General features: G+C 41.8%; 1 protein-coding gene across 1 annotated transcript; it reads left to right on the top strand.

Moving 5' to 3' along the window:
• Window positions 1-23,836: 23,836 nt before the first annotated feature.
• Window positions 23,837-49,044, top strand: GLCCI1 (glucocorticoid induced 1). Its single transcript, XM_053466629.1, has 8 exons — window positions 23,837-24,333; window positions 32,453-32,604; window positions 38,421-38,510; window positions 39,993-40,100; window positions 42,338-42,490; window positions 43,403-43,616; window positions 46,278-46,398; window positions 47,679-49,044. Exons 1-8 carry the CDS (start codon window positions 24,009-24,011, stop codon window positions 48,040-48,042), a joined length of 1,527 nt encoding a protein of 508 aa, XP_053322604.1. The 5' UTR covers window positions 23,837-24,008; the 3' UTR covers window positions 48,043-49,044.
• The last annotated feature ends 4,885 nt before the right edge of the window (window positions 49,045-53,929 follow it).

Consider the following 53,929-nt stretch of genomic DNA (forward strand, 5'->3'; position numbering starts at 1 on the left):
TAAGTACTTTACTATATATAAATTAGAAAAAAAATAAAAGGATTTACCTGAGGAAGAAGCTGCAGCTGCTCTCCTCTTCCGTGGCCCACCAATTCATGCCACTGATTGACTAAAACAGCCAATCAGCAGCAAGAAATGCGGCGTCATTGAGATCAATGGTAGCACTTTCCGTACATTTGCATGGGGCTCTGAAAAGACCAATCCCACCCATTTGCTGAGCAAGACTGGAGCTGACGGGTGGTAAGTAAATCACATGCGTGGGGATGTGTTTGGCCAAAACACATCTCATGAGCTTAAAATAGCTGTGGTGGGGAAAAAGGGGCAAATGCATGTGGGTGATACTGTAGATTTCACCCTAGGCACTTGCTAGGGGATATCAACAAAATTTAAAGGGACCACACAGCTATCATATGCATAAAAGTGCTTATGATGTCTGAAGCATCCCTTTAAAAATGAGAACACATACCGGGTACACAGTTTCTTTATTGGTCACAAGAAAGGTGCTTAGTTTTGATTCATTTCAGAGAGGTTCTGTGTGATGCATGAACTGTTACGCTGCTCAGAAGCACCCACTCTGTTTTCAGCGCCATGAGTTCTGTGAATGTATTAATCACCATGTAAAGCTTTGTATTTATTTTTCATGTATGTATGTGACATACTGTAAAATACACATTGTATTGGAATTATATGTAAATATCTTTTTTTAAAATAAAGACAAAAAAAACCTTTTGTGCGAGTGACTCATTTTTCCCAGTTTTTTTCATAATGAGGTGTTATTGCTAAAAACAGCTTAGCATAATGTTATAAAAAATGTACACAAACAATATATTTATACAATATATTACCTTGTATTTGATTGTTGGTTGACAGCTGCGTATTATGAAATCTAGCTTTCGAACATCTTAGATAATATCAGTTAACAGTAAATGGTAATGACAAAGAAATAATGGAAAGAAGATTCTTGAGGTATGTAGGAAGAATATAAAGAACAATAAATAGCGGGGGTAGGAAAAAGGGTGAACTCAATGCATGCTGGGATCTTTGGGCACACACTGGGCGCTGCACACACTCGACACACAGCGTGTTCTGCACGCACTCGACACACAGCGTGCACTGCACACGCTGGACAGTACATATTGCGCACACTGGACACACTGTTCACTGCATACACTGTTCAACAGACACACTGTGCACTGCACATGCTGGATACTGGACACACTGCACCCGCTGGGCATACTGGACACTGCACACACTGGTCACACTGCACACATTGTGCATTGCACGCACTGTGCACTGCACACACTGGATACACATTTGTGCAGTGGACACACTGGACACTACACGCACTGGACACTGCACACTGTGCGCACACTGCACACGCTGCACACACGCTGCACACACAATGTAATCAAAGACACTGGATACACACTATATACATAGACACACATACTGTATATACGCATACTGCATACACACGCACAGACACTGCATACACACACACAGACACTGCATACACACACACAAACACACTGAATACACGCACGCGTGATATACTTCTGGTGGTAGACACAGAAGTCTTTACAAAGCCAGGGCCCTTAGTCAATAGGGATGAGGCTGGCTCTCTGGCTTTTCCAGTGGCCCCAGTGATGGAGGGTTCCATCACACGGATAGTTTGTCCTGGGTAAATGTCTGTAGTGGTTGATCTGGGGGGGGGTGATTTTGGATTGTTTCTGTTGGAATTTTTCCCCATTCATCTGCATTTGCAAGGTCAGACACTGATGTTGGATGAAAAGGCCTGGCTCGCAATCTCCATTCCAGTTCATCCTGAAAGAGTTTGATGGGGTTGAGGTCAGGGCTCTGTGTGGCCGGTCAAGTTCTTCCATACCAAGCTCATCCACCATGTCTTTATGGATCTTGCTTTGTGCGCTGGAGCACATTAAGGCCCACAACTTCCACAAAGTTGGAAGCATAGTATTATCCAAACTATTTTTTAAATGGACTTTAATTGGACTTTCTGTGAAGAAAAAGTTTCTGTGATTTCATCGCAACTCAATGAGAGTTCAACGAAGATCGACCAAGTCGTTAGTCAAGTTAAATGATCCATTTACATCAAGTGGGTCTCCTCAACAAGTTAAGCTCAACCTTGAGTGAATACAATTCCAAACCTGTTCACTCTAAATCAATATGAACATTGAGACCATTTGTACTCAGTAATGGTTCAGTAAAGAGGTGGGGAAGTATATTGTACAATGCGCAAGCCTGACAGGTGCGAGATCTGGCTCCCAGAAGGCAATGGAGTGTTTAACGGTAAGCAGGTTCTGGAACGTGTTATTTTTATAGGTCATGCGATAAGATAGGAAATCATTTACAGATGTTTCATACACCAGGCTTAACCACAGACGTTCTTTCTAACGAAATAACAGTGAATCATGTTTACGGCAAACCACACAGGTAGACGATACACACATACTTATAATTTACAGTACTGGTGTCAAATATTTTCGATTAAGACAAAAGCCAACATCATCCTGTAGTTTAAACTGTTATTATTATCCAGTTTTTCTGCCAATAGAAACCCAAGAAGAAACCCGTTGTGTATGTGTACTCAGGCTAAATATATTCCTATTTTCATTGCCTATGTTTCAATTGTTCTTTTTTCATGGAGTGAAGCCTTAGTAAGTTGCCAAAAATATATGAATATATCTGAGCATGTATTGCTGCATCCCCTGGCGTCATCATCATCATCATCCATTTTCCTCTTGACCCGTCGTTGCTTTAATTCTGGGACTGGCAGTAATGAGGTAGGGATAGTTGCTTCCTGCTGGTTATGTCACCTCACTAGTTTGTCATGTTAATAGATAATTTACTAATCTAGAGTTAAACATTTTCATCTGCATCAGCTATTGTAATAGTATCATGTCCTAACAGAGACCACAATCACATGATGGATTGCTAAGGAGCTACACCCAAGGTTAACTTACAAAGTTTCTTTAAAAGGTCAGCTCATCTTTACCTTTACTGGTAGCTAAGAAGTAAAGCCTGGCTTTGAAGTTCATTTACCGCTGGCAAATTAATTTAGTCTCCAGGAGACATTCAGGGGAGATATTGGTTTAGCGGTTTGTAAACTCTTATTGAAGCTACATAATTACTTTTCCAATCTGGGATATAGCCAGGGCCGACGTCTCTTAGTTCCTCTACAGTATTTCCATACCGTCCTTATTTTCAACCAAATCTTTCTTTTAATTAAATTTTACCCTCAGTTCACTACTTCTTTCATTTCAGCCCACCTAATATCCTATAATCCCTTCACTCTGATGGCCACCATGCAGACGTTAACTGAGGGAAGTTTATTGGAACAAAATGAGCATACCTGGGAACTCTCTGGGTAGTGGGTCCTGACTAGGGTGACCACATTTTATTTCTGCCATTCAGGGACACACTATGAAGCGCATGAGATTACACACACAGTTATGATTGAAAGACTATGACTGAAATATGATTGAACTGTTTAATATTAGCCCCTGCTGCCGATATATATCACTATTAGCCCCTGCTGCCAATATATATATATATATATATAAATATTAGACCCTGCTGACGAAATATATTAATATTAGCCCCTGCTGCTGAAATATACATTTTATATTGAAGAAATTGGCCCCTACGCAAGCAAGGTGGGAGTGCGAGGCCTCTGTTTCCCTGCTCTGCTGCAACTGAGCTAGAGGCAGAGGACACTGAGGGGCCCCTAGGGGTTGCTGAAAACTTCATGAGTGACTGCTCCGCGCCCCTCTCTCTCCTCCGCGTCAATGTTATGGATGCCGTTGATGTCATGGTGACATCACTGAGCTCCCTATTTACCGTATTTGCTCGATTATAAGACGACCCTGATTATAAGACGACCCCCCAAAATCTGAATATTAACTTAGGAAAAAAAGAAAAAGCCTGAATATAAGACGACCCTAAAGGAAAAAAGTTTTACCAGTAAATGTTAATTCATGTAAACTATTTTTTTTAATAAAAGCTATGATTGAGAAAAATATTTTTTTTTTGTTTTTATTTCTTGTATTTTCCAACCTGTCCCCCAGTTACGCACATCTGCCCCCAGGCTTGCCGCACCAATATGGCACTGTGGCCCATGATATGCCTTTTAACCCTCTATATGCCACTGTGCCCCATGGTATGCCTTTTGACCCCCTATGTGCCACTCTGCCTCCAGAAATGCCTTATACCCCTATATCCCATTCTGGCATTTAGGGGGTTAAAATGCATATTATGGGGCAGAGTGGCATATAGGGAGGTATAAGGCATTCCAGGAGGCAGAGTGGCATTAAGGGAGTTAAAAGGCATTATATAGAGCACTCTGCCTCCAGAAATGCCTTATACCCCTATATGCCACTCTGGTATTTAGGGGGTTAAAAGGCATATTATGGGGCAGAGTGGCATATAGGGAGGTATAAGGCATTTCAGGAGGCAGAGTGCTCTGCCTCCTGAAATGCCTTATACCTCCCTATATGCCACTCTGCCCCATAATATGCCTTTTAACCCCCTAAGTGCCAGAGTGGCATATAGGGGTGTAAGGCATTACACACACACACACACACACACACACACACACACACACACTTACCGGTGCTTCCAATTTCCTGCTGCATTGCCGGGGCAGCGGGTTGACGTCTCATTCCGCGGCAGCCGGAAGGAGGTGGAGTTGGCAGCGGGGGTTTGTATGCGTCCGTCGCAAATACCTTCCCCGGCTGTCAGAGATCAGGAACTCTGGAACTCTAATCTCTGACAGTCGGGGAAGGTATTTGCGACGGACGCATACAAACCCCCGCTGCCAACTTCACCTCCGGAAGCACCGGTAAGTGTGTGGGGAGGGGGGGGGCGACGACAGGAGGATCCAGGTCCCCTGCAGCGGTGCGGGGGATCTGGATCTTAGTCTACTAATCAGACCTCTATTTGAGGTCTGATTAGAAGACGACCCCGATTATAAGACGAGGGGTATTTTTCAGAGCATTTGCTCTGAAAAAAACCTCGTCTTATAATCGAGCAAATACGGTAGTTTGTTTTGTTCATTAGACAGCCTGTTATCCGGTGCTGTGGCAGGGAGATGTCCTTACCACTGCAAAAACAAAAACTGGTACATCCTAAGGGACACTCTGCCTCACTTTTTATGGACATACCAGTATGTTCATATTGTCGCAAACAAGTTAATATGCAGTTTTCTTTAAAAGGGGTGTCAGGGACATTAGACGTTAAAGTTGTTGTTCCACTTACTCTGATGAATTTAGCAGTTTGTAACTAAATGCAGCATAAGAAACAATTCCTGGTACGGCTGAATGCTAAAACCTTCCTAGAAATTCCAGGAACACTTAATTGTCATGTGACACAATAGTCGGCACTGGTAAGTTGTTGCCATAGAAACAGAAAAGGCTTCATAAAGGATGTAAGGTAATAAAAGTAACAGTAACAGGTTGGACTCCCTGAAGGTTTGCCTTCAGAACTGCCTTCATTCTTCATGGCATACTTTCTACTAGCATTCGTATTCAGGCGAACATGAAAACGAACACGAAGGGTGCATTTTCGTTATTCAGCCCGAATACCGAACAAACAAACATGGCGGCGGCAAAATATATACGAAGGCAAAGACACACAACACGTCTTCATCTTCATTTACTAATCTCCCTGGTCCCTTCCCCATCTAGCCTACCTTATCTACGCAGCATCGCAGGGGTTAACGGGAGCAGAAATCCATAGGTTTGCCGTCAGGCGTTAAAGGGCCGTGCAAGCGACTCTATTGGTCGCCTGCAGGGGCCTCCTCTGGCAATGGGAGCGGAAATTCATAAGTTTGCCTGGGGAGATCAAGGTGTCCCAGCTCCAAGAGTTAAAGGTCCGTATGAGCGGCTCTATTGGTCGTTCGTACGGACCTTTAACGCTTGGAGTGGGAAGAACACTGGTCTCCCCCGGCCAAGTTGCGGCACCAGGATTTTAAAAGTCTGTACGAGCGACTCTATTGGTCGCCAGCCGGGGGCTTGTCTGCCATCAACCAATGAAGTGCACTTGCAGTTCATTGGTTGATGGCAGAGGAGGCCCCTGCCGATGAACAATAGAGTTGCTCATACCGACCAATAAAATTCTGGCTCCAAAGATGCTATGTAGTGTGTACCGCTTTAACCCCGTATTAACCCCTTCTACAAAAACGGCAAAAAACAAAGGAAAAAAAAAGAACATGAAGAATGTACACGAATATTCCCCCGAATCGAACACAGGAACGGGCGAAAATTTGTGGAATACAAAGATTTTTTTTCCCATGAAGGCGAACACGAAGAGTTGGCCGGCGCTCAAGTCTACTTTCTACAAGGTGCCGGAAACATTCCTCAGATATTTTGATCCAAATGGACATGATGGCATCAGGCAGTTGCTGCAGATTTGTCGGCTGCACATCCATGATGCGAATCTCCCGTTCCACCACATCCCAAAGGTGCTCTATTAGATTGAGATCTGGTGACTATGGAGGCCATTGGAGTACAGTGAATTCATTGTCATGTTCAAGAAACCAGTTTGAGATTTGAGCTTTGTGACCAGGATGTATGCATGCTTTCATTTTGTTTACGCCAAAGTCCGACCCTGCCATCTGAATGCCGCAGCTGGAAACAGACCTCATCAGACCAGGCAACGTTCTTCCAGTCTTCCATTGTACAATTTTGGTGAGCCTGTGAAAATTGTAGCCTCAGTTTCCTGTTCTTAGCTGACAGGAGCGGCACTCGGTATGGTATTCTGCTGCAGTAGCCCATCTGCTTCAAGGCTTGACGTGCTGTGCGTTCAGAGATGCATACCTTTTCAAACCATTCAGATGAAACCCTAGAGATGGTTGGGCGTGAAAATCCCAGTAGATCGGCAGTTTCTGAAATACTCAGACCAGCCCGTCTGGCACCAACAACGGTGCCACGTTCAAAGTCACTTAAATCCACTTTCTTCCCCATTCTGATTCTCATTTTGAACTTCAGCAAGTTGTCTTGACCATGTCTACATGCCTAAATGTGGTTGGCTGATTAACATTTTGTGCAAAATATATATGAAGGCAAAGACACACAACACGTAGAATCTTCATGTTCATCTTCATCTTCATTTACTAATCTCCCTGGTCCCTTCCCCATCAAGCAATTGAACAGATGTGCCTAATTTTATATATATACTGAAAGGAGAAGGCCTATAAAAATATTTTCCTCCTTTAGCATAAAATCCTGCGCTGTATACAGTAATGTAGGTTACCATTGACAAAAAAATGGTTTTATGTCATTTTGTTACAATAAACCTGCTTTATATGCAGACCTGTTGAGTGATTTACCCTGTGCAATGCTAATGCAGTCTATTCCTCCATAACCTTTCATTAGTCAGACTGTCTGAGCTATTGTATTGTTCATATGGAGCAGGGCTGGATTGGGAATAATGTGGCGGTCTTGGCATGTTAAGGCTATAGACCACCTAATGACATAAGTGCGGCCAACAACTGGATGCAACAGGACTTATGTTATGTGTATATGCTGCAGGGCATATGTGCAGCAGGGCATATTCAGCCAAAGGCTGGAGCGGCAGATCGGGTGAGTATCGGGCACTGTAGGCCAGAGGCCCACTGGTGTGTCAGATGGCCAGTCCAGTCCTGATAAGGAGTGAAATCTAGTAGATTGCACCAAAATGAGAGCTACAATACATAGTGAAACATTATATTATGCAAAAACTAGAACTGTTTTCATTTACTAGTAATAAACTATAATTACAGTTAGGGATTGTTCCTCATTTCAAAAGTACTCCTCTCTGGTTATACTGTATATGAGCAAATAATACAAAGGACAAAAACTCTAACAACCAGTGATCTTTGATCTGAAGGCTTGTTTCATTTTCCATCTGTTTATAGTTATGAATATCGTCTATCTGACATCTGCGCAGCTAAAAACATTAGAATACAACTGAATCTATTGTACCCTTTCATCTCGAGCCTCCTAGCTATTCTTCCAGCATCCCTCTTAAAATAAATCGGGTGATTAAACACACCTTTACCACTGTCATACTCATAATTAAAATGAGCTTTCCTAAAACATATAAAATATTCATGTTATGACTGTAAAGCAGGTTAACAAAACTTTATTAGAAAATGCATTCGGTTAAAAAAGATAAATGCCCTTAACTTACCCCTAATGGTGTAACGATGAATCGCTGGACTGAAACTATCTACGGTTATCTTGCATTAAACACATTGGAAACAGCATTGTAAAAGAACGACTCTCTTCTGTGTATTTGCATCAGTGGAACTTAAACAACCAAGAAAAACACTTAGCTGACATTATTTAAAACGCAACTTTTAAGAATACAATTTCAAGTCATGATTTTATTTGGTTATATAGCCAAATGCCTCGTGGACATACCTGGGAACTCTTCGGGTTTGACCTCGAGATCTCTGGGAGAAGCACCGCTTCTCCGGTTCACAGGGTCAACACCCGAATCCCCCGGGTTGCGGAAGCGGGGTCTTGACAGGCTCTGCTCCCTGCCCATTTCCTCTTTAAATGGGGGTGTTTCCTGCGATGGAAAGCCCCCACAGTCCTGGCCGCGTCCCTTAAGGGTAGGCTACGGGTAGCCGGAGCCCAGAAGTTTCTTGGTATGCCTGCGGGCCGCTAGCCAACAGCTTCCCATACTGCAGTGTGAAGCCATGGGCGTAGGAACCGGGGGGATGGGGGGGACAGATCCTCCCCAGTAACTCATGCGGGGCAGACCAATAATGAAGAAATCATCCCCCCCAATAGAAACGCCGCAAATGCGGCCCGCGAGACCTCGAGATGCGGCCCGCTTAAGATCGACAGCCAGGGCAACTGATCTTACGCGGCCCGCACCTCGAGCTGTGCTACAACAAGAGCCCTGCGCCCCCAGCTGAAGTCTGTGAGCTGCATCGAGGAGCTGCAGTGCAGGTAAGGGGGGGTGGGGAGGGTGTTTGAGTCAGTATGCGTGATTGAGGGAATGAATCTGTGAATGAATGAATGAGTATATGAATGAATGAGTGTGTGTGTGTGATAGCATAGATGTATAAGTGCTGGAACCTAGGCATGATGGGACTGTGATTGCTGTTAGCAATCACACTCCTATCATGCCAAGTCAGCCAGTACATGCTGAAACCTAGCTAGCTGCCCTCCTTGTCTATTGATGCTGCCAGCAGTATGGGGTCTGCACATGACTTACAGCCACCCTGTACCAGCATGTACTGGCTGACTTGGCATGATAGGAGTGTGATTGCTAACAGCAATCACACTCCTATCATGCCAAGTCGTATTACTAATTTTTTTGTCCAATTGTGGTGTGTTACCTACTTTTATAAAAAATTTGAGTTTTTATTATTATTTTGGCTAAGTGAACCGTGAATGTTTTGGTCCAGAATTTTCATTTTGGTGCATTCCTAGAATAAATAGAACTATTTCATTTTTAATTATCCTGAGTCCTGAATTTGTAGTCACAAAACTTTCTAGGCCCAGAAATCAGTGAGAGGAAAAAGTAAAGGTTTTGTGTCATTTACTTTATCTTAATCTGCATATTTTATTAAAGGCCATATTTTCTCACAGTGAAAAATGAGTGCGGCCCGCGCACGTATACAATTCTGATAAAGTGGCCCACTGGGGTAGACAGTGAGAAGGGGGGTAGGGAGAGGGTAGATAGTGAGAAGGGCGGAAGGGAGAGGGTAGCTAGTGAGAAGGGGGGTAGGGAGAGGGTAGCTGGTGAGAAGGGGGGTAGGGAGAGGGAAGCTAGTGAGAAGGGGGCGGTAGGGAGAGGGTAGCTAGTGAGAAGGGGGCGATAGGGAGAGGGTAGCTAGTGAGAAGGGGGGTAGGGAGAGGGTAGATAGTGTGAGAAGGGAGGGTAGGGAGGGGGTAGATAGTGTGAGAAGGGAGGGTAGGGAGGGGGTAGATAGTAAGAAAATGTGAGAGGGGGAGAGGGGGTAGATTGTGTGAGAAGGGGAGAGGGGGTAGATAGTGTGAGAGATGGGGAGAAAGTGGGGATCTGATGGGGGAAAATGCTGTCCCCCCCAGATTTTTAGGGGTTCCTACACCCATGTGTGTAGCCTCCAGCTGAATATGCACTGCCGCACTCTGCTTGAACATAAAGATGTAATAAAGATGTAACATGTGGCTGCACGTATCCAGCGAGTGGCTGCACGTATCCAGCGAGTGGCTGCACGTATCCAGCGAGTGGCTGCACGTATCCAGCGAGTGGCTGCACGTATCCAGCGAGTGGCTGCACTTAAATCATGAGGCAGCCATTGGCCTTAAAGTGCCAGAGTCTCCTCACCATGGCTAACCAGCTCTGCTGAGGGGTTATAGTTGTTTATTGTATCCTCACTGCTTAAATGATATAATTTTAATTATATAATTATATCAAAATTATATCAAAATGTTGTAAATTGTATATGGAAATCCATGGATCTCCCCAGCTGGTTCCCAGTTGGCATTTGACAAAACTAAGAAGCCCCCCCCATAGAGCTGCGCATTTGGCAGATAGGTGGTTCGTAAATGGGTAGTTTGGCTCTGCCAAATGTCTGTTATCTTTATTATACTTTGTTTTGGGAACGATTTGCAAAATATTACAAAAGACAAATAATCATCTTCTAGTTTGAGCTCATATAGATGAGTAATAGCAGATATAGTTAAGTAGTATTTGCCAGGTTTTCAGTTGAGTTGACTTATAATGCAAGGTTCCTGAAGATACGTTGTAGGTTTCCAACACGATCACTGCAATCTGTCAGCTGCTGCAAGTAATTAGACCGAGATGATTTAATGTGCCACGGTCCTCAAATCATCCCCTTACAAAACAAATCAGTTTACATAGTGACCTCGAAGTATAATCATTATTATAATTTAGAACAAGACAGAATCTTCATACAAAAACATTTTGCGGTTATTGGGGCATTTTCTGGATTCTGTAAAATTTATATAAACTGGTATAATATTATACAGAGGTTGCCTTAAAGCTCTCCTTATACTCCTTATACTTAATGGTTAAATCATTCTATTATATAAATGCAGCTATATAAGCATTGTTTTAGGTGGTATAAAAGGGATATTTTTGGCAATCTGTTTCAATAGCAATTCTCTTGGCAGCGTCTATAGCAAAAGATAAAAAGATTTTCAGCAGCAAGGCTAGTGGCTTGGTAGTAAATAAAATTTAATAGAAAACAATATAGCTGCATATATTTGTTATTCATAAAGAGCAAATTTGTTGGACGTTAAAAAATGTGTCATATTCCCAAAGGAACATTGTTGGCCGCTATAGTCATAAGACTTTGTCCAAACTTTGCATCAGAGTAAATAATCCCTGGTGTGTATTTTTATATGATATATGCAGCTGTTAGATGTTTGATAAAAAAAACAAAAACATAAAGCATCCTGTCGGGCCAGGAGAATCCAAAAGTTTCTACCACGTTCCCCCACCATTTTTCACCAACAGTAGGCCGGACTGGCCAGTAGTGCACATGGTGGTTGTTTTATCACAAAAGTGTTTCTAGCATTAAAACTCTAACCCCGTTTTACTAGTGGAAAGAGGCAATAGAATTGACAGATTGCCTTTGGGGCACTGCCAAGAAGGAATAAAGGTTTGAAACCAGTAAGCTGTAAATTGTTTCATTGATGGAATCCAATTGGACGTTGCCTTATTCCCAATGAGCAGAGAAAGCAGAAATTATTTATTGTTTTATATAGAGCCATGTAGCGCTATTTAATAGGTAAACAGGACATAACAAGTAGTGCACAACATAACAATTTTCACTTACAGAAACAAAAGGTAAGGAGGTGTCCTGGTATACTTTGCTAACACTCCAGCAAGTCCAGGAGGGTGATCAAGCCCCCCCCCCCGTTGTCCCTCTCCTTGATGGGCCGGTTACATGGGAGATCTCCCCGAACAGCCTATTTATACTATAGAGGCTGCCTTCATTAAAAGCATCTGTGTGTCATTAAAATACAACATCATATCCTGGCACTCCTTTTTATTGTATTTTGGATGCCTATCGTGAATGGTGGCATTTGAGGGCACTGCCCTAGGTTGGTGGTAAATACACCACTAGTTACAATAGCAGCAAAAAATTGATGATGTTACTTTACAGCTTACACCCTGATAATAACACTGTCCTTTAGATGTTTGAAATCATGTAATGACCTAGAATTCATTACGGTCACATCGCGTTAACATGCATTTCAGCACAAATTGGCAATTGTACCTTGTCCTGGGGGAACTATATGGTTCATTAACAATTCATGTCTACTTCATGGCAATGTCCATAAGAAACCATGGCTCTAGAGTAGAGATTGTAAAGCCTATTGTTACTCTAAAGACACCTAGAAATAACCCCTCCCTTATTTTCTACCACCCCATCCACCAATTCTTCTTTTTTACTTCTAAAGCCCATTCTCTGCCACAACTACTTCTGCTTTCAAGTCTAACCCACTGTTAGGCTATACTTTACATACTCAACTCAAGCTCATCCTATCTCAAAAATCCAATGTAGGCAAAACTCGCTGCCTCTTTGAGAAGTACCAGCTTAGCCAATGAGTCATGTTGTTTGTAATAATATAGGATTGCCAAGATTGGCCTCATATCCTCAGTAGCGGTGCACTTAGGGCTCATTAAGTTATTAAGTGCCTGCACAGTTACCACCCATAGTAACTGCGGTAAACACAAACTCAAGCAGGTATTTGCTAAAGAAAACTGAACAGTGTACAGCTGGACTTGGCAGAAAAATAGGTGATGACATTAACATTGATAAAGATAAGTAAAAAAAATGTACTATGTACAAAGTAAACAGGATTAGATTAAGAGAATCCCTATTGTACTACGATTTTCCTGCAGTTGTGGCCAAACTTGTTGAACATGTTAAAAGTACATAGGTGCAAAAATGGAAATTTATATTCTGCCACCCAGAACATGAAAGTTAGACCTCACAATAAACTGGGTTAAAAAAAAACCCAACATATTGTGAAAAATTAGACAGTATAAAATAGCGAGAAAATAAATAATATCTATCTGAATACACTGGCAATGGGTCTTGATAAAAACATACATAAAGTGTGATGATGTCTAAAAATCATCTACAAGAATGGTAGAGTTTTAATTACTGTGTGTACAACGGCTAAGGCTATGGGTTAAGAAACATGTTGGGGAGAGGGGTATGTAGACCAAACAAAAGAAAAGGGCATAAGAAATAGGGATGTAATTGACTAAAATAGGTCATGATTTTGTAGAAAAAAAAATCTGAAATAAAGGGAAGGATTTTGTAACCAAAAGCGTAAAACATAAATCCTAATTAATTTGTTCCATAATAATTAATAAGTGTGGTCATGAAATATTGCTTGATACTGAAATGGGATCAGACTTTTAGGAAATATAAACCTTACAAATTGTACAATAGCCAGGTCTAGATTGGCTATCTCAAATACTTGCTGGGGCAGTGCCTGATAGTGCCTCCCAACTACCTTTAGCATGTGGTCACACTCTTTAACATTGTAGCGTGCAGCCACATGCCTGCGATTTAACAGCTACAGACCTTAACATGTCAGGGCTGATTCTACCATTCTAGTACTGACGATAGCACATAAAAATCTCCATCAATAATATCCAGCCATAGTTCATTCAGCTCATGCATTGACAATATTGAGGGGTCACTTAATATGTGCACCCATACACACTATACATTATATATATATATATATATATATATATATATATATATATATATACGGTAGCATACACTCAAGCTTACATAGAGTTGCACACTTGATATACATTAATACACAACATATACCTGCAATAACGTACAACACTTACAGACACTCCTGTACATTTACTAATACAAGCATACATGCTCTGACATCGATACGCATGTATAAACTGACACACTCACATTGACCCTGATGCACACACAGGCACTCATTGCATGAGGCTCCTTCCTATTGACTTGCATATCGTGCATGGGGAGGCCTTGTTGGTTATGAGTGGAGGAAGCAGAAGATGTGCATGGAGACCCCTTTTGCTGCTCTTGCGAGCTGGTCTGTCTAATGCTTGGTGCCAACATATGAGGTCATCACAGACAGTTGTCACATCCACATAGGGACCCATAGAATGCCGCATTGCAAAGGAGCAATGGAGCCTCTCATGCACTGTGCATGGTGGTTGCCGTGGTCTATTGTGGCTGCAAGAATTTCTCTTGATAGAACGGTAGGAAGGAAACATTTGGTTTCTCAATATCAGTTGATAATATGGGAATATTCTCATCTTTCCCTGGGACAATACAATTGTTCTTTTGTGCAAAATCCGCAAGCTATCATGACTCAGATCTTAGTTATTTTACCAGATAAGTTGAGAGGTTGCCTTGGCAAACGCACATTGTGTCAAATCCACAGAATGCAAACTGCAGAAAACACTTTTGCAAAGTAAATATGTTCATAGGGTTGGGTGTCACTGTTCCGTTTAAGGTTCTTAGAAGGAACAAACTAACAAAGCAAAATACAGCTGAAGAAATTATGTACCAACAAAACTGACTTTTAGAACGATTCTGCAAAATCCTGAGCCTCATTTTAACACATTGGGCTGGATTCTATACTAGAGATACCTCTATGAAAGCAAGACTGCTTAGATAAAAAGGAATACAGCAGAAAGCAACCAAGATCTCACCAAACATTAAAAACCTTTTCTCTAAAACACGTCTAGTATTTTACTACCAATGTATTGTGAGTTGGTTTTATTCATACATTAATAAAGGTTGCATAACCATTCATCTATAATTAAACATCCCCTTGCTTTATATAATTAATAATGGCATCCTTGAATGCATGTGGCCCTTGAAAAATATCCTTGAGATAGATACGACTAAACAGGTTTGGCTGGATTAATCTCTCCGTAGACCTTGGGCAATGATGGCTCTATGAGATATATATTTGATAGCTTTAACCCTCCTGATTTCATCGATTAATATATTTACATTTCAATGTGGATTTCATTTAGCTTGTTATTTTTTGTGTCCTGATTCACATAATTGCTATAAAAAGAAACAGAATTTTAACTTTGTGCTTATTTTACACTTGAAAAGGCAGCTGTACGCTAGGGATAATAAATTCTTAATGGTGCAATGAGTCCCATCCGTTTCAATTAAAAGTCAACATTTCTCTGCTGATGGTACGTGCCTCAATCGTGTCACCATATTAAATTAAAGCCAAAAATACAAAATCATGTGTATAGTGTAGAGTGCATGTGCGTGGAACCTAAAGAGAGGACTGTATGTGGTGTTTGGACACCACCTGTTCTATTTTCTGTTTATAATGGACTAATCTGGACAGTCCTCTCATTGACTCGTCTATCAATGTATCTGTATTCTTGCCTGCAGTTGAAGGTTGGCATCTCTATCCTAGAATTCATAAGAGCCAAACTGTCGTTGCAGGCATGCCCTATGGACAGGGTAATTTCTGGGGGACTGTAAAGCCCAAGGTGGTTTGAGTTTGGCAGAGGCTTCCTAACCATAAACAGGTCATGGTCGCTGTCACCACAACAAAACATTCATTTTCAGTGCTCTTCTCACTAGTGAAGTCTTAAAGCATGGGCACACTGGGACCCTATGAAAAACATCACCTTTACCCAAAAGCATATTTCCCAATTTACGCTGGTTCTCAAATGCAATTTCGAGTTGCAGAAAGCAGAAAAACAGGCAGGTTAGATGTCTGATCCACCTGGCTGAGCATAATCAGCTACAGAGGTGCAAGTTTAAAAAAGAGTACCAATTATATCTTAACAAAACTGCTGAATTTGGAAAAAAAACACATATATAATAATAACATCTATAATGGGTGGTATAACTAGAGGCAACGGGGGCGTGGTCAGACAAAAAAGTGGGCATGGTCAGGATCACCTGCCTACCATACATGAGGAGCCACCTTGTCTCTTTTTCTTTCCTAGCCTCTATTTTCATTCCTGCACCAACAGTATCCCTGCTTTACCTCTCTAGTGTCCATACCCCCTCTGTGTCTGGCTGGGGTCTCTCTCTATTCACTTTGACAATTTAGTAAGATATACAATGATAATAGGAGCCAAGGGAGGGTTGGCACCTTCTGGCTCGGGGGCAAGCAAAGCTAAGTAGCCCATTGCCCCCCTAATAACTTACAGACTGTCACACATATTTACACAAACTGTCACACGTACACTAACACACACTTACACACTGATGCTAACACACACACATCCCTTTCATATTTGCACATATACATTCATGCTAACGCACACACACTTACATATACAAACTTGTACTAATATACCTTCCCTCTAACACACACATAGACACATATGCGAACAAACTGACTTACACATACACACACTTGTGCTAACACACACTCCCTCTCACACATACACATTCTTGCTAACACACACATTCATGCTAACACATTCCCTCTCACACCTACACACAAACTCATGCTAATACATACATGACAAAGACAAACGCCTCACGCTCCCAACACTGCACTCTGGGCAGCGCTGAGGCAGGCGGCGGCAACAGCGGCAAAGGCGGCAGCAGTGGCGGCAGCAGCGGCAGCGGCGGCAGCAGCGGCGGCATCATGGATCTCTGTCAGTAAGGGGGGCCCAAGAGTTGCCGAGCGGTCGTTTTCAGCAACCGCTCGGCACCCCTTGGGCCCCCCCTGACTGGCAGGACTCCAGGGCCCGGTCGCAGCCGCAACCCCTGCGACCCCGGTAGTTCCGCCACTGACAATAGTCACAATAATTTGGGTAGAAATCTGTTAATCTGTCATAAATTTGTGGAAATAAAGTATATTCCTTGGCCCAGTTCTTTAGTCAGTTACATCAAATAGCTATGAATAGTTCACAGTCACATAAAAAGTCTCAGCAAAGCCATTAGCCATTTCTTTATCACAGCTCCTAAAACAAATGTCCCTCTTTGGGCATTTTAACTATTGGGAGGGGGGTATATTAATGTCCAATAAGTATGTTGTAGATACATTTGTCATTTACATTAGAAAGAAAAAAGGATCACATTATTTGTTTTAGTCATACAGGAGAGTTGGTGAAGTGGACATGAGAATTATATATAGTCTTCTTCTAGTCTATATGTGTGAGAGTGCAGGGCATATTTTTCATTTATTCCTCTCTGTACTTTATTTGTTCTTCATTTTCTCTGGTATTTAATGTTTATGCAAACACCAAGTGTTCAGACATCATATTACTACCAAGTAACCCACAAAAAAGTATTTTAGCTGTGCTTTTAAATACTAAGTAGTTTGCAGTAGATCATACTGTTCTGCTTGCCTGCTAGGAAATCATCACAAGAATAATAAAAAATAAAACATGTATTTAAATATTATAGCCAAGGGTAGAGTAGTTAGTATTGCAAGCATTTAAATGCTATTTAGAAATTAAATCAAATTACCTTACTTTTAGAATAGTTTCCCTTTACAATTCAAACCCCATTCCTATTATGTGTACTATTGCCTTCTTTGTCTGATTCTGGACGTGAAGGCCGTATACAAAACTGCTTACTATGTGAATTCTTATACCTTTGAGATTGCTATCATTACGTCATGGTGCAGGCAGAGAAGGTACTGACAGTGCCATTTTAAGCCGATAATAAGGAACATTTCTCATTAAAAATGCACCAGTTGTATTTATGAATCATTGCATGAATTATCGGAGGAAACGTAATACCCCATTACTTATCACAATAACATACAGCACAAGTGACAGATAAGCCCACATTGCTAAAATTGGTGACAAACGTAACACAATTCCTTAAATAACACAATTCCTTAAATAATTGAAATTATTTGGATACATTAAACATGTTTTTTCAATCTTGTATCTAGGAGTGCTGAATGTAACACTATAGTAGCCATGTGCGACATTAGAAACAGCATTCCTAGTCCTGCTGAATGCCCAAACCCTTTGCAGTGGTAATTCTTTAATCATGGTATATACAAATAGCCTGGAAGTACAAAACATCATACCTCCCAATTGTCCTAACGCTTTTGCTACAAATGGGACAAACCTCTTGAAATGGCAAGTAATTTCTAGTTCAGGGCTACAGGGATAGTACATAGCAGACTGGGACTGGTTATGCTGCTCCTGCGTTGTGAGGGCATAGGCTGGATATGCCCGGCCACACACAATGTGAACATTGCTTACATAATTAGGCAGCTGCTGGCCTTAAAGTGCCAAAGCCTCCACCTTCTCGCTGTACCCAGTCTGGCCCTGGAACATATTCTATATACTGATATTACCTCCTTTTTTCTAGGGGTACTTTGTACTCCAAAACCTAGAGGGTTTTTTTTTGTGTTTTTACAATATATATATTTTTTAACTAAAATTCCTGTTTTTCATTTTTACTGCAACTATACAAATTATCAGTAGCGTACCTAAAGGGGGGCGAAGGGGGCCAGTACGCCCCAGGTGCCACTCATCAGGTGGGTGCTTGGTGGCCTGACGGATGCCTGATGCGGGCCTGTCCCTTACAAAAAAATTACTGCAGTTTTTCTGCAGTTTTTTGGACATGAAAAAACTGCAATACTGTACTTTTACTGCAGTATTACTGCACGTTTACTGCAGTTTTACTGCATTTGTACTTCACTGTACTGCATTATTACTGCACATTTACTGCGCTTTTTTTTTTTACTGCAATTATACTGCATTGTACTTCAATGTACTGCAGCTTTATTGCAATTGTACTTCCGTACAAAAATAACTGCAGTACAACTGCAGTACAGTGAAGTACAAATGCAGTAAAACGGCAGTAAATGTGCAGTAATACTGCAGTAAAAGTGCAGTATTGCAGTTTTTTCATGTCCAAAAAACTGCAGTATTACTTCAGAAAAACTGCAGTAATTTTTTCGTAAGGGCGTAGCTCGCTGTTGTGGCACTGTTTGAGGAAACTCTTTTCCCACACAGGAGAAGCAGGATCTTGGGCGGGAAAATAGTTTCCTCATACAGTGCGTGGGGGCGCTAAAGCAGTAAGCGGACCAGTGAGAGTGGTAAGGGGGTGCAGGAGAGTGAATTAGTGTTTAGGGGAAGAAATGGCATTGAAACATAGAAACATTGAAAGTGACGGCAGATAAGAACCATGAGGCCCATCCAGTCTGTCCGGCAGGTTGATTAAAGGGGGCACAGGTGGCACAGGCTGCTTAGGGGGGCAGAGGTGGCGCAGGCAGGCTGCTTGGGGGGCAGAGGTGGCACAGGCAGGCTGATTGGGAGGAAGAGGTGGCACAGGCAGGCTTATTTTGGGGGACAGAAGTGGCACAGGCAGGCTTATTGGGGGGCCAGAGGTGCCACATGAAGGCTGCTAAAGGGGCAGGGTTGGCACAGACAGGTTGTTTCAGTGTCAATGTTGGCACAGGCAGGCTGTTTCAGGGGCAGAGGTGGCACAGGCAGTTGACATACAGTTAAAAATGTGTGAAATAAATAATATTCTGACCAACATTCATTTTTTGGGGAGGGGGGGTTGCCACATCCAGGGTCCGCCCTGGGTGCCAAATACTTCCCTCCCCTGCACTCCCCTGCAAATTATACAGATAGGGCTTTCTTTTGGTACCACATTTAGATACATAGTCCAACACTTAGTATGAATAATATATCAAACAATGAAAGATAAGAAAATAATACACGTTTTTGTAAGACTTTTCTATGATAATTGTCACCAAAGAAGTTAAGTTGACCAAAATACCCCACTTATTAATGAATTAATTATTAAAACATTAACTTAAGTGTCTTGAGTTTGGAAATACCAGTACCTTTTATATAAGAATTGCTATACACACACATAATAATAATACGGTATTTGGTGAACAAATGAAACAATGAAGTACAAATTCTGGAAATCCCAGGGGTATTTCACTGGAAGGTTGTCATGCATCAACCATTGCCAAAGTAAGCCATTATAATTTTTTTGTTTATTTTTTCTTCAAAAATGCTTTCATGTTGGATTAACGTTGTTTAGATTTGAAAAAATAAAACATTTATGCCAACAGGGAGGGCTGGACCACCAGGCCGATCTAAAGGTCTTCACAAAGGGCCGAACTGGCCCTTTATGAACAATTTTGGTCTGGTCAAATGAGGCAGGAAGACAGCAGGGCCTGGTAAAAGCGAGGGTACGAATGGTCAGAAAGAAAGCTGCGGGTGGGGTAAGGGGGTGAGTGAGTGTGAGCATGGTTTGATGAGTTTGGGGTGGAGGAACTCCTGTGTCCTGCACAGAGTCCTGACCTTAACTCCACTTAACACCTTTGGCACGCATTGAAATGCTGATTAAGAGTCATTACCTGACCTCACAAATGCTCTTTTGTCTGAATGCAGGTGGCTGTTACAGCCACAGAGGGGAGGGGGGACTACATATTAATGTCAATGTGTTTGGGATGTCCAACAAGCTCATATACATGTGATGGCCAGGTGTCTAAACACTTTTGGTCATGTAGTGTAGATGTTGCTTTGGTTCCATGAAAATACGTTTCTCTACATTATATAAAAATGATGGTTTTGTTATAATATTTGAAACATAGAAAAATGTAACTGTTCCCAAAACTGGAAGAGCCATCAACTTATTGGGGTCTCAAGTTGGGAGAGTTCCTATGAATTTTATATCCTCAATCTAGTACCTGAAACCTGTTGCTAGTAAGTAAATGCTTAACAAGCTTCATTTTATTAAGAGTTTGGAACACATGTTTCATTTACAATGTGTTGAGAGGCTTGCACATGTAAGAGGGAACTGAGCCCACTAATATTTATAGCTCTTCGGGGGGAGGGTGGACCGAGCTGTGTTATGTATGTGAATAAATGCCAACCTTGAAATTTCTTCTAATAGAACTTAATGTGGGTGATGTGTGATGTCATTCCACCTTCTTATATGTGGGTAGCAAGCTTTGGAACATCACTCTCTGTTGATGCCCATCATTACTGGCTGTGCATTAAGGAACTTATGTATGGTAGAGCTCCAGATATTAGTACTATAGAGGTGTTTTTCATACAGAAACTGGTAAGAAACTGAACATTTTGGCAAAGTATAGTAGACCATTATTTATTTTACCTACCCATGGAAAATCGGTTCGTTTTTCCCTTAAAGGCAGGTTTTTTTAAACAAAAAGCATTTGAAAGTACACATTCTTTACGTTGGAATTTTTTTTTTAGCTTTTACTACATGCTGCAGCTCCAGAGTGTTCCACCTTCTCTGTAGTCCAATGAGTTGTGCCACTGATTGGCTGCTTAAAGGCTGATTGGCAGGTAAGCTGTCCAGTGAAATCAACGTGAGTGCTTATCTTGCATGAGTACGGAGGTCTCCTTAGACTCCCCCCTACAACTCTTGCAGAGCCAGCAATGTTGGTTATGGTATTTATAACATTTGCAAGATGGGCAGCATATACATTTAAGATGATTACTCATATGCATTAAAATGTCCCTTTAACCAGGACCTGCCATCTTTCTATTTATCAACAAGAGCCCTGCTCTTGTAAACTTGCAATCTGTCAGGGGGAAGGTGTGATTAAGGTTTGTGCTACAATACATAAGCCTAAATCAGTTCTACAGCTCAGTGGGCCTGTCTGGGGAAATCCTCTGATCTGCCCAACCAGCCCATGACCACCAATGCCTACAACATTAGGACAGTGGGCATCTCAGCGAGACAGCGCTCTAAAATCTGCACCATCTCTCTAAAGATGGGACTCTTGGGAAGTATGCTAGTGCATGGTGTTTACAAGTTGTAATAAGAAGGCTATAGTCAAAAACTTGAGGGACAGCCTCCCATAAGAAGTGGTAGCGGATAATACAGTGAAAGTATTTAAGCATGCATGTGATAGGCATATGGCTACAATAAATCTAACATAAGACCAAAACTAATTATGGTCTGAGTCTTCACACGAGAAATGGGCGACTAGATGGGCTGAACGATTCTTATCTGCCATCTGATTCTATGTTTCTGTATGTTATTAAAATGTATGTTACAACAATGTAATTTTATGGCGTTATAGATTAATATCAATTTTTTTAAACTTTAAAGTGGCATGCTTTAAGTCACAGTATCTTAAAATAGCATTGGTATTCTTGGCTATTTACTTTTGTAGATCCGGTTGCTTAGTACATAGCTTCCAGGAACTGAAAGTTGGTGGATGTATTCTATGTTGTCAATGGTTTCAACTGAAACGTCAAGGTCTTAATGTGGACCTGTCATCCATAAAGGCATGAAGGACTTGTTCTTCCACAAAGTATACAATGTTACCCATAGCAAAATCACCATGTCCCTCTCTCAGATCCATTATATAATACATACATTGTATTGACAGCGCATCTGGGGCCATATTCATAGTTTATCTGTAATAATTTGTAGGGTGGACATTTTTCATTTATTCATCAGAAGGCAGAGAACTTCATTGGGTGACCAGTAAAACATATCTAGCAACACTGATGTAAGAAATTATTTCTACCTATTAGCGCCACACATGTGGAGCAAACTTGTGATCAAGTTTCCACGAGTTCTTAAGAGACCAATCATCAAATTTTCATCTGTTTACTCGAGACTCAAGCATGAAACATGTTGACTGTCTGGACTTGCAAGAAGATTATTTTCCAAGTCTTAGTTGTCCAGCCAACTTTGTTGTTATGCAATGAGTACCAGGGTCAGTGGCTTAAAGGGACAGTTTAAAGTCTCAGACTAAAGAAGAATGCATATTAAAGCATACCTCCCAAGTGTCTCTCTTTAGGCCCTGAATCCCTCTGTCCATCTTTCCTCCGTGATGTCCCTCTTTGCTATCATCTTACATTTTTAGTGGGTATGAATGTATCACAGTGTCCTGGAGCCCTACAAGTTACAATGTGTATAGAAATATTTTTATAAATCAAATTACGTAAATGAAACATATTATTCTTCTTCTAAAAGCATTACAATAACATAAATAACAATTTAGAGGTCTCAAAGTCACATAAAAAGTATTGGGAAAGGATTGCCCCCTAGCCACAGACCTAAACACCCCCTAAAACCAAGCCGGCCCTCTTTGGCCATTTAAAAAGTTAGGAGATATGATTTAAGTACTTTATGGTACGCCGGGTAAATTTAAAAGACTCTCTTGGGTATCATGCACATAAAAGTGCATATGATGGCTGAAGTATCCTTATAACGCCAAGGGGTGCTGACCACTATGAGTCGCTGACATCATCTAGAGCTCTATAGCTTGCCTATGTTAATAAAAAAATAATTGCTTGCTTAATCCTGAAGAAGCACATTGTTAAAGTGGATGACTGAGCATGCATCTGCGCACCTCTAACTGCATTCTAATATGCTTTTTCCCCTATTGCCTGCTTGTGCCTTTCGATAAAGTTCCCATAGCCCTAATGTATCGACTTGTCTAAGTTTTGCCAGACCCTTTGAATTTATGTATTATAAGGAGCGCAGCGTACATTTTTGGCCTCTTACAGGTAAATATGATAATTGGGGTACACTATCATTTGATTAAGTGTGCAATTAAAATGTACAATTATTTATAGAGCTATAGTATGTGAGTCCAGTGCTGGGTTAATAGTTTGAATTCTAATGATTAGATGCCGCTTAGCAGATAATGCACGGGCTGCTGCACACATGCGAACAGATCTGCGCCCTAACAGCACGGCAAAGCCTTCAGCTTATACTGCTGACGTCATTCAGCAAATCAACGTTACGGTTCCGCCCCTACTCCCCTACATGCATGTGACACCCCGCCTTCTCATTGGTGCATACTTTAACGTCAGGATTCCTCACCTCTGCCCATTGGTGTTGACACACAGACACGCAGCTTCCCGGCCACGCCTCTTTCCTGCTCTGTGACTGTCACCGGCCATTCGGGGGCCAGAAGAGGAGCTGCGTCACCGGCTGCCGAGTGACAGCGACCGGCGTGTCCAACGGATGAATACAAACCGTCCCCTGTGAAGGGGGCTGTGCGGGGAGAAAGCGTGTGCGGCTCCTGTGTATATGTCCCAGCGCTGTCATGTCTTCCACTCACCCTCGAGTGAAGCGTGGCTCCAGCTCCCCCCCAAACGGGCCCCCGGGCTCAGGTGGATCAGGGGCCAGCCGCCTCCTACAGCCTATCCGGGCCACTGTGCCCTACCAGCTCCTGCACAGCCCCAGCCGCTCCCCGTCCGCCTCTGTGGGGAGTAACACCGAGCCTGGCCCCCACAGCCCCTCCAACGGCACCCCACCGTCCCCCCTCCTCCCTCAGCATGCCCCCGGTTCCGAGGCGCCCGGGGCCAGGCTCCGCAGGAGGAGAAGCACCTCCCCGGACAGGAGGAGCGCCGGGTCCCCCGGGAGCAGAGGTGAGAGAGAGAGAACCCCCCCCCCCAGAAAAAAAACACTTACTGCTGCTGGGGGAGTCTTACCACCCTTCCCCCAAACCCCTGCACGGGGGTGGCTGTGGGGGGGGGGAAGCAGAGCCAAAGGGGCACCAGATGGGCCTGCAGGAGACAGGAAGAGCTTCACCAATGGCCCTGCATGCAGCTCCAGGCGGGTTCATGTATTGTTCTGGAGTCCAGTTTAGGGTTCCAGAGCAAGAGAACGTTTTAAGAAGCTGATAACTTCTGGGAGTCAGGAAGCGGGGAACCCGGGGAGCAGTAGCACAGAACATTACATGGCAGCAGTAAAAAAGTATGGGCGGCCTTGGCTACTGAGAGTTGTCCACCTGCTTAACCCTGCTGTTCGGTTTAGTCGCAGGGTTGTCAGTTGAGAAGTGATGAAGGTTTCTGGAGTTTCAGCATTCCGCATTAACGCTGCGTTTTGTTTTGCCAGCTTGGCCTTGCTTGCATGAGAAAGCAGCTGTGGATTTGGCCGGACCCGTGAATGAGGGTATTGAGCGCGCTCTATTCTGCTGTGTGATGAAGAAGTCGGCTTTAGTGCTCTTCAGGCTTGTATTAGTTCTTCGAACGGTGATTTGAGCTGCCTGCCCCTCAGGTTGGGTATGGAGTTACCAACAGCGACGGTGGTGGAAATAAATAAAGGAAGCTAGTTGGCCTCGTAGGTTCTTAGCGTGCTTGTGGTTGGAATGAAGGCTCGAGAATATCAAATAAGTTGTGGTTTAAGGTAAACAAAGATCAAGAGTGGACTCGAGCGGCTGCCAGGTAGATCCAGAGCTGGCTAAGTGGTTACTCTGGTTGCATGAGATGCACAAGATGCGTAGTGAAGGTGGAATTTAGTGTTACATATTACTTGTATGTGTACATATATATATGTATGTGTGTACATACATACATATATATATATATATATATATATATATATATATATATATATATATATATATATAAAATGTACACGTGTGTGCGGACACACATATACTCACACTAGTGTGTGTGTGGATATATATATATATCTATATCTATCCACACACATTTAGCATTTGTGTATGTGTGCTCGCATAACTTTTCGTGTTTGATTCGTTGATATGGAAACCAGAAGAGGTGATGTGGCCTATTAAATGCGTTGGCTAAATCCTAAATGGCATTAACTTGGCATCGCCTGTAAAGAACACAGCAGACGCTAACCCTTTGTGTGCCAAGTAATCATGCGCTGTGTTCTGCTGAGCCGCATCTTTACTGCCTGACCGAACTTTCTAGTCTAACCGGCCCATTCCGGATATAAGAAATGTTTTTTTTTTATTTGACGGTTTGCAGGGGAGGAAGCCCTTAGTGTTACTCATGAGTTTCATATTTTTTATTGCCGTAAAACTGGAAATTTGTGAGCCGGAGGGGTATAAAATGTGAACACATTATTGTACACCCTTGGGCACTGAATGGGTTAATACCTTTCCTATGATTTATTTTTTTATAGAAGTGGCAGGTTTTTGTATAAGTGAAATTGAATATATTTCGGGTTTCGTACCCATGCTCCACTTGTGCCGAATCACTAAACATTTAAAACGTAACTTATTTATTGTAAATAAAATTTGTCAATCCTCCTTTTTATTATAGCTCGCGAGCCATTGTTTTGGCAGTCAAACGCTCGTGTACCGGGCCACGCCGTAGAATACGTTCATTGGATTGAAACCCAAAAGGGCCATGCGGCGGAGGCCTCTCTGGGACGATAGGGGTTAACTTTGCCAGGATTTACTCGCGTTGGGAGTTCTGCTGATTGTAATCGACGTGCGAGTCTGAGCCGTCACACCCGCTTCCCCGAGCAAAACACGTTCTCTTCAATGTGCTCGCAGATAAGCTGCGTCTTGCAGCCAGCAGCCTGAATTAGTTGTATTTATTCTGATTATTCACGTTTTATTGTAGTTGGAAAGCTTTGACTCTCATCGTTGTCTCCTGTGACTTTCCATAGAGGAGTTGCTACGTTTATCGCTGGGAAAGTCCGCGTTGTGATACTAAAGCATGCATTATGACGGCTTTCATCTCTTTAAGTATGTTTATGATGGTAATTTTGGTTCTGTGGCCGTAGAATGGTAGGCCCAAGAGCACACGATCATACAGCTAATGTGTTCGCGTTCAGTAAGTTGGAGACTTCCGTCAGATCTGTCCATCGATACATTATCATCCTCCCCAGAGCAGAGCATACAAAGTACCAAGTCCTGTTAAAACTCTTGTCCCAGGGAGCCCTCTAAATAACGCTTGATGCAGGAAAGGGGGCACTTTCCACACATGGGGTGTAGACGGACCCCAATCGTGGCGAACTTGGTAAATGGTGCAACCCCCCCCCTCCCATCCCTTTACAGGGGGACCTATCGGCCATTGTATGCATTAAACGTGTGAGTGTTGGGTACTGGGTGCTGCCATATTTGTGTGTTTTAGGAAAGTGCAACAGTCATGGATTATTTCAAATTGTGAAATTAGATTAGGTGTTCGCTGTAAATAGGGGAGGGTGGATGGTAGGTAGTGCGGCTGATTTAGTTAAGGTCATAGAAGGGTGGGTGGTGGACAAAGCCACTCTTCAGAGTACTTCGTATAGGAAACACTCTGCAGGGCACAGGGATATGGCCCGGTATAACACAATGTTAAGTCTTTGAACGCATCTCACCAGTTTTTCATTGTAGAAAGACCGAGCGGTACTTCCATGTCATTTTTTTTGTTTTTTGAATACCCCAAAGTATGGAGAAAACATAACAAAGTGTAAGCCGTAGCAGGTGTAAATTCAGTTCAAACTATATAAGCGAGTGGGTTTCAGTTTGCAAATGAAAGAGCTGTCTCACAAACCACATGGGATTTTACATCTTAACGGGACGGTTTCCTTTCCCCCTCAGCCCTACTAATGAAGAATGGGTATTAAAATACCCTTTTTGTAGCTGCCCAACTCCTCCATGGTCTGACGATGGAGCTGAACAAGTTCCATGAAAACTTAATCTACCATATGCTTTAAAGTTGTATTTGCCAGCACTGTCCTAAACTGAAAATGCGGCAATCCGGAGCAGCTGCTGAATATATGCTGTAAAATAATGTGCATTTAACCCAAACACAAAGGTATCTCCTATCATAAAATACAAATTAGATGTCTGTGTTCGTAAGCGTGATCTTTTAAAGCCAGCGTGTTCTTGATATTCAGTGATGCCCCCAATATATTTTTCTTTTGTCATAAATGAGACGGATTTGAACGTTGGATTAAAACCACGGTCTCCGTTTAAACAGATGGGAACGATGACGTGACACACGTACGCAGACACCCTTTTATGTCCCCGTGTCTAATCCCAAACACTGTCTGTCTCGCCAAATGTTGGTGGCCACGTTGTCGTGTGAGTCCGGGCTGTGGTGGGACACGTGATTGACCCCCAGTCAGTGATCTGAGAGGGAGAGAGGACATTAAACTTATTAATGTAGCTTAAATTTCTCACCAGCCCTTATTCTGTTGTAAAATTCTGCGATTAAGGCTGACTATTTATAGTACTCTGTGTTGGTAAAAATAAGTCCTCTCTCATAGCTTCTGTAAACAGATGATATTTTCCTTTACTCGCTATCCATAGCATCTGGTGTGATTGTCTCGTTCCAAACCTCCTATCTCCAGTATACTTTAACTTATCTTTATCTACTTTCTTTCGAAGCCTACGTTATTTACTAAAGATCTCTGGAAGGGAGTGCTTTTCCATATGGCCTTTTTCATTTTCTGCGGCTTCTGCCAGTAGCTTTGTAACAGATCTGCCGGTAACGGAATATATGCTGTGTTTGGATCGGAACGTTATACGTCCTTAAATGTTTCTCCTCTGCAAGTAATAGCGTTTGTGGTTTCGTATCGTCGGCTTGAAAGGCATTCCTGTGAAATGCTGCAGACTGTGCGCTCTCTGCGTGGCCCAATATTTGCTGGGTCATTAAACAATATGTATGGATATGTCTCTATACATCAGATTGTTAGGAAGCGTGTTTTTCTATACGAGTTGCTGCGCCATTTTTTGAAATTATTTTATAAAAAAAACAAAATCCAGTAACCCATGCAGCTTCATAAAAAGAAATCATATTAAGGTACTTTAAGTACTTTTATATGTATCCTCCTTGCATATTACGCAGGGCTGTACAATTTAAATGGAGCCCTTAACACGTACATAACTAATATACATCATTACATACAGACACATCAGAAGCTGAGAACCCTGCCTGTGAGCTGCCATCTAGCCTTATGGCTCTTTTAGAAAGTTCCTGGCAAGAATGGTGGGCTTTTGAAGGCCTCACTTGTGAGCTTACAATCTAAAATAATTTTATGGATAATTGAAACAAAAGAAGGAGTCGTAGCTAACTCTCTTGTAGTAGTAATTAGAGAGAAGTGGTTTTTGGATGCAAGAGAGAAGATATAAACAAAATGAACAGACGGGTCGGGTAGTGCTTGTGTCAGGATGGTGGTTTGCAGGGGGCTTGTGGTGGTTCAGGAAAAGGTACATGGGAGGAAAGAGAGGCACTTTTCTTCAGGAGAAGCTGAAGCTTAACACACTCTTCCATGGTCCTGTTTGACCATCGTTGATTGAAGCAGGAAAAATGATGCAATTGACATCAGCTGAACATGTCTCCTGCAAGCCAACTAGCCGTGTTGGGGAAGCCAATACATATGGAGAGGTTCTACAATTGCAAAGGGGGACACTGGAAAATCTTAAATAAACCGCAGTGTAGATGACAGCTGCAGTGCCCCTTGCAAATACATGCAGCATCCCACAGCTATTTTAATGCAGGAGATGTGGTGGTCTAATGGGCAAACACGAGGGGGAGGTGGTGACCAAATGCGTAAGGGGGGGATTCTGCAGAATTCAAACATTTTCAAGGGGACACCATGAAATTAGTGCATATGATGGCTGGCGGTTCCCTTTAAGATGTGAGCAGCTCGTATGTCTACAGAGACTGTTGTACACATCAGGATGGGCAGCTGCAGCCCCCTCCAAAGCCTGAATACAGAGCAACGTGACTTCTCTAATAAACACCATGACGCCAGTAACAGCACTACCATCTGTTTAGCTAACACAGAAGCGTTCTTCGCTCTTGGTAGTTTTATCTCCATGTCACCGGATTTGGATCTAAGATTTTGACCTGTAGAAACATTTTATGTAGATTTCTGTTAGGTTTGTCCATTTGCCATGGTGATGTTAGTCTTTTTTATCTATTCTTAATTTATTTTCTGCCATCCAAAATCTTTCACAGCATTCACTTCTACCACTCCTACTGGAAGGCTGTTCCGCTTATCTAGCATACTCTCATCAAAGGCATATTTCTGCTGGCATAGACATTCAAACGTCAGTTACCGCTGTATGTGCATGCACAGAGTTGTGGGAGAGTTGCAATGTCCTCTCACCGAGGGACAGTCCTTTATAATGCATAGTAAACTCAAGGTGTTAAAGCCACGGCTCTCCTGCCAGCTTCTCAATAAAGGAATGTCCTTGTGTTCCGAGGTTAGCTCATGGGAGAACATGGAGTGGATTTGAGATGTTGGGGTACTCCGATGGTGACGTGAACACATTATACATACACCCTTCTTCTCTGTTGATTTCTTACAGGCGGGTCCATAAGTAATTTTTGTTGCATGTGAACATCCAGCACCAGAGATACTTAGTCATGCAAGGGGAAGATCTAGTTAAAAAAACACCCTTTTCTGGTATGCTAACATACACATCAATATCATGTCACGCTTCTCCTCCGCTCTTTACTCTGCAGGAACATCCTTGCTCCAGCCAAACTCTAAGTGAACTTGGTTTTGGCGAGTAGAACTATTAAGATGCGTTGGATTGTCTTCGTTCTCGCACAGTGTCTACCTTATCTACAAAGAGCCCACAGCTATATACAGAAAACATCTGTTTTTTAATAGCAACCAAAATACATTGAATCCATTTTTAATTTTTCAATAGTTGACCCCCTTGGGCCCTGCAGAAGCTTCATTAAGGAAGGTTTTGCATGGCTGCTAAATCACTTTTGCTTACCCCATCATGTCTAGTGCCACCGGGTGCAAAGGGGCAAATCATTGGGAGACTGGGCTCCGGTTAATGTGGGCATGACCATGTGCAGACACCCAGCACTCCTGAAACTACCTCTTTAAAAGGTAGGAGCCTGTTGAGGAACCAAGTTATGCTTTTCAGATTTCACTAAAATAGTGACATAGTGAAGAAAAGTGTTTGCTTCGCGTGATCCTAAAGAAAAAATCTGCCACCCTAGTGAAGATAGTTTAATATGTTATAAAACAGTACAAGAATTTATAGGTTAATTAATCATTTTAATCAGATTCAAATAGTGTTCTTGATCCCTAAATGCAGGGCGGTGTTCTTCGAATACCAACAGCATATTTCAGGTTACTGATTCATTTTAAGTTGGTGGAAAACGTGAGTATCTGTTTTAGTGCCGTTTTCAGAGTCTTGTTGTAACGTGTTGGAGATGCTTCTAATTCTGTTCAGTGTAGAACATGTACCCCCTCCCCATTTAGGAAAATGCCCCATGCAATATCAAACATGGCGGTAGAATATTGCCAAACGTGCTTTTAACAAGGGCTTTGTGTACACGGGCAAAATGCCTACACGCTAAAGCAAAGGGCGGCTAAGTGTTTTCTCAAACAGGATCCGTAAGTAAACGTCTGGTTTTAATGCGGATGGCTTAAGGACAAACTGTTGCTTTTAGGACATTGTGATTGGTTTTTGATAGTTGAAGAGAGGAAGCCAAGTCTTGGTGAACTTCCAATGTGTTTAAAAAAAAAAAAATCAAAACCTAGTTTCTGGAAAGCAGTAGGAGCCCTAGACATTGTACTGCAAGACCTCCTAGCGAGGGAACGTGATGAGCTATATGATCACGCAGAGATGTGTATGTGACGAATATATACCGTATATTCCGGCGTATAAGACGACTGGGCGTATAAGACGACCCCCAACTTTTACAGTCCAAATATAGAGTTTGGACTATACTCGCCGTATAAGACTACCCCTCTACCCAGCGTACAACAACCAGCCAATCACGGCAAGCGATGTACCTTACCGGTGATTTGCTGGTTGATTTGCTGACATGCACTGCCCTTACACACACACACACACATATATAATATATATATCTATATATATATATCTACACATATGCCTGTCCATACATACACATTTATACACTGCCCTCACCACACACATGTATATGTGTGTGTATATATATATATATATATATATATATATATATATATATATATATATATATATATATATATATATATACATATACATATACATATATACACACCAGTATATATATACATATACATATATACACACACCAGTATATATATATATATATACACACACCAGTATATATATATATATTTCTCCCCCCTTTGTCCCTTTCTCCCCATCTCTTACCTTATCTTCTGTCTTCTTTCTTCCATCCAGTTGTGGGAGCCCGAGGTCTGGCACTTGAGACCTCAGCTTCCCTGCTCTCTAATCACTAGGCGCCGGCTATTGATGCCGAGCGCAGGGATGACGTCATGTCCCGGCGCCCGGCATCAATAGCCGGCGCGTAGTGATTAGAGAGCAGGGAAGCCGAGGTCTCAAGTGCCAGACCTCGGGCTTCCCTGCTCCCTCATCACTACGCGCCGGCAATTGATGCCGGGCGCCGGGACATGAAGGCATCCTTGCGCTCGGCATCAATAGCCGGCGCGTAGTGATTAGAGAGATTGGTGGCTTCGTGGGAACCTCCGGCTTGGTAAGTACCCGGCGTATAAGACGACCCCCCACTTTTCAGAAGATTTTTTGGGGTTAAAAAGTCGTCTTATACGCCGGAATATACGGTATATTGATTGACACTTCATTTTTTATATTGACTTGATTAGCACCGCAATAGAAGGGTCTCTGTGCAAACATTGCCTGACATTTTAGGGTACGAACATGGAATGCGTAATAAAGGAAGCCCTCTCCGGTGGATAGTAAAACCTCACATCTTGTATTCATTTGGTTGTGGAAATATACTGGATCTCTGATGATGCATATTTATAAACCTTCCTGTCCTGTTGATTTGCCAGCTGAGAGATCAAATTCACAACACCTGAGATCATCCCATACAATAAGACGGACTTCTTCGTTGGATACCATAACTGGACAATACCTGACTGGACACTGGCCCCGGGATCCTCACGTGCACCACACATCATGCATGAATGATAAGTCTACACAGGTAACTTATTTTTCAGCTCATTTGTTAAACTTTGGCAGATGTAACAGAAACTTCTTGTTTGGAGTAAGATCCTGTTTTGTTGATGGCCCAGTCTGTTGATATTTTATCATGTGTGACTCTTGCACCTTGTTTTATTTGTTCTCCTCTTGGTGTATGCATCACATTGACGTGTTGTTGGGATTTAGAAAGATACATGTAAATTAGTTATTTGCAGCAAATTCAATCTTTTGGGGGCTAGGAATGGAAACAAATGCAACAATGAAGCACATTGATTGCAAATCGGCTAATAATCCATGCAACTATGGTGATGCGACCTCCAGCATCTGATATGTGTGGGTAAAACCGTATTCATGTCATAAGTCTATTTTCTGAATGGTTGCAGAATTATGACGATCTCATGTCGTAATTAAATGTTTAATTGCCTTGGAGCTGCTCGTGATTAGTCCCACTTGTCCTCTGAAACATCTTAGCTCTTCAGGGGAGACTTCATTGCGGTAGCCAAGTTGGAAAGCTCATCGTGTGTAAATTTAATTTGTCCCTTTAACGTCCTTTTAAAGGTGCTTTAAAAGTCTACTATGTAGGAATTACAAATATAAATAAATTGATACCAGATGTACAGGGGAGCACATGCATCTATTGCCGGTAAACACCTCCTCCGGTTGGACAAGTGGACTTGGAAGTCTTTCTCCTTGAGAATCGTGGTTGATGGCTTTTCCTTCCGTAATACAGTACAAAACTCTGATGCAGGCATTTCTCGATCTGTTGTCTCACATTCGGGAGAACATTATGCCTAAACCTCATCACTGTATTAAGCTTATTAAGTCTATTAAGTCTATTGTACTCGTCTACAATCCCTTTTCTTATGTTAGTCAAGAACCTAGTCTGAGGTTTAAGTGTAAGACCTCTTATAATACTGTCTCCATTTCTTGAAAGATATTTCCCTTTTATACTAAATGTATTTCGTTTCAATATGAGATCCCTATTTCTCTCCCAAGCTTTCAAACACTGTTTCTACTTTACCACGTGCCATCATCTACAATCTATATCTTTGCTCAGTAGTTTTGGTGAAGGCAATTAAACAAGAATGAGCTCATCATTGTCACACAAATGTATTATCACAGGAATCAATTAAATCTTTCTTAGCGACTTAAGTCTCAAGTGATGTCATTTGTGCTTCCAGAAAACAAACAGTCTAAGTTGTATAAATGCTGTAAGCCGGTATTCGTAGTAGCTCGGCTGCAGCACAGAAACAATTTTTTTATTTATTTTTTTGGTTTATTTCTTTGTGTTGAGCCAAAATATCTCCACAGAAGCAGTCAGTATTTACACAGCTGGACATATTTTGTTTCTTTATCATACAGTTTAACTGATGGGAGTTTCTTTTTAATGTGGTTTTAATACATTATACTTTTCAAGTCCCCTCTACCTTTTCTGATTACTTTGCAATTGTGACCTTGTATGCTTAATCGTGGGTTGTTCGGAGAATAAAAGAGAATCCTAAATACCAAATAATATAAATAGTTTAGTCCTGAAACTAATTTAAAAAGAAAATAGATTTGAATCATAATGTTACCTGTATTACGAGTACAGACTTTGGTGAACAACACCGAAAATTGAGACCTGTCTGTGGATTAAGAGTGGTCTGACTAAAATATCACACATTGTAGACTCCATTTAATCTTTTTTTTTAACAATTACAGGCAGACGCCTACATTCCACCTAAGGAACTTAACGATTTAGGAATTTAGAACTTCTTGTCAAAGTTTTTATTTAAAGGTGAAACTACAGGTTTGTTCTTAAGCCTTGAATCAATACTAGACAAGAGAGAACTTTGTAGGTAAATTGATTAAATCTAGGCATTTGGACACAACTAAGAAAATAGCCTTGATAAAATTCACATTTTGATTTCTCATCAAGAGTGGAGTAGTTGTTTGGTCCAATTATATAGAACTATACACTGCCTGAACTTGATGGAACTTCGATACAATATAATGAATCGTTGGTTCCTAGTTCCCTACAGATTGTCCAAAATGTTTTTTCTGCAACATCATTTATGTTGGAGATGTGGCTCTTCACTAGGAGATTTGTTTTGCGTCTGTAATTTTGTGTTTCATTTGGTGAATCCTCACTGTGCCCCTAGTCTGATTGTCCTGCTTGCTCGATTAGCCTCAGGGTAGGAGAATAGCTAAAATTGGAAGGTAGAAGAACCTGCTCACTTCTCCTGCCCCTCTTCTCTGCTGCACTAAACTGCCTTGCCAACGATGAATGTCTATTAAAGTGCTTGGGAAGTACTTTAATATGTATTCTTCACCTGGGGAAAAAAGAATATAAAAAACAAATCCTTGACCTGCTAAAGACATCCCCAAGACATAGCCCCCTCTCCATCACCCTCCTGTGATTCCTGCCTGAAATAAATGGGAGTGCTGTCTGGACATACACACAGGGGGTCTCTGTTAACCCTGTAGACGTCTCGTGGGCCAGCGCTGGAGTTGGCTGGCAGTAGGCATCCGCATATGTGCACGGCTGAACAGGAGATGCATTCGGTGAAGCACGTCTCCTGCAAGGCAAATAGCTGAGGGGGGTGGAGGAACAAATATATTTTTCATTATTTAGCTCTGAATCGCCGTATGTGAAGCAGGGTAGCAGTTTTCACCACAGCCCCTCCAACTCGCTGAACATCATGCAGAAAAATCTTAGTCAATCAATATGGCATCCAATGCCAAAGCGGTTTAATCAATACTTCTTTGCAAGTCCATTTGCCGTTTGAGCATAATCCTTCAGGCAGACCCAGGGAAAGCGCCAGCAAATAACATTCAGTAATTGCACCTTTTACCAGGGGAATTGCCATAGTCAGGCTGTCTAATTTTATGATACATATTTACGTTTAAGGAACAGGGATTCCGTAGCGATTACATGCCTAGCTTGTGAAAATGTGTAATTATTGAGCCTGGCAACGTATTTTTCTTGGACTTGGGCAAAATATCTTAACGCGCCTCTGTCTAGTACCTTATTTTTGCTTTTAGAAGCCCACAGGGAGACTAACTTCTGGGATTAAGTATTGATTGTCATTCAAGATCGGGAATGTCAGGGCTGACAATTGTATAGAAGGTATTTTCTTTGCCAGCCAGTCCCACATTCTTAATGAACGCGGTGTGACGGGAACTAAGTTATGGAGGAGTTTCCTTCACATCGGAGGAACCCTAAGTGTAGAAGTAACACCTGGTGGGATAATATAAACATTTTCCAAATCAACCGATGCGGTTTCTTGTCCTTTTGAAGGATAGGTCACTTTTGCACTTCTGTCTTCCAAGCTATGCATGTTGAGTGTTATTACTTTTGTCATGCTGGTCAAAATCTGGTCACCCTTTGCAGGGTGACTGGGGGAAAAAAAATGGCTGATAACCAAGGACCAGGTAGGGAGACTGCATTAGCTCTGTGCATGGGCAGGATTGGAGCAGATAGCACATAATAAGCCATATGTGTCTCTCTAGCCTGTAAAATGTTGTGATTTTTGGATCTAGGTATTAAAGGCACCATTTTTTTTTACATCTAATGTATTAAATTGGTTCTTAATTTCTGATGGTTAGTAAATCTATTGACCCCTTAGTCTTTACTGATGCCTCAACCTTAAAAGCGCTGTCTTTCCGTTTTTGGATTTTTATGGCTCTTGTCTCCTGTACTGCACGTTGACCTTTGGTTCCCCAGGTATTTGTATAATTGATAGCTTTTAAACATAAATTGTTATACATTTTGGCGTTACAGGTCTTCCAAGTGTACGGGAGTAAACAAATGCAAAGCTTATAAAGAGCAGATCAGCAACTTCTCCCAAAATATTTTACAGTTCTCTCTACTGAAATTGAGATATATATAATATATATTATATATTATGCTTACATCTGGCTCTTAAATGGTCAATGTATATATTATATGGGTGGGAGGGGGAAAAGGTAGAGCCCTACAGGATTTGAAGTTGATTAGGTAAGCTTGCCCACCCTTGGACCCCCGATGATCTCTGCTTCTATGAGATTAATAAAATCTCTACAATAATGCTTATTTGAAAACAAAAACCGCAATCAGAAACTTAAGCTAATTTAGTTAAGTGTAAAGATGTATTGGCAGCAGTACTTTTAACTAGTACGTAATTGTCCTGTTGCCTCGCTTTTTCAATAACATTTTGTATTAGAAGGGGGACTTGGTTACTCAACATAAAAAGTAAAGCTGCTTTTGTGAAATATACAACTCCTTACGCGGTTTAAATTGGCTCTGGCATGCAGGCTTCTTAAATAATTTAAATTGACACCCTGAAGGATCCATTGTTCTGAACAACCAGCAAAGGAAGTCGGAGAGATAGAATAGTGTCTGACCATGCTGAGATCAGAAGCCTTGAGCTTTACACAAGTCAAATACAGGACGCACAGACCATTTTGACATAACAGGATGTTAGCAAGCTGCATGAAACCACAAATAAAGTAACAGAAATAATGTCGCCTCATTTTTCATATTGCAAAAGTGCAACACTGCATCGATTTGAATTGTGATTCACTGGAGGGTTGAATGTAAAATGTCCTAGACAGGCGGACAATAACAAATGCATACAGTATCAAATGGTAGGTCATGTGTTCAGCCAAATTCTGTTCTGATCAGAGCAGCTTTGAGAAGGTCTGGCTCGCAATCTCCTTTGCAGATCATCCCAATGGTGTTTCATGGGGTTGAGGTCAGGGCTCTATGTGGACCCAGTAAAGTTCTTCCACACCAAACTCATCCAACCTTGTCTTTATGGACCTTGCTTTGAGAACTGGTGCAGAGTCGAGCTTGATGAAACCGGAAAGAGCCCTCACCGAACTCATGCCACAAAGTTACAAGCAAATTATTTTCTAAAATGTCTTCTGTATGTTGTAATGTTAACATTACCCTCCAGACCATTTCACTCAATTAACCAAACCTTTACAGTACACACTATGCGTTCTGGTACGTAGCCTTCTTCCAGCCTCCAGAAAAACCCAGATCGACCTATCAATCTTCCAGATAGTGAAGCTATGGCACAGCCTTGGTTAAAGTTACTTAGCTCTTCAGTATAAGCTGAACGTTTGCATTTGGAGATGGCTGCCTGCATGCTTGATTCTATACTGCTCTTAGCAATGGGTGTGTTTCAAACACATAACCTCAATTAGGAAGCGTGTCCACATAATTAATTTTGGCTGTTTAGTATTTATTCCTTTGTTTAAATGGGTCAGGACCTTCTTCCACTCACGGCTCTTTAGGTGTGCCTCGGGCTCAGTTCTGGAGCAGCAGGTGCAGGTTCCTCAAATAACTAATCTCTTCTTTTGGAATACAGTATAATCCCTTTGCTGATGACACACTTTCCTCTCATAACACCTCATCCTTTCTCTTTGCTTGCCTCCCTGTCTTCCTGGAGTTCTATCATGCGTGGTATCCCAGTACATAGGGCTCAATATCTTCTGGTTATTCCCCTGTCTTCGTTAAATCTATCCAAGAGACCAAGCTAGAAACTAAACAAGCACTAAGTTTACATACGTGTCTTTTTGGGGCAGTGTACTCTGCCCTCCCTGTGTTGGGTGATCTAGCTCCATGCTTAATGGGACCAGTTTGGGAGATCAGACGTGCCAGATGGCAAGAGCTTTTGGGAACAAATACTGTTCCAATCATTACTTTTCTGAAACCCAAACCAAAAACTGTTCCTAAACCATTGACGGAGCATATTAAAGCATTACATTTACTTCGGATGGATTGGTGGTGATTCAGTGCGCTTTAGCTAACTGTGACAGGTAACCTTTTAAACTTTTCTTTTCACTTAGACGCCTAGCTGCTGGGGAGAGGAAGGCACAGAGAAGAAAAGCAGCCATCAGCGCTCTGCATCTTGGGGTAGCGCCGATCAGCTTAAAGAGGTATATCAACTTTAAGATTTTCTCTTACCGCCCATTGCTTTTGATTATAAATATTAAATACAAGTGTTAATGATGTTTACTGGCCCTGCAAAATGCATAGTTAAAAAGTCCTTCTTACGGGAGAAGTTCATTGGGGCTGACTCTTCGGTGCTAGTATAGATCTTCCTAGACAATGATACAGTATAAAAGCATCTTCTTTTCTCCAAGCGGGAAAGGTTGATGTCAGTTCTTGTGGTTGCACAGGGCAGTCCCATAGTACCATTAAGATAAAAGGTCCTCTTGCTCTGGGAAGTGCTTTATCAGCAGCTACCACAAGCACAGCACTATCTATTGTATGTGTAGGGCATTTACAGGACCCTTCAACCATACAGCCTAGAGATATGAATAATTTTCTCACTAAGCTCTGCATTTTAATGTTATTTCAGGTTAATCTCTATTAAAATTCTTCCAAACCTAAATATGTCACTGAGAACGGGCAAAATGTTCAGTGTGAATAAAGACGCAGGTTGCAAATTACTACGTGTCACAGAAATGTTGTACACCCCCGTTGATTTACAATTCTCACTAGTAACTGTACACCCACTCTTGGTAACCTAGTCATCATCCTCATTGCTCAAGATCTGTTATGTTCAAGAGTCCTGCTTCCCAGCACCTCCTGAATGTAGCTACAAGAAACTTGCTACTGATAAGCTTGAAATGTTGACATGCAAAGCTAGTAGAGGTAGTGGAGGAATATTTTGTGTAGTTTTTTTCCTTTGACTAAGGAAAGACGTTTATACAAGAAAGGGACGAGGGTACATCTTTTAGCAAGTTCTTACTTTTATAGTAGGACTCGGTATACGGACCTAAGCAGAACGGTTATCCAGCCGCGGCGCCTTTAAATGTGACCTTTAGCTTGGTAACATATCTATGGTATCTGCATATCGTTTGCAGGTTTTGTTTATCAATTGCTATAATTGTAGTGATATTTGGTTTAAATGCGAGGGATTATTTTCCCTTAGCGTGCTGAGATTTGCCATGACGTTAACACTTGCAGGAAGTGTACTTAAGTATACTTCCTGCTTTTAGTAGAGGCAGCCAGGTGTAGGAGGAAAATAACGCAACAGTCTCCTTCTCGAGACAAATATTTTATGGCCTGACTGAACTGTGAAATGTTGGGTGTGGAAGCACAGAGGTTCTTGAGGGCTTTAAAAAGAGAAATTTGAATGCATATTTTCAAAAGTGGTCTCATGACCACAGCAACCATTGGAATGTTTCTGCTGAGTTGGCTGTTTGCACCAGAATTGCTCTTTATAACTAACACCAAAGGCTTATTAATATTATTATTAATACCATTAGATTTTTTTCTCCACATGTAGCACTTTGCCATAGAACTGCTCCAGTCTTACATTCTTAAATGTAGCCATTTCCTATTGATTATACTGTATGTACCTATTTAAATCCTCCAATTTTTGCTTAATCTTCTAAAAATTATTTCATTAGATTGCCAAGCTGAGACAGCAGCTTCAGCGTACCAAGAACAGCAGTCGACACATCAAAGAGAAAGACGGCCAGTTGCCTCTCCAAGGAAACCATATCAATCATGCTCAGGTAACACCGCACCATGAGCTCATTCTTATTGTTATGGGATCCACTCTTAGAGCATAGTCTGCACACGTTCCTGTGACCTAGAAACGTACAAATATGGCTTTTTATAGTTTTACATAAGTTAGCAGTAAGTTGTTAAATGTGGTTTATGAAGCAGTCTTGATATTTCTGTTTAGTTTTTTATTGTTGCAGTAGACTTGTTCCCTGTAGCATCTTTACAGTTGACCTTAGTTTGTCTGTTTCTATTATCATATTGTCTTGTATCATGAACTGTATCTATTTACTAAGGTGCAAGTTGTGATTTCAACTCCTTCAATCCACAATATGTTAAGAGGTGAGCTTCTGCTGCAGGATAAGATCGGCTGGCCCTGTGTAGTTGGCGATGCTTCTTTCACATTGCCCTTCTGGCTTGAGAAACCTCATGCTGTATACTGAGTGGAGTGAGAGAGTTTAAAACCACCACCACTTTAGTGAATAAACTGAATATTAGGTGTGTAAAGTGTTTTTTTTTTCTTCTATTCTTTTATGTATATACATGGAGCATTGAATAATAGTGTCATTAGCAGGATACAACTTATATCTCTAGTTACGAATTTGCAGAAATATGTATTATTGTACAATCGACTGTATTGACTGCAAGGTTTATAATGTCGCCACTTTTCAATAACGCATTTAAAGAGAAAAGATCAGTACCCTGTCATGTGATGTGACTAGTTCTTCAATCGGAGAAAATACCAGTGGGTCCCAAGGGGCATCATAAAATATTCTGACCAGGGTATCTACTACTAGATATTCAGCAGGCGAGTGAACGCTGGAATGGTGAAACGTGGACATAGACCTTTGCAGTGAACTGAAGTTCTTCATGCGTCTTGCACTGGATATTTGGAAGATTTTCAAGGGAAATTTCTCACAGTAATTGAATTGCAGTGAAAAGTATTTTTAGATTCACATAAAGCTTTTCCACCAAGTCTAAGAAAGCACAAAACCAGCCCAACATGCAATCTTTTACCGTCAGCTGGTTTAAAACCAGGAATCACATGACTGGAGCGGGTAGTGGTTTTATACCAAGCAAATGCAGGGGCAAAAACGCGTGAAAAGCGTGCAATTTCCACGCCCCAAGGCAGATGGGATTTAGCAGACTGGTTGGTTCTCTAGTTGTTAAAGCAGTTACTCAAAGTACAAAACGGGCAAGTCCAGGCCTGCCCTTGAATAGAAGAATAGATCTCAGTAATTGAGTCCCTGTATTTTAATGTCATTGATTTTTTTTTTTTTTAACATGGTACTATGCTTGGCATTAAGTTGCTTCTTACCTATGCTATAATTTGGATTACATCAAGTATGATTAAGCTGGAGCTTGTGGCACAATGGTTTAGTCCACTTATAAGGGCTACAAAATGTTTTAATACAACCAAACGTATGAGCCTTAGTGAATACAGACTATCGCTCTATAATGACAGATTAATGGGATTCCGTCTGGCTGTTTTATGGATTTCTTTCCCTTGATGCTGTATTTTGATAATCCTAAATCTTGCTTTACATTCTGCCGTTCCCTGGGCGGAGCCTAAGTGCTGAGTGGCAACACGAGATGACCAATCAGTGATGGTCTCTGGGGGTGCAGCCTTTTATCCTGTAGATAACGTTCTGTTAAGTTCTAAATGCTCAGATCCATTGTTGGAAGCGAGGAGCTCCTCGGCATCTCTATGCCAGTGTTATGAGTCTCTAGTTTCGTTTCCACTCAACACAGCCAAACATGGCTAGACAAACAAATTGAGGCACATATGATTCATGATTTGAGAATACCTGCACGTAATTATTCTACATGTTATGTGGAATTTCTGATGCGTGGGGTTCTTAGATTGATGGCTTTTTTTTTTATTACTACAGAATAATACCAGAAAACCACCTTGTCTGTAATTCCTCCTCTAGCACTGATGGCCTTTCAAGTTGTGCCCAGATTTCATTCATTATTTAGTGAAAATCTTTATTTAGAGAGGGTGGGACATCTAGGCTATTACGCTTTTTTTATTTATTTTTTTTCTCACCCACTTAAAATACTAAAGTTAATGTAAAATTCCTTTGAAGTTTAAAAAAACTAATTTTATTTGAATGGTAACTCTTTATATGGTAAATTTGCCAAATGCATAAAGTTGAATGTTTTGAATGTTCAACTTTCCTTACTTTCTTCCTTCTAGAAGAAATGCACAAGAAATGTAACGCCATCTCTTTTGTATGTGTTGCAGACTTCAGCGTCTAGATCTGTCCCCATGCCCACTGCAAGTATGCCTCTGCCAAAATCCATAGGTTCCAGAGCTCCATGTAATGTTGAAGGAATAAGTCCAGAACTTGAAAAAGTCTTCATTAGGGATACCAATGAAAAGGAAGATGGAGTAAAGGTATGTTTGTTTTCGCTTCTCTCCAAGTACTGACAGACTTGACTAGAAGCTTCAAGTCAAGCACTTTGGTTGCATAAACTTTAGAGTTTACTTGTAAATAAAATATGGCGATGTCCTTCAGCCCACTCAAGGTCTGGTGTTGGCCATTTTTCCATCCAGAAGCTGGAGCTGTATTAATTCTCTGACTAATTAGTCAGACATGTCCACAAGAGAGCAGAAATAGTTACTCCTAGATCTCTCTCTCCCGTTGTCACCGACAGAACAGGTAACCCAATGCCATAATCTGCCTTGGGATTTTTGATCATGCAAACCATTTGCTTTGATATTTTACAATGGTAATCCTTTTAGCATGGTTTTCATTACATTTGCTAGCTACTTATATAAGATTTACTGGTCTGTAGTTGGCAGAGTCTTCCCTGCCACCATTTTTACAGCTGTCAACTTCCAATCTTCTGGAACTACTACTACCAATAGCTACTGGTTATATAAGGTTGGCAGTGGTTTTGCCAGGACACTCCGGAGCTCTTTTAATAACCTTGGGTGTATCTCCATAGGGCCCCATGGATTTGTGTCTTTCTGCTTTGAGTTAAAGTAGAACCTCTTCCTCTTTAAACACACCTGTTCACATGTCACCCTATTACTCCTTGCTAACACGGGTCCCTCGTATTTCCCTTTCCCTGTAAAAACAGAACAGAATTATTTAAGCGTGATCAGCTAGATCTTTATCATTTATATAATCCCCTTCGTTTCTCTTTGGTTTAATTATTCCTGGTTTATTTTGTCTTCTTTCACTTATAGATCTGATAAAGGGTTTTATCACCCTTTTTTTGTTAACCTGGCATTTGTTTTGGTGCATCTAATAATGTGATTAGCTTCCCTAAGCTTAGCTTTATATTTGCTCCCATACTGCAGCCAATAGAAATTCCCGATGGACGTAGAGCACCGTTACCTTCCGCCTATCGCAGCAGTAGCACGCGCAGCATTGACACGCAGACGCCTTCTGTCCAGGAAAGGAGCAGTAGCTGCAGCAGCAATCACTCTCCATGCGCATCTCCCTCTTGTCCGCATGGGTCGCAGGAAGGTAGTCCATGCTCGGCAGATGACTTGCTCTACGACCGTGACAAAGGTGAGCCTGCAGAGACCGACACCGCTCCCTTTCATTTCTACAACGTGCTTGGCGTCTATGGAAACAAACCATGTGTATATAATGTTTCTTTTTATTGTTACCATCTGCATCATTTCCTACCATTGTGACTTTCTTACAAACATCTTCCATAAATTAGTTGAAAACATACTAGGGTAAGTTTGCAAGGAGAAGCTTCCCCACTACAGTTACTGAAATGAAAGTAGGATTAATGAAAGTAGCATTTTATGGTGTGCTATTAGTAGTGTAATTTATGATGAATCATAAGAAAAGCCAATATAGCTGTGTTAGTCAAAGCCGGTACTTTTTTCGGGCGGGGGGGACATAACAAAAGTAGCTTTCAGGACCTGTTTACATCAGTAACTTACTCATGGGGGGGCACGATTAACCTCATGAGGGGCCCCAGGGGCCGACTCATTTTACATGTTGCTGACATGTAAAGTACTGCACTACAGTATTTGTGATGTATAAATTACCAGTTATACATCCTAGATATATACATGTGCGGGTCAGAAACACGGGAAATGAATACGCATACTGAAATAAAACAAATTGGCCGGTATGGTCACCCTGTGGGATTTAAGTCTTGTGACTGCTGGCAACCTTTCTGCCACAATGTTTCTCGCTTCCTCTTCATGGCGGTGTAGTTACAACGTCCGTGAAGAGAAACTCAATCATCTTGTATGTTCTGATTGGTTTTTTTCTTTTTTTTTTTTTAATTTCCTGACACGCGAGGCGCACCCTGTTTAGCTGCACTTTGTCCCTGAAGTTCTTCTTTTTACATAAATTAAATGAGGCTTTTATGTTAGATGTGAAAACATACTTAAAATGTACTAACTCTGACTCCCTGCAGTAGTTCACGTAAGTTGCATGTCTACTAACTGTGTTTAATGATGCACGTGAACCCGCGCAGGGCCGTTCTGTATAGTTTATAATTCTGGTGAAAGGGGATCCGTCGCCATAACGCCGAGTGAGCGAGCACCACCCCACGCTTGCACCAGAATTTCACCACATACATAAATTCTATTCTATTGCCGATTTAGTTGATGTACTGGATTTAATATCTGAGATAAATCAAGTAGCTTCTAAAACCAGGAACATTACCTTTTCCCTGTCAAGATGCCTGAAATAGAAAGCACAGCTGTTACACACCTTGACTGTCACATATATACGCACATACCGGATCCCAAGCCTTTTTCACATACCGGATCCCAAGCCTTTTTCACATACTGGATCACCTACGCTTTAGAGATCAGAATGTACTTGGCCTTTTGGACCAGTGTATTGCCGTTTGTCCCAATGCACGCTGAATGTGCCCTTGAAGAGTTTGCACGCTTTAGTAACTTTTTACTTTTCACCAACATCCTGTAATATTTCATTAAACGTCCCTGTGAATGCCGGGCAGCCCCCCTTCTAGATGGTTGTTCTTGAGTCTCTACTTATGGTTACCATAAGTCTGCATTAAAGTGGGTTTGGTACTATAAAAAAATCATCTTCTAAGGATTTGTAGGTTTTTTTTCCTCCCAGTAAGTTGGTCCAGTTTCGGTGGGATCTGTTCTAACAGCCTTTGGAAACGGCAGAAAGGAGAAATCTATTTCAGAACAAGCAACTTCTCTTGCAACAGATTTCAGATTCTCCGAGGTTAAAATGCGATCTTAAAAGTATAGTACCGTGTAATTTGGCTTTATAGTGTGCAAGAATTTTTTATGTGCGCAGTCTATTTGTTGAAGTTGCATGCATGTTGCTCTTCAGGAATATTTAGGGCTAACTAACCTCCCAGCATAACGGCACCGCACTTCTACCTCACTTTGAGGATTGGGGTTGCTGAGACTCTGTAACGGAGTCCGATAAAGTCAACCCATGGCACTCACCGTCTGAGGAAACTTGTGAATAGGCGAAGGTCAAAGCAAAAGGAGAATGAGGACACACCAGAGATATAAGATACTGGAAGCACTGGAGAACCAGTAACACTTCTGTCCGCCGGTGAAAATCAGGAGATCACAAGAAACCGGATGGGGCGTTCTATCGCATCATATTGCCACTCAGCACTTTGGCTCTGCCCAGCGAGCCGCAGACCGTAATCTGACTTTCCTTTTAATTTGATCTGTTGCTTTTGAAAACACAAAACACAAGGCCATATATACATGAATAAGTATCGATTTTTAAAGTCACAGTAAATCAAACCATATCTTGCTGGTAGTATTTTGTTATTTTTTTATAAATAACAATTAAATAAAAAAACTACTCGTTTACAAAGCAAAAAAAGTACTTTCGATGGGGGTTTAATCTCACTGAAGGCTCTGAGAATGACGGTATGTCATAAGTATCTGGTAAGGTCCTCCAGCAAAATCAATTATTTAAAATTGGATACTCTTAAACTGATAGGGCAGGCTGTAGTATATGAAATGATTTGTGATTTCCGCGCACACATGCACTGCTTCTGCATCTATTTTATATCCGTATGCTTTGCTCGTTTTTGCTTCTGCTTTGCTTTACTGAATCTAAGCCGATCGTTCCTCTTTGCTGAATACACGACGAGGGGTTATTTGTAGTTCTCAGTATGCAGTTCTGCTTATATGGAAAGCAGACTTTTTCCATCCTTGGCTTTCAATCTCTAGTAATATGGCTGCTTTAAATTTTCAGACAGTGGGAGTAGTTCACCGCTGCCCAAGTATGCCTCTTCTCCCAAACCAAACAACAGCTACATGTTCAAACGAGAGCCCCCAGAGGGATGTGAGCGAGTCAAGGTCTTTGAGGAAATGTCGTAAGTAACCCTTTTTTGTCAGCTGGTGGCCGCTAAGCAGCGATGTCTCTCCTCTGTGTTCAGCCTTTACAGTAAAGATGTGTAGAAATCCCAGATGGTCAGTGACCGCGGCCAAAGCCGACGCATTGCCTCAGAATGACACGCATAATGTCTGATACCTGCGTGCTGTGATTGATAAATTAAACAAGAAAACCACCAAGGAAGTGGTATCTAGAGTCCTAAACGTGATTTACATTGGAGGAGGTGTAAAAAAAAAATAAATAATTCCCAGTGCACTGGATTTTTTATTTTTTTTTTTTATTTTTATTTTTTTAGTGAAAAGTATTTTGAAGAATGAGAAGTGTTACACCAACACATTTTGCCATAAAATATTAATGTTTAATAATTCCATGATATCTACCATCAAATGCAGAAGCAAAAATAAGGCTAAGAGGCTTGTGTACAGTGTCTGCAAGAGCTTTGCTTATTTATACGTCCCCCCCCCCATCATGGTAAACAATCCAACACTTTGTAGGAGGCAATAGATATTTGGAGCTGCGGCCATCTGCGATGACCCGTATCACTCATGTTTTAATAGATCGGTAGGGAGGGAGACAACCTCCAATATTCACACAGACCGATTATTGGAAGCGCATTAATATAAGCATCCAAATACACGTATTGCTCACATGAAGCTTCGTTTTCTGTTTCTGCCCCTTCGCACGTAGTTCTGTGCCGGAAGCTGATTTTGTAGATTTAAGATCATAAACTTCTGAAGAATAGAACTGTTTTATAGTTGTAGATGTCTAAACCTGGATATCCATATAGCGATCAAATACTCTGGCAGGAATGCAAGGAACACATGATGGGAGATTGCTGTGATCTTACTTTAAAAGTGTTCCGATAACGGCCTTAAGTAAAAATGACTGGTTGGCAGAGTTCCTAAAGTCAGAATATAAAGATTCTCGTGTGCCTTTGTTCGTTGCTAGGGTTGTTGTGTTTAAACTAATTTGAAATATGCATTGAATTTTAATACCTTTTAAAATGGGGAAGACTTTTGAGTTGTATACGTGAGATTTTGCAGTAAGTAACAAAGGTTGTGGTTGAAGGTTAAAATAAACATATGCGTTGCGTAATCTTCCCACTCCTGTGAATATGGAAGATGTTTGCCATTTAATAGATTCACAGTCATTCATTTACATTACAGCTAGAAGGATTGTTCTTGCTTTCCTGTAGATGTAACATATTGTCTTCAAATGTTGGGGAAACTTGTAAAACTTTTGCTCTCCTGTTTTCTCCAGGACACGCCAGCCAGCCTCTACTGCTCTCTTTTCATGCCCCGACAAAAACAAAGTTAATTTTATCCCCACGGGATCAGCTTTCTGTCCTGTGAAACTGCTAGGGCCCTTGTTACCGGCTTCAGATCTGACTCTCAAGAACCTTCCAAACACTGTTCAAAACTCGCCTGTGAGCAGTGTGACTGTTGAGCACCTCTCATCTCAGGTCTCCTCCTCGTCTCTCTCCGGCAATGCCACCAGCACAGTAGACAACTGCGAGACCAATGGCCACGCATCATCCCAAGACCAGCAGCTAATGGTGGAGCAGATGCCTGAAGATCAGCTGTCCTCCTCATCTCCTTCTCCCCATAACCATGTCGTAACCTAATTTTCAGCAGAGCAGGCCTCTGTTTTCCAGCAAGCTAACTTGAATCTGCATTACAAACCTCTGCATGTCGATTGGTAAATCCTGATTTAAAAAAAAAAAATGCTTTACTGCAAGTTATCATATCCGCCATTGTTTATCTTGGACCAGAACTGAGCTTTTACGTTCCCCTTTAATATTTCTAGTGACAAAAACCCACGCGTATCGTTAAATTATTTCAGTGTGGACTATGCATTTCAGAGTTGGAACAGGTAAATTCTATTTCGTGTGCACAAACCTTTACAGTAACAATAAGCTCTGTAGTATCCTGAAATATCACAAAATGTCCTGCTGTGTCGTGTCCTATGGAGAATACTGTACATCAGGATTATGTTTACGATTGATCTAGATGTTTTTGGACATCTCAGTATCAGTTTGGTAAAGAGGCTCCCTGTCTACGTTGCTTTGCAGACCTCTCGGATACTAAGTGATTTAAACATACAATGCAGATAACGTCAATGACCACACCGATTGCACAGCGCCCGTCCTAAGGCCTAGATTTCAGGTACTTCTCTCGAACTTATAAAACTCAGGTGACTTGGAATGTAAACCACGTTGGGGGGGGGAAACCAGCCCTTATAGCTCTTATTTTATAACTTTACTTTTTGTTTAATTTTTCACAACATTCCACGATCTTGGAATTGATTCCAGGTGGAAGGTTTTCGACACGGGTCACCCCAAAATAAAAGTAAACCAGCAAAGCTTGTGACACATCAACTTAGTAGTAAGTTTTGAGTTTTTTTGTATATATATATTGTTTTTTAAATGCCTTTTTGGCATGGTCTTGAAGACTGTTGGCTTTTGCCGATAAGGTGCACGGTACGCTGAAATGGCAGGTGCATCAAAGAAAGCTTTCTGAAAGCCCCCCGACTTCTCAACCTCCTGTAATTATAAAATCAAGTTGCCCTAAAAAATTCAATATTTACTTTCTCATTTGGAATTTTTGTTTCTCAGACTTTGTAAAAATACGATCCCCTATCCCCTATTAAAAAAAAAAAACAAAGATTAGGCGTTTTTGATAGCACAAGCAATACAATGAACTCTTGCTAATCAAAATGTCTCAAAAACCACCGTAGCGGTGGATTCTATTTTTATAGTTTCTTAGGTGACATGTAAACTTTGCTACTGTCTGACAATTTGTATGTATCCTTTACACATATTCCTAATCACTGTCGGCTGCATATGGCATCGCCATATCCCATAACCTCTGCAGGTAGGCGTTATTAGTTGTTGTCGATGTGCAGAATCATTTTTTCCCATTCATATATTCAATGAGGCCTGTGGCTACTCACGGTAATCTCCCTGTATAGTGTTGCCTTGTCTGTTTAATTTTCTGTCACACTGAATGACTGTAAATGAATCCTACGTGGAGAGTTTAAATATTTAATTTTTTTTTTCTATTTATATTTTTTTATACGTGTTTAGGCAGAAGTAGCAAATTGTTTTTCTTTTTGTGTGCGGGGATGTTTCTACTATGGTAATGCAAGTTTGTTCAGTATTTAGTAACGCTGCAGACAAACTGCACTGTTTGCAACATATCTCAGGTCTCAAAGATAAATCTGAAGACGACTGTGGATAGATACAAAGAAAAACTCAAGTACAATGTTGATTATTTTTTTAATTTACCCTGTAACGTTCACGACAATTACGACATGTTTTAACTCTTAACATTATACCATGGAAGGTTGAAGGGTGAATTTCCCGTTCTGACACATTGTCCTCTTACCGTGAGAAGATAAATATTAACGTTATCCATTTATCCATGTTTTGTCTGCATTTCTTGTGCGTTGAATGAAGGCTGTAGAAGACCTCCTCATATCCCATGTACACGTCCTAGAACCTAGCTCCAGGGTATCCTAACCAGACATTTTGTTGACTATTGATGAAAGATTTGTACATTATTACTGTTAACTTTAGCCAACGTGCTTAACAGTATTCCAGTTACCACACATCATTGCTTCGGAAAAGAGAATGTGTGGATTTTGTTTTGTATTTTTTCAGTATAGAAGTTCTTGTGTCTTTATTTAAATAAAGTTATTGGCAAAAAAAAGCAGGTCTGAGTTTTTTTTTTAAATTTTTTTTTTCTCCCCAGGATCGATCTAGATTTCTGTGTTAAGCATGTGTATACCAGTGTCCTTGTTCTGTGTCTCCGATGTCTCATGTCCTACCCATCAGGGTAGTCTTTAACCAGGCAAAATGGTCAGCTGTAATGGTTCCAGGCTCTCCTATGACAGCTGTCCCTGGAAAGTCAATACCAGCTGCTGCCTGGTGTTCACCTTCATCACACTACGACACCAGTCAGGAAGGGGGCTCTGGGACATGAAGGAAGGGGCCTTCTAGGGCTTGTGTTTGGATTGCTAAATTATAATTCATTACCATTTAGCGGTTAGTTTGCTGTCCCATGCATCTTACCAGATGCATTTCCTATCCAGCGTATAGCTGGGGGTTCGAAAGGGGCAAATGCGTATGCCGAAGAATCCCTCCATTCGTTTGCATGGGGCATAGCAAGAAATGGGACAACACAACTATCAGATGAAGAGTGGTTATTCTGTTCTATTTATAAGAACCTTTACAAAACACCTTGGTACATGAACAAAAATAAGCATTTACACGTGAGAAAACCATATCTAGACAATTCCTTATCTTGTCAACAAGAAGGGTGCAACCTAACCTTAAACTGGCATAGTCGCCCTAACGGAACATGCTGCAGATCCCAATAATCACGTCCTTGTCATGTGTAAACTTGTGTAAATAAAAATGTGTTGCTGCTGCAAAGGCAACTACAGCTTAAGTGATTACATTCAAAAATATGATTGGAAATTAATAGGGTCAGGTTTAACCCCAAACACCCAAGGATTGGTGTTTATCAAAAGATCACTTTAATGCACTGATGCAATGTCAACTTTTTGTAGGGTGGGGAAGGTCTTTCATTATACACCATTTGAGCATTTACTGTGAAATATGCGTACAGCTAGTGTACTTGAGAAAATACCCCTACAATGTATCCAGCCCACTTAATATGTAACCCACTCCCCAAAATAAAGGAGGAAAAAAGCGCCTTACCTCCCATGAAAACCTTACCCCGCTTACTAGTGAGATCAGATCACCACTGCAAGACGATCTGCCTCGATTGCCAATTTTGTGATGGACAACGGGTCCTTTTTGGTGGGCACTGGTGTATATACTGCTTGAGGATGATGGGCAATTTATTAACACTTTAGAAATAGTTAAAATAAATACTGTCTTCGATTATAAGACGACCCTGATTATAAAACGACCCCCCAAAATCTGAATATTAACTTAGGAAAAAAAGAAAAAGCCTTAATATAAGACGACCCCAAAGGAAAAAAGTTTTACCAGTAAATGTTAATTCATGTAAACTATTTTTTTTAAAAAAAGCTATGATTGAGAAAAATATTTTTTTTGTTTTTATTTCTTGTATTTTCCAACCTGTCCCCCAGTTACGCACATCTGCCCCCAGGCTTGCCACTCCAATATGGCACTGTGGCCCATGATATGCCTTTTAACCCTCTATATGCCACTGTGCCCCATGGTATGCGTTTTGACCCCCTATGTGCCACTCTGCCTCCAGAAATGCCTTATACCCCTATATTCCATTCTGGCATTTAGGGGGTTAAAATGCATATTATGGGGCAGAGTGGCATATAGGGAGGTATAAGGCATTTCAGGAGGCAGAGTGGCATTAAGGGAGTTATAAGGCATTGTATAGAGCACTCTGCCTCCAGAAATGCCTTATACCCCTATATGCCACTCTGGCATTTAGGGGGTTAAAAGGCATATTATGGGGCAGAGTGCCACATAGGGAGGTATAAGGCATTTCAGGAGGCAGAGTGCTCTATTAAATGCTCCCTTAACGCCACTCCAGAAATGCCCTATACCCCCATTTAACTAACACACACACACACACACACACACACACACACTCTCTCTCTCTTCCCCCCCCCCCCTCATACCGGTGCTTCCAGCCGGGGCAGCGGGTTGACGTCGCCTTCCGCTGCAGCATTTGCTCTGAAAAAAACCTCGTCTTATAATCGAGCAAATACGGTAAAAAGAAAAATGAAAACAATTGAAATTGCATTTTGTATGTCACTTTCTGAAAACTCTTGAGTACTATATATACACATTATGTATATCTATCTACATTATGTAGTGATTTATTTATCTGAGAAGGTCCATTGCTCTCTCTAAGGATTATTGCAAATGCCATCCAGTTAATGGGTATCTACTCATCTGCTAGATTCCATTTTATGCAACACATACAAAGAAAAACAGTTGCTGATGCACAAGTACGGTGCATGAATACTTGGCTTTGTAGCAACTCTGCCACTCAAAATTAACTTTTGTTCTGCCTCCACATCTCTTTGTGGGTTTATGCAAATGCATTCTATTTCCCATCCCCTGATCTTTCCACTCGTCTTTGATCTTGTCTAGCTCCAGGATGGATGGCGTGAAATCGCTTGGTCAAATGCCGAGAACAATTTCCCAGCCTTCATGTAACATGAAGAACATCAAGCTGTGGATATGTCTGAGGACATCTCTGATCCCTGAAGTGTGCCAGCATCAATGGACAAAAAAACAGAATGTTAGAACTAGAGCTGAAACAACGAATCGATAAAATCGATAATAATCGATAACGGAAATCATCGATAACGATTTCCGTTATCGATTAATCGAGTGATCAATTCGTTGTTGGAGCACTCGGCTCCTTTTACTTACCTCCGCGAGCGTTCCCCGCTTCTGCTACACGCTCTGCAGTCTCCGCCTTCTAGCTACGTGACGGATGTGACGCGTTCCGGAGGTAAGTATTCTTCATGTCTATGTGCACGGATCGCACAGAGCCACTCGCACAGAGCGAATCGCTCTGTGCGAATGGAGCCACTCGCACAGAGCGGTTCGCTCTGTGCGAGTGGCTCCACTCGCACAGAGCGGTTCGCTCTGTGCGAGTGGCTCCATTCGCACAGAGCGAACCGCTCTGTGCGAGTGGCTCCATTCGCACAGAGCGGTTCGCTCTGTGCGAGTGGCTCCATTCGCACAGAGCGAACCGCTCTGTGCGAGTGGCTCCATTCGCACAGAGCGGTTCGCTCTGTGCGAGTGGCTCCATTCGCACAGAGCGAACCGCTCTGTGCGAGTGGCTCCATTCGCACAGAGCGGTTCGCTCTGTGCGAGTGGCTCCATTCGCACAGAGCGAACCGCTCTGTGCGAGTGGCTCCATTCGCACAGAGCGGTTCGTGAGTGTGGGTGCAGGGCAGAGTGGGGGTGGGGGTGCAGGGCAGAGTGGGGGTGGGGGTGCAGGGCAGAGTGGGGGTGGGGGGTGCAGGGCAGGAGACTGGGTGCAGGGCAGAGTGGGGGTGGGGATGCAGGGTGTGAGTGTGGGTGCAGAGCAGAGTGGGAGACTGGGTGCAGGGCAGAGTGGGGGTGGGGATGCAGGGCAGGGTGTGAGTGTGGGTGCAGGGCAGAGTGGGTGCAGGGCAGAGTGTGAGTGTGGGGGCAGGGCAGAATGTGGGGGCAGGGCTGGGTGCAGGGCAGAGTTAGAGACTGGGTGCAGGGGCACAGTGCAAAGTGCTGGGTGCAAAGTGCCAGTGCTGGGTGCAAAGTGCCAGGGCTGGGTGCAAAGTGCTGGGTGCAAAGTGCCAGGGCTGGGTGCAAAGTGCAAAGTGCTGGTGCAAAGTGCTGAATGCTGGGTGCAAAGTGCTGGATGCAAAGTGCCAGGGCTGGGGCAAAGTGCTGGGTGCAAAGTGCCAGGGCTGGGTGCAAAGTGCTGGGTGCAAAGTGCTGGGTGCAAAGTGCTGGGTGCAAAGTGCTGGGTGCAAAGTGCAAAGTGCTGGGGCAA

This window comes from Spea bombifrons, chromosome 5 (genome assembly GCF_027358695.1).
Source record: "Spea bombifrons isolate aSpeBom1 chromosome 5, aSpeBom1.2.pri, whole genome shotgun sequence".
NCBI lineage: Eukaryota > Metazoa > Chordata > Amphibia > Anura > Pelobatidae > Spea > Spea bombifrons.

What these genes read in the sequence shown, in the direction of transcription:
- GLCCI1 (XM_053466629.1), top strand. Translation starts at nt 24,009, where the DNA reads ATGTCTTCCACTCACCCTCGAGTGAAGCGTGGCTCCAGCTCCCCCCCA. An exon ending in ACCATATCAATCATGCTCAG is followed by an intron (nt 40,101 to 42,337) that starts GTAACACCGCAC and finishes TATGTGTTGCAG; the next exon opens with ACTTCAGCGTCTAGATCTGT. An exon ending in AAAAGGAAGATGGAGTAAAG is followed by an intron (nt 42,491 to 43,402) that starts GTATGTTTGTTT and finishes CCCATACTGCAG; the next exon opens with CCAATAGAAATTCCCGATGG.